This window comes from Microtus pennsylvanicus, chromosome 1 (assembly GCF_037038515.1).
Source record: "Microtus pennsylvanicus isolate mMicPen1 chromosome 1, mMicPen1.hap1, whole genome shotgun sequence".
Lineage (NCBI taxonomy): Eukaryota > Metazoa > Chordata > Mammalia > Rodentia > Cricetidae > Microtus > Microtus pennsylvanicus.
In genome coordinates, this window is record NC_134579.1 from 169,746,187 (window position 1) to 169,818,275 (window position 72,089).

Sequence of the window (72,089 nt, forward strand, 5' to 3'; positions counted from 1 at the left end):
GATATTCTTTTCTGTGTGAAACTGTCCTGTTCATTGCAGGGTGTTCGGCATTAGCTTTGGACTCTACCCTATAAATAAATGCCAGTAGTACCTCCTCTTCACCCTCTGTGATCAATAGGTAGATAGATAGATAGATAGATAGATAGATAGATAGATAGATAGATAGATAGATAGATAGAGTGCCTCCAGAAACTGAAGAACCAGGAACAAAACGGACTATAGAACTCCCAATTTAGAGTAAGACCTCTGATCTGTAACAAACAGAAAAGGGATCTATACATCAAGAGATCAAATGTTTGGAAGTGAGCATCCCCTGCTCTGCTCAAGACTGCCTGAGATGAGGGAGAAATACCTTGGATTGCCTGGGAGGTACTTTCTGCACCTGTCTATACGAGGAGATGGGAAGGGGATAAGAATAGGACATAAGCCAATGAAGGCCTTGTTCGTAAGCTAAGTACCTCAAGCTGGGTGGAGATCAGTCAAACCCTCCTCAGAATTACCCAATTGGGGGTCAAGGGACTCAAGACAGTTTTCCATGGCTTGTGTTCCAGGAGCCTTAACTCTTCCACCTATATGCCTTTGCTCAGCCATAGGCTATAAGAAGCCTAGAAAATAAAGAATGTCTCAGGCAAAGACTTTCTGGGTTATAGCTAGATCCTAATGACAAGAGTTTGCTGGCCTGGAAGTGAAGACCTAGGGAACGTGATGGGCACAATTGTGATATATCCTGAGTACACTTAACTCTCTGAACATTTCTTCCATTTCACACACACCCTTTATCCCATGAATCCTCCTTAGAGATGATGCCATCCTAAGTAATGAGTTTTGTAGGAGACAAAAAGGCCCTGTGTAAAACAGACTGATAGAAGATAAATAGATACTTAGCTATTACATAAACAAATATATTATTAATTCATATTAATGTCATAGACTGACAGTTTGACTCAGTGGGGAAAAGGCATCCCAGAAACCACATGGTGGAAGGAAAGAATCAATGCCCCTAATTGTCCTCTGATGTCCAGATATAAACCGGACCATGCATGGGTACACATACGTACATACATACATGTGCATACACACACATTTGATAGATAGATAGATAGATAATAAGATAAAATAAAATTTATAAAATGGACTTAGAGACAGCAACTAGGGAAAAATGTCTTCAAAGATGTCTTAGTGGACCAGTGATGAAGACAGAAGATCATTGCCCTATTACCCTCACACTATAACCTACCATGCTTTTCCTGATTCTGAAGCCACATTTCCTTTTAGAGATGGTTTCAGTTTAAATTAACAGACAAACACATTGCCCCAGCATCTGTTGCTTCCTTTGTTCTCCCTGTAGCCTATCTTTTGAACTCGGTCTTTGTCAGTCATGCTCAAACTGTTCTACTTGATTTTAACAAAAAGAAAGAAAGAAAGAAAACTACACACACACACACACAAAAATAAACCAAACTCTTTATTCTGCAGAGCCCACTTCCCCAGCCTCTGGTTTCTGTCTACACAGCCCTTGCTTCTGAGAATGTGCTTTTTTTTCATTCCCTCGTCTACCCACTCCAAAGTTCATAACCTTTCAAGGCTCTGTTCCTGTGATATTTCCTGAGGGGCCCTTCTTGTCTTTGCTCTAAGAAATCACTACACACAAACTTGACAGTGAATTTCTGATGGAACATTCCTACTTACTGTATTATTCCAGGGATGAAAGTCATCTGTATTGACCAAATGAGTCTTAGAGAAAAATTACTGAGTTATATCTGCCACCAGGCCCTGCAGGGATCCAATATGGGGCACTGGACATAAGCAACACTGTAATAAATGCCAGTGTATCAGCTGATAGGAGGAGCTATGTTGATCCTATAACTCCCTCTGGGTTTTGGTTAGCTGACGTTTAGAAGAAAATGTTCTACCTTGTCACAGTGAGACCCTTTAATCATGGTGAAAATTTATCTAAATCCTTCCTTGAACTTTTCCTTCTTCAAAAGTAGTAACAGCCTCTATCAACTTAAGCATTCACTCCACTGTTCACTTACACCCCCAAAAGATTTCACTTATCTTTTAAATTGGAACAACTCAACCACAAACTATGATGGGACTGTAAAGCAATAGCTGTGTCTCCTAAGAGTTACAAAGGTTTGTCCCATCTCTGGGTTATTTGTGTGTCCCCTATCTTGTCTAGTGTCAGAATGACTTGTGTTAAAGATGGGAAGGGAGACACTTTAGAAAATGCAAACTGGTTCTTTGTTTCATGGATGATGACATTCTGGTGAGACTCTCTTGACTTCTTTGCTGTCTAACAATATAATCTGGAAATAAGGATCCATGCTGGCACAGTTGTTCAATAATTCAGGAGAAATAAATCCTTACTTTTGCTAACTAAAGAGTCTAAAATTCTTGCCCTGGAGAACATTTGAAAAATGCACTATCCAAACCATATATTGAATGGCAATCCAGGGAGATAAGTGTATGCCTGTCTCATTTAGAGATGAACTTAGTTATACTGCCTTCTCCTATCAATGCCTTCACCATATTATCACTCTTCCTACTCCAAAGATATTCGTGTGAGTCAAGTGGAAAACTATATACTTTGATGGAGAGATATTTAGGTTTTAGATGGACTCCAGTATTCAAAGGAAAGTCAGTCATTAGCACACACACACACACATACATACACACCTAGTATAATCAATATTGATACATTATTCCTCATTGATATTGTTTTGTTAATCTAAGCCATCAAGTGATAAAATCAGGGTTTGTGGAGGTTGAGGAATATGTGCAGTATTATACTTGATTTCTGGTCAAAGATTTATTGGTTCTCTGTGACTTGGGTGGCTTGAGAACAGAGCATCAACATGGAGGTCCTTCACCATATTGTTTTGTCAATCATCTCACTGGCTTCATCTCATTTTCATTTGACTAACGACACCTATAGTTACTGTCAACATTCTTTACATCCTCAGCTTATTTCAGTTGGCATTTATTCATTGTGTCCATAAAGGTATTGTCTTTAAAAAGTCTTTATTAAAATGTGTAAGTAACATGACACAAATGTGATACCTACTCCATTCAGTGTACAGTATTGTGTTTTGATGACCATATTTCTGATTAGAAACAAAGAAGACCTTTGAGGAGAGTGCTAAATGTAAGGTACCCAAGAAATTGGCTTTTGTTCTTCACTACTCTAACAGGATTCCTTCCCCTGATTCCTTCAACTGAGCAGTGCTGTCTTTCTTGTAGTGGTCTTAGGTCATTAGCTCGTCCCTGTTTCATAGGTCTGGGCTTAGGAAAGGACATGATGAATTATCTACCCCTAATGTCTTTTTCACAATGGTCCTATAAATAGTCAGATACTTAAGACTGTGAGGCAATGGGAAGCTACTAAAGGGAGCTAACACTGACATGAATGAGGTGCCCCAATCTATTTCATGTCTAATTGGCAACAAAACAATGAGAGTAATAATTTATATCTATGTAGACACCCACAGTTTTATGTGTTTACTTTAAGCAGAATAAAACACAGAGTATGCATCTGGCTTATCATGTCCAATCTCTGATTACCTAGAATTGAAACCAGAAGGTGAAAGTTCAGAGGATGGTATATGTTCCAGTGCTTTCTAATGGTACTTGATGGCCTGGAATGACTCCAAATCTCTGATTTGATTTCAACATAAGATCTGCTTACACTATATGCATTTGTAGATTTCAACATAAGATCTGCTTATACCATCTGAGTACATAGATTTTAACGTAAGATCTGATTATACTATATACATACACTTAATTACATACATTTTGCACATTATATATTAGACAGAAAATGTGCACTATATGTTATGTAATTTGTGTGGAGTATATACATTTGCCTAGTAAAAAATAATTCTCAATTAAATATTTATGCATAGGACTCAATTTACTAACCACTTTAAGGAGTAGAATTCGGTTTTCAATAATTTTTTCTAATTTAAGATATATTTTATAATGAAGTTTGTGGTATCTATCTCTCATGTGACTAGAAGAAAATTTGTAGATAATTCTGATTTCACTCAATATAACTTAGAAAAATCCCACATATAAGAGAGAGGGTGTTGGGAAAATGGCTAGTTGGTTTGGCTGTCCTAAGGTTTGGTCCTGTTTCATCTTGTCCATAGAAAATTTGAAAGGACTTACTAATAAAAATGTAAATAAAGGAATAATGAATTGGAGTTCTTGAAACATAATTGAGAATAGTTACTTATTGAAAATTGAAATAATTATCATGACTGGAGGTCCCTAAGTATCTTTGCAGCTCCATAAACAAAGTTTGATTTTTTTTATAGGTTTTGTTTTATTTTTGTTTGGGGTTGTGGACAAATTAGATAAAATGTGGTGTGGGACAATTACGTATTCTGTCAATTATGTTTTAAAAAAATGCTGATTGGTTAGTAGCCAGGCAGGAAGTAGAGGCAGGATAACCAGACAGGAAGTAGAGGTGGAACAATGAGAACAGGAGTATTCTAGGAAGGAGGAAGCTTTCTCCTGAGTCCTGTCCAGATGCTGAAGAAGCAAAATGTGACCTGTCCCACTGAAAAAGGTACTGATCCATGTGGCTAACATAGATAAGAATAATGGGTTAATATAAGTCATAAGAGCTAATACAAAGCCTAAGCTAATGGGCCAATCAGTTTATAAATTATGGAGATTTCTGTGTAATTTCTTTGGGGGCTTACTGGCAGTAGGAACTGGGCAGGACAGAAACCCTAACAAGCATGACCTCATGTTATAAAAATGAATTGCAGAATTATTGTATTTTCCAGTTCTTCAGTCCTAAAATAACTTGCTATCTAAACATTAAAATAGTAATATTGATAACAATCAGTTGTCAGATATATTACTGAGAAAATTTACATGTATAATACCGTGTGTGTGTGTTTGTATACATTTCTTAAATATACTTTGAATGCTCAAAACTTCAATTAGTAAACAAATTTATTATAAAGATATTATTAGGTATATTAAGATGATGTCTTTATTAACCTGCTTTCTGTTACTGTAATGCAGTACTTGAGGTTGTATAGTTATAAAGAAAAGAGGTTTAGTTAGCTCACTATTTTGGAAGCTGAAAACCCATACAGCACATACAGTAGGGAGCATGAGGCTCCCTACTGACTCCACAACTTCATGGTGAATGGTGCCATAAATGGAAGGGTTCGTATAAAAAAGAAACCATGTGTCAATCCAAGAAGCCAGAGCACCGCGGGAGCCTCATTTTACTATTCTTGAACCACCTTGACTGTGAATACTTACTCAACATCCTGCCGGAATGACCTTAATCCCTTCTGAATCTATGAACTGATGAAGCACCGAATAGACTCTGCTTCTTAAAGATCCTGTTCCCTTAACACAGTCCAAACATGAGCACATGAGCCTGGGGGAATGTGGTTTTATCCATAACCAAATGATAAGAAAGCATAAAATGAAAATACTGTTCTTCCTGGGAGCTTTCATACGACAAAAAGAGAGTGGAGCTCCCACATCCAGTCAAGAAAAGAATAAAGCCATGGAAGTCAGGGTGGTTTCATCCAGCACCATTTGGAAAGAAGTTCAAAAGAACTCTTGTGTTTTTCTGGTTGCTGTAATGCACTGCTCTTGAAATGGCCCATCCCTGGTGGTTCTGTTTGTCATGGCTCCTAAGCAGTCTTTATGATAGCAGAAAGAACAGATCCCAAAAGGAGGAAACTGGGTTTCAGATGAATTGGAATCATTCTGGATAAGAATGAGTCAGTATTCCAGAGTCTGACCAACTGGAAACATAGAGAAACCTATGAGAGAGCCAGAGGGAAGACCCCAGGGCCATCTTCCAGACCCCATCTGATTCCTTGCCTTCCACAAAATTTTCTTTTATAGATAGAAAAAAAAATTCAATATTTTTATCCAATTTTTTTTCTTTTCATACTACTATTTTGAAAGAAATTTCCAAGTAATATTTTGCTCTGCATGTTATGTTCTAAGTAGAAGATGACACTTAGAAGCAGACAACTTCTAAGTAAAAGGAGACTTTTACTGTTCCCTGATAAAACTGAGACTGCTCCTTAAGAGCCAGAGGAGAAAAAACTCTCAATGGCGCAAAGAAAGAAACATTCAAGTGGTATCATTTTTCAGTGATTGCCTTGAGGCATGAAAAACTTTGAGTGCCTGGGAAATGGCTGTCCAGAAGCCGTTTGGGTGGTCGTTCCTTCTGCCGGGCTTTAGAAAATATGGCTAAAGACAAGCCAAAAGATTTCTCTTTAGAGAGTCCAGAATCTGTCGAGAGAATTTAGAGTTTACGAAAAGTCTGAAATGTGTACCTTGAGTTGACGGTGGAAGGAGCATCCTGTACTTGAGCTTTGTGGAGAGCAGGTAATATTCAGTTTAGATCCTTTACAATTAAAGACAAATGACAGCTCTTGCCTTGAAAAGAACTGAACAGCTTCTACAGAATATGATGAAAAATAACTGATAGAAAAATAAGATTTTTCCGCCATCATTTTAGACACTTCTAGCAAATGACTAACATGGCACCTGAGGATGGAGGCCAAAATGACTTTCACCTAGACAACTATCAGTCAGCTTCCTGCCACTGCTACAAAATAGCCGAGGAACTCACATCCTAAGGAGAAAAGGGCTCCTGGTTTCAGAGTTTTCAACCCTGGTTGCTCCACCCTGCTGTCTTCAGGCCTGTGGTGTACATCTGGGGTGAGCACATTGAAGAAGCAGCTGGTTATCTCACTGCAGACAGAAAGCAAAAAGAGGGAGGAGGAAGGGGCTGCAGCCCTAATGCCTGCATTTCCTTCCCCAAGGCCTCACTCCTTATAGATCCCAGCACTGTCCAACAATGCCACAGGCTGGCAACCAAGCCGTTAGCTCATGGTCCTTTAGGACCAAAGGTTTTCAAAGCAGAAATATTTGTGCCTCTGCGGAGATGAGCAGAAGAGATGGTGATGGCTGTTAATCGATAGTGTAGATGGATACAGGCACTTAGCTGAACAAATTTTGTGAACGATTTCACAGGGAAGTCAGTCTCTGTTAGAATTTACTCAGTGATTGTATCAGGCTATCTCAATAGTTTCTAGGAACAAGTCAATTTGCAGTACACTGGCAGTGGGCTTTCTAAATTAATATCCAATCCCTCTCATTCTGCTGCTCACAGCCCTTATCTGGTGCCCTTTGTCCAGCAGCAAATTAAGTTGTTCCTGTGGGATATAACAATATGATAAATGATTTTGGGGTACTATGAAAGTCATTTAAATTATTATCCCTGTTCTTACACAACTAATATGTTTGTTGTATTCACAAAATATAGGTAAGAATAAAAGTTTCAAATCATCCATAATTATATCATTCAATTATTTTTAGGTGCTATCATGCTGATTGCGAAGTGTACACACACACACACACACACACACTCATACACACAGACACAGGAACACATGCATGCACAAGTGTAAGAAGCAGCTGAAAGAGAGAATAGTGGTTTATGCAGTTAGAACAGCATCCCAAAGCTGACTGAGATGTTAACTAAGTGATTGTACTTTATCATTGCTTGGCTTCTCGGTGATTAGAGGAAACTCATTATCTAGGAGCAAGGGTATCCCCAGACACCACTCTGACGGAGTTAATGTCTTCTGTGGAGTGGATAGAGTGTCTCTGCCTTCTCACTCTTCCCGCAGTGTTTCTTATTCCACTTCATTTTTCTTTGTCAACCCCTCCCATTGTTAAATTGATCAGTTAATTAAAACTTATTTTGAATGTGTTTAATGGTATTGGGGATTTGGTACTAGGGATTAAACCTGGGGTCTCACAAATTCTAGGCAAGCACCCTACCACCAAGCTCGACCCTCAACAGGAAGGCTACTTTTTTGATAGTAATGTCTCAAAATAGTTTTGTGGCCTTTGGAGAGACAATGTAAAGTTTAGATTTTCCTTTTCAAGAAGAAAGTAAGTATTCTTTCCTTACAAGCAGCTATTTGGATAACCTTGATAACCTTTCCCACCATTCAAAGCTTTTATCCAATCCCCCCCACCCCCGAAAAGTTGTGAGCCCTGTCCTAGACTTCCTTCCTTTCTCTGTTTTCCGAAATCTGATTTGTTTTCGGGGTGGTTCTGGCATTTCTCCCAGCAACACTATGGAAACTTCCCTCCAGCCATTGTTGGGACAGACTTTCCATGGGCTCCTGTGGCTGAGTTGGCTGCCCTGGGGCTGAGCAGCAGGACCCGGAAGCAGGTGAAGGAGTCAATACAGCTTTGCAGCCATTTCTTCCAAATTTCCGGGCCTACAGATAACTGGTTTGTTTCCGTACAGGTTTACAGACAGTCTAGGTCTTCAACATAACAAAATAAAATAAAATAAAATCTATGAGTCTGCCGTCCAATGAGAGAGAAACGTGTGTAGTGTAGAGCCACCGAAGAGCCAGGAATCCAGCAGTAGTAGGTCCTGGCGGCCAGATGCACTGACCCACACGTGGGAGCTGATGCGCAACTCATGGGAACATGGGATACCAGGAGACCTTCTGACAGCATCATCTACGGGTCTTCCCATTCCGGCAACATCCAGGAGTTCTAAGTTGGGGCCGGTTTTCTACTTTGTTTCCAGAGCAACGGGATTCTCATGGGAGAGAGCAGGGGATGAGAGGGGCTGGCTGGTTTTGAACCTTATCTTGAGATCATGAAATTCCTGTCTTGACATTAAGAAATAGCATAGGAAACCAGAGGTCACACCACCCGCTGGTCTCAGGAGTTCTGAAGAGAGTTATGTTCTAGAGCATAAGGCGAGAGTAGATTATGATTTCAATCTAGTGTTGAATTTCCCAGCATAGGCTTGCTTGAAAAAGACCCTTATCGTCCTCGAAATGTTCAAAGAGTTGCAAGAGCTGTTCTCTTTTTGTAAATCCAATTTTGAAATAGAAAACTCTGGGTTGGAATGCTTCAGTCATAAGACTTAAAAATGCATTTTGTGTTTTTTTTTTAAAATCGGGTGATCCAATGGTTCTTTTTGTAAAAGAACTCTTGTTTCCTACTTCAGTAACATACTTAAATACTGAAAAGAAAAAAAAAACTTTCAGTTTCCAAGAGAGGTAAATATAAAGATAAGAAAGGTCTTATACTATGTGACAACTCGGGATATTTTCTTCAGCTGTTAGTCACAGTGTACGTCTGGCCATGCCCCAGAAACCACAGCCCTCAATTACATTTGCTTTCAGACACGTGGAAGAAATGCATGCTAAAACAATTAACCAAGTTATGACATTTATATTTTCCCCCAGACTGCCTGTGATTCTTCAGCCTGTGATTCTCCGAGAACCCCAACAATTATCATCCGTCACACTGACCACATGCATCATTACCTAGGGCTTTGAAAATGTCAAGAAGTAAAATATAACAGTTTTTCCACAAACTAAGCACACCCGAGTCTCTGTTTGGCAGTTGAGACCCCACGTGATGACGGCATGAAGGCAAAGCCTCACATCCCATCCCGAGGTCACCACACTGCAGTTGCTCATAGTCCTGAGCTGTGTCCTTTGTCCTGTGTTTGCTGCTCCTCTTCTGTACACAGGCTTTAGTGCTCACTATATGGAATGATAACTTCTAATTATAATGGAAAGTGGAAATAGAAAGTCAGATTTTTCTTAATGTCACAATCAGGAGTGTGGGAACAGTGAAAATAATTAAGTCCTCCCCCCCCATCCCCCATCAGCCCGTGGGGCACAGAGCATGTCTGAAAGCAGCAGGGGCGGGGGGTACTGTGTGTTTGTACATTTCCCTGTGGCACAGGACTTCGAAAATAGCCTACCATTGAGTACTTAGATGTAGGTTGCACAGGCATTTGATAATCGCTTGCTGTGGATGAAGGACCGACACACCCCGACCACAAAAGTGGATAGGTTTCCTCTCACTCTCAGGAAGACTACAAGTTTACAGGAAAGACAGACATACACATCCGCACCAACACAGAACCAGAGAAGGCAGTGACTAAATGCCAGTTAAATCCCTCTGGGAAGCCACGTGAGGCACACAGATTTCATGAGTCGCAGAGCCCATGGCCTGACACATCTAAGACTCATGCCTTTGGTGACTGTGCTGAATGTCTCTGGTTAATCTTTCCAGGTCTTTCTACCTTCCCCTTCTTGTCTCAGGAATGTGACATCAAGTGATGGCTCCAGTAGGTGCTTTTTCCCATGACTAGAGATGAAAAGGTGTAACAAGGTGGTGTGTTCATTTGGTTTCTGTCGCGTTGACACGGCAGACACTATGACAACAAACCACTTGGAGAGGAAAGGATTTATTTCATCTTACAGTTCACAATCCATCATGATGGGTCACAGCAGTAACGTAAATCAGGAACCTGAAGGCAGGAACTGAAGCAGAGGCCATGAGGGAGTGATGCTTAGTAGCTTGTGCTCCATGGCTTGCTCGCTGGCTTTTGTAGATAACCCAGGATCATTTGCCCAGATGTGACACCTCGCTCACCCCCTTTTGTTATTAAGCAAGAAAGTGTTCCATAGACTTGCCTACAGGCTAATGCCATAGAGACAGTTTTCCTACTTGAGATTTCCTCTTTTCAAATGACCCAAGCTTGAATCAAGTTAGCAAATAATTAATGACCAAGGTGTTGATGAGAAGAGCTCCAGTCCCTCTACTCCTCTACCTACCTTCCATGTATTGGTAAAACTTTTACCACAAGCCACAATCCTGTCAGAGACCCTTTCCAAAAATCCCTTTAGGTTCGCATCCCATGCTCCTCTTCTCTTTCTGTTGTCAGACTAAAGAAATGGCCCATTATCCTTTGTAGACCCCAAACTCTGCTCATATCTTTGGAAATTGAAAAGAGCTGCTTCAGCTACGTAGTTTGAAAACAGTCCATTCTTGCCAGGACTTCACTGCAGTAACTTTCTCAGGACGGAAGTGTGTGATCAGCTTCGTGATATTCCTAAGAACCCACTCAGAATCACAAAACAGGACTGCACCAATTACCAAGTAAGCCTGCTTCTGGTGGGATGCCCCTCCTAAGATTTCCAGTTCTGACATAGCAGACTGGGTGACTCTAGAGCAGGCTCTACCACAGCAATCCTTCCATCAGCAAATTAAATCAGTGAAGGCATTTAGGTTTCACTATTGCAAAATAAAGTGATCCCCAACATTTGAGGACATTTTTTAAAAAAGAAAATCCAGACACTAGCTAAAATTGCATTTGCTTCTTTTTTTGATTCTCTAAAACAGGTGATCTAGATGATTTATATGATCTAAAGATGACTTCCCCTTGAAACAGGTCAAAGATCATCATCTCAGACATGCCTTTCCTATAACATAAGAAATGAGTATGTTAACCTCCTATCTCATATACACCAGCAGAAATCTGAACAAACAGGCCTGGCAACTCCCAGTTTGTTACCTTCAGGTCATCCTCTTTGCACTTCTACCTACCATATGTGACAGTTCATGAAAACTCTGTTTCCCTGTCCTTCAGATTTTCATTTTGAAGGTGCTCACATCCCATGAAATTGATATTTCATCCAACACATAGCCATGAGCCTCTGATGGGAAAGTCTACACTACTCATACACTACACTACTAATAGCTTCCCAGAGTTCCTAGCTCCTGATAACCTCACATTTCAGCATTGTCAATTCCTATTTTAGTTAGGCTGTGAAGGAATCTTGCAGATGGAGTTACAACCCAAATTCATTGGTCGCTACTAGGGACATTATCTGGTAGGCCTGATCTCATGTCACAAACACATTGAAACAGAGGTGTTTGGGTTTTGTTTGGTTTGGTTGTTTTCCATCTAGTTGAGGAAAAAGAAAGTCAGAGATGCATGGTTCAGCTGACCTAGAAGAAAGCATATACCCTCGTTGAGCTGTCCTCTTAGAGCTTACAGTGCCTACTGAAGACTTATAGGTAGGAATCAAGTTCTCAGTCTACCGACACGAGGAAATGTATGCCCCAGTTAGTAAGTTTGTGAGAAGACCCCAAAGGTAATCAAGAGCAGAGCATCTCATTCTAACACCTGAGACCCTGTCTCTGATAAAGACCATGAAACAGAAAATTTGTGGGCATTTGAAAGCTACTAAGATTGTGGAAATTTGGGTGTGGCAATAGAGACTTAGATATAGGCCATACTGCAATTTTTGGTTTGTTTATTGATATTTGCAAATGAGTTATTATTTCAAGTGTTATTTTCAAGAAGAATAAAATATATATTTACCTGCAAATGTTTGATGGGAGTATATTATTCATTTTTCTTCTTTATTAAATAGTATTTTGAGAACTTGATAGATATTTATTTAATGAAATCAGTTTGGACTTACATAAATTTTTTTCATTACATATACAATTTTAAGAGTATCAGTTATTTTCTGAACTCTATCATTGTTTGTCCTATCTCTTACCAGTATCTGCAATCTTTTCCTTGAAGACAGAATTGTGCTTTGAAGATTTGGCAAGGAATTTATCAAACAAAAAATTTATAAAAATAAAAATGTACATGGGTCAATAAAAAGCAGAAGCCTGGGAAGTCCGTTGATGCTTGTCCCCCTCCAGTCTGCTTTTTCTGTCTAGTCACTAGTGGCTTATCAGGTACAGGAAGCCCTACTTGAGGTGAGGATGGCAATGATGCAAAACAGAGCTCTTCACCAATCCACAAGTAGCAGGCAGCATGACAGAAACTCAACCTTTGATCTCCTCAAGTGCTGAGATATCTGAGTGCTTTGGTACAAATCTGTTAGCTACCCATATAACATCATTTAGACAACAGTTGCGCTGGTCTCTCTCTCTCTCTCTCTCTCTCTCTCTCTCTCTCTCTCTCTCTCTCTCTCTCTCTTCCTTAATTATTTATTTTGTGTGTTTGGATTTTATAGAGACAGTCCTAGCCATACTCACATCTGCTACCTTTGTAAACCAAGTTGGACTTGAATTCACAGAAATCTGCCTGCCTCTGCATCCTGAGTACTAGGATTAAACCACCACTGCCCAGCCTCCACTGGTGTCTTTAAATGATGTTAAAAGTGTAAAAGGATGCCATGTATTTAAAAACGAGCAAGGAGGAGAGCATGAGAGGGTCTGTAGGAAAGGGAAAAGGACAATAATATAACTATAAGAAATATCAAAATATAAAAGGAATAATTTTTTAAAGTGCCTGGTCTCATTAATATGTGAAATCTAAAAATGGTAAAATATAGAAGCAGAGGGTTTCCAGGGAAAGAAAGCAGGGAAAATCACAATAAGCCAATAAAATGTACAAAGTTATGTGAATAAGTCTAGAGCCTCTACCTATATACATAATGGTATATAATATACTGGAATTTGCTATGACAGAGTTCAGAGTTCAGGTGTTCTTCATGAACCCCCCTCTCTCCCTCTCCTCTCTCTCTCTCTCTCTCTCTCTCTCCCTCCCCCCCCCCTCACACACACACGAGGTAATGTTTCAAGATAAGAACTTGAACTTGCTCACTTCATGATTATATGAAGGTATATATCAAAGCACTATGTTGTTCACCTAACGAACAATTTTATAAAAAATATTAGGCAAGGCAATAGGTATCCACTTTCCCTTAGACTAACCGTATGTTGGTTGTGTATAGTTTCTGACCGCTTCCTGTGCCATCTTCTCTAAATGTGTCTTTTTAGAGTATGGGCCTCCTGAATCACTGTCTGACTTCATGCATAGAGCCAAGCTTCAAATTTCCAAAGACTGCCAGGCAAAAATATCTACCAGTTGTGTGAGAATTCTTTCCTGTTTACAAATTAGTTTCATTTGTTGTCAGAACCATGATTATATTTCAGGCTTTAAATGTAAAGGTAATTTCCATATGAATGAATCACTCACTCATTAAAACAACACAGGGACCAAGTATGATGGATATCATTCCAGAAATAAGGAGACAGAGACAGGAGGATTACTGCAAGTGTAAGGACACTCTAGTGAACAAGTAAGCTCCATCCAGACACTAAGTAAGATTCTGTCTCTTCAAAAACTGGCTTTATATCAATTTGTTCATGAAAAAAATTGTAGGCAAAATTGAAAGTAAGATTTTGGTTTAAGAGAAAAACCTCAGGATGTGATACAGATAACCGTCCTTTCTAAAGAACCTCTGTGGTCCTGGGAACACTGCTGCCAGTCTGATCCAAGTGTGCAGACTACATCCTTCATCCCAAGTTCTAATTACTGACATCAGTGTAGAAGGCTGCTAGCTGTCTGCCCCCTTGCCCTGCTGTGTTGGTGAGGAGGTCATCTATAACAGGAGACCTGCTCTTCTACAAATTCTTATTTCAAAAAAAGAAAGAAAAGAAAGCAGAGAAAATGTCCTTGCTGAAGTTTGTGCAATCTTGAAAACCAGAATCTTACAGCTTGAGAATTTGTCAAGTTATGAACCAAGGTAAAAGAAACCAAACTTAATGAGGCAAACAGCCATTAAAAATTAATTTTCTGCTCAATATTGTTATCCGTTAGAGAAACAGAAATCAAAACTGCATTGAGATCTCAGCTCATTTCAGTCAGACTAGCTGTTATCAGAAGATAACAGATGCTGTGGGGTTATAGAGGTGAAGAAAAGTTCATTCTCTTTTATGGTAGCAATTTAAACTAACACACCTGCTATGGAAGTTGGCACAATGGTCTCTCTATCACATCATCCAGCCATATCATTCCTGGGTTGTCTTACAAAGGAAATGAAGCCGGTGAGCAAAGGTAGTGTCTGCATCCCATGTTTATTGTGGCACTATTTATAAAACCAAGATATGGAGAAAGACAAGGTAACCATAAACAGATGAGTCAATAAAGAAGACATGGTGTGCATCACAATGGAGTGTTACCTGCACACTAAAAAAAATGGAATTAAAGCATTAACAAAAAAATTTAAGGAGCACATGGAGGACATCTGGTTAAGCAAAATAAGCAAGACATTTAAAAAAAGACAAGAATCATGTGTTATACACAGAAACCAAGCATTAAAAATAAGGATTGGAAGTATGGCTCTGCGGTAGGCTCCTTGTCTGGCATGGGCCAGGCCCTAGGTTCCATTCCTTGAGACTGAAAAGATAAAACAAAAGCAAAATTTTAAAAAGACTGGAAGATAGAAAGGAGCCTATTAAAGAAGGGAACTCAGAGAGCAGAAGGAAAGAGGGGACATGAAAGGACAGAAATAAATGTGGCCATTATAAAAGCATACATAGTCGCAGCCACTTGGAAATGTCACAACAAAGGCCATTAATTTGTAAAACTCTAATGTACTATAATTACCTTTTAAAGTACATTACGTCAGGCAAATTCTGACATATATGCAGCCTTCATGAAGCACCAAGAACAGTGTCCTTGCTGTGTAGAGCTGGTCAAAGGCTGCACTTATTTTATGAAACAGTCCCAGCTGACACAGACGACTGTGATCTTGTCTTTCTCTAAGCCTCCTCTAGCATGTTTTTTTTTTTAAGACAGCTGAGTTGTTTTTTCTCTCTCAAAACCCCTGTTGGCCTTCATTTCTTTATTTTCTCTCATCCAGAACACCCTTCATCTTTCAACATTGTTGTTCAAAGTTTTTTATCCTTACTTTTCAATTCAAATTCCACTAAGCTTTCCAGCCTGTACTGCACCCCTGCCTCCAGCTGCTGCTCAGCCCCTCAACAGTTCCAATTGGCCCAACTGGCAACTTCAGACACCATGATGAGCACAGTCATTTGTGTCTACCCTGGACCAGCTACTGGGCCATGTGTTGGAGCTTGAAGTGCTGAAGGTATTAGAAAGGATGTGACAATATCTACTGTTCAAGCACTTGGAGAAGATGAAAGAAGTATCAATGTATTCAGCAAGTGTGGGCCACAGCAACTCTCAAAGCCTTGGTATAAACTAGACTTGTGTTTGTCCTTCATTGGGAAAATACTTACCAAAGACATATATGATGACCTCTGACAAGCAAACAGTGATAAACATGGCAGTTAGAAAGGAATCAAGTCAATGTCTAAAAGCTTTGTAAGGCTGGGAGCTCAGCCACGTAACTTTGTGGCTCTACTTGCCCCCCAGTACACATGGCTTCATCCTATTGAAGGTGAAATCTGCAGGGTGGGGGTGGGTGGGAAAAAGAACTGGTTCTCAATCCAACTGAGTCATTTGCCAGCTGATTTCCCCGTACCTGAATTCCCTCATCAGTGAAATGGGAGAGGGGATGTACTTACATCGGAGGCTTTTGCGAACACTGAGTAAGACGATGCACATGAAACACCCTACCTAGTATCTAGCATGCAGCCGGAAGTCAGTGTTCACACATTTTTATATCCTCTAAAATATCTGTAGTGCAAGTGGCTAGCATCAGTCTAATGATAACTAACGGTTTCACTGTTTCTCATGACTGAGAGGCCAGTTGTCCACTACAGGTAAACCTTGTTATCCCAGTAATTTTGCTAGTAGCCTTGCCTTCTCTTTTTCAAACATATTCTGGTTTTTATGAGTTATGCAGCTGCTCTAGCTACAGAAACTGCTTTACCACTTCAAAGAGCAGAACGTAAGAGGAAGAAGGCATGGGTAGTACTCCAGTCCAGCTTTGATGCTCACTAGCCATGTGACCTGGCCAGTCTCTGAACTTGGCTGATCAGCAAATCTCAGGCCATTTGGGCTGTTGTACCAAAACCACCATGGACAAAATAGCTGGTAAACAATAGGGATTTTATGTCTTTTTAAATTAGTTCTAGAATCTCAGTAGTCCAAAATTAATCTGGTGGTAGATATGTTTGCTGGGGCTGAATATGACGTGCTGGCAGATGGGTATGAGGGTGGTGACATCATGATTTCTGCTTCAAAATGGTGCCTTCAAACTGTATCCTCCATGGTGGAAAGGGTGTGTGATCCGGTGGGGTCTCCTTAAGAGCACAGTAAACACATTGGAAAGGGTCCCTCTCTCATCACCTATTTAAGCCCCAAAGTCTCTCACTTCCAATTGCCCTCACCCAGGAGGCTACTTTGCAACATGTGAATGTGAGAATAGATATGTCCTGCCTGCAGCCACAAAGATGGCTTGAGAATAAAATAGGCTGATTGTTACTAGGGAATTTGGGGTTCCCTTTTGGATACTTAGTCTCATTAAGGAAATAATTTAAAAACGGATTCAGAGGAAGATCAAGGACAATTTATCAGAGTTTAAAGGACAAAGAGCAGAGCATAGCAAGCTATAACTCTCTGCAGCTGTTGGGAGAAAGGAAACGAAGAGAAAGAGAAGCTCGTGTCTTTTTGAGTCAGTATTCAGGAAAGCTGGCATGTTCGGCAATAGGAGCCAGCACACAGCTGTGCGCGGGACGTAGAGGAGGCTGTTAGAGAAGAAGAGGGACAGCCTGGAGTTTCAAAGAAATCATAGTGGTCCTTTTGTTCAGTACCTGAACAAGGGTTAAAGGTGAGGGAAAGGAAGGCATGCCTGGTGCCCATACTGGCCACATTTCTGTTGCTGTGTTGAACACCATGATCACAACCAAGTATAGAACAGTGGTACTCAACCTGTGAGTCACAATCCCCCTGCAGGTCACATAGCAGACACCCTGCATAGCAGATATTTACATTATCATTAATAACGGTAGCAAAATTACAGCTGTGATGAAGCAATGAATAATTTTATGGTGGGTGGGGGTCAGCACAACATGAAGAACTGTATTAAAGGATCACAGCATCAGGAAGGTTGAGAACCATTGGTATAGAAGGAAGGGTTTATTTGAGTTTGTTATCCCAGAAGAGTTCATAATAGTAATAGGGAGGCATGGTGGCTGGTGGTAGGCCACCCTGAATGAAATACTTCCTCCAGCAAGGCTGTACCACCTCCCTAACAGCTCCACCAACTGGGCACCAAGTAGTCAATTACCTGAGCCTATGGGTGGGACATCTCTTATTTAAACCACCGTAGTACAGGGTCACAGATCTGAATTGAGAGAGCACCCTATTCCAGGCTCTAGTGTCCCAGGATGAGGAATCAAACCAGAGATATCTGGTCAGAAATAGAAATCAAGGCAGTTGGGAACGCAACGCGGCCGGAACACCGGGCGGCGGAACGCGGCCGGAACACCGGGCGGCGGAACGCGGCCGGAACACCGGGCGGCGGAACGCGGCCGGAACACCGGGCGGCGGAACGCGGCCGGAACACCGGGCGGCGGAACGCGGCCGGAACACCGGGCGGCGGAACGCGGCCGGAACACCGGGCGGCGGAACGCGGCCGGAACACCGGGCGGCGGAACGCGGCCGGAACACCGGGCGGCGGAACGCGGCCGGAACACCGGGCGGCGGAACGCGGCCGGAACACCGGGCGGCGGAACGCGGCCGGAACACCGGGCGGCGGAACGCGGCCGGAACACCGGGCGGCGGAACGCGGCCGGAGGACGCCCAGCGCAGCAGGCGGCGACCCACTGGGACCAGAGCGGCAGCAGAGGACACAGGCTGCTGGCGGCAGGAACCGTCCCAGCAGGAGAAGCAGGCTGCAGGGACCGCGCGCAACACCAAGAACAGATCGCCCCACTACAATTAAACCAAAGAGGTAGGCCTTCGGTTGGGGAGGTCCCTGGCAAAGGAGGAGCCGGGTCCTATTCCTGAAGACCTTTCTGAGGGGTGAGAGGGATCTTGGCCCCCGGCAGGAACCAGGAAACAGAGCAAGGGCATTTTGTAAGAGGAGCCCCTGGCCAGCAGGGGAACCTGAACCAGTTTTAAAAGACCCCTTAGATAGCATCGATAGGAGGAGATGGGTAGGCGCCAAGGAAAGAATTCACCCAATAATCTGAAAAACAACATGAAAACACCAGAACCCAACGATCTTACAACAGAAGGTCTCCAACACCATAACACAGAAGAAGTGGAAAAAATTGACTTTATGAAAGCTGTAGAGTCCCTTAAACAACATGTGAAAAATGCCCTTATAGAAATGGATGAGAAGTATAACCAAAAATTTGAAGAAATGAGTAAATACGTACATAATACCCTGGGAAACCAAGAAAGAACGATCAAACAGGTAATGGAAACAGTTCAAGAATTGAAAACTGAAATGGAAGCAAGGAAGAAAACACAAACTGAGGACCAGCTGGATATGGAAAATCTAGGTCAACGAGCAGAGCCTACAGAAACAAGCATAATCAATAGAATACAAGAAATAGAAGAAAGAATCTCAGATTCTGAGGACAACATAGAGAAAATAAACGCTCTGATCAAAGAAAACTGCAAAGCCAACAAATTCTCATCACAAAACATTCAGGAAATATGGGACACAATAAAAAGACCAAATCTAAGAATAATAGGAATAGAAGAAGGAGAAGAGTCACAGCTCAAAGGCCCAGAAAATATTTTGAACAAAATTATGGAAGAAAACTTTCCCAACATAAAGAAAGATATTCCTTTGAATATTCAAGAAGCATATAGAACACCAAACAGACTGGATCAAAGGAAAACATCCCCTCGCCACATAATAATCAAAACACAAAATATACAGGTTAAAGAAAGAATACTAAGAGCTGCAAAGGAAAAAGGCCAAGTAACTTATAAAGGTAAACCGATCAGACTTACACCTGATTTCTCTATGGAAACAATGAAAGCCAGAAGGTCCTGGATAGAAGTACTGCAGAAGCTAAGAGACCATGGATGCAAGCCCAGACTACTATACCCAGCCAAGCTTTCGTTCACTATAAATGGAGAAATCAAGACATTCCAGGATAAAAACAAATTTAAACAATACGTAGCCACGAATCCAGCCCTACAGAAAGTAATAGAAGGAAAATCGCAACCCAAGGAATCCAACATTGCCAACACTGCTTACAATAACTCAGGCATCTAGCAACCCTTCACTAGCACAACTCAAAGAAGGGAGACACACAAATTCTACTTCCAAAAACAATAAGAATATCTGGCATAAACAACCACTGGTCATTAATATCACTTAATATTAATGGTCTCAATTCACCTATAAAACGGCACAGGCTAAGAGATTGGATACGAAAACAGGATCCAACATTCTGCTGTTTGCAAGAAACACATCTCAACCACAAAGACAGGCATCTACTCAGAGTAAAGGGCTGGGAAAAGATCTTTCAAGCAAATGGTCCTAAGAAAAAAGCAGGTGTGGCCATATTAATTTCTAACAAAACTGACTTCAAACTAAAATCAATCCGAAGAGATCAAGATGGACACTTTATACTCATAACAGGAACAATTGGTCAGGATGAAGTCTCAATCCTGAATATTTACGCCCCTAATATAAAAGCACCCACGTATGTAAAAGAAATATTACTAAAACTCAAGGCAGACATCAAACCACACACACTAGTAGTAGGAGACTTCAATACACCTCTCTCAGCAATGGACAGGTCAATCAGACAGAAACCTAATAGAGAAGTAAGAGAACTACTGGAGGTAATGAAGCAAATGGACTTAACAGACATCTATAGAACATTCCACCCAAATAGGAAAGAATATACCTTCTTCTCTGCAGCCCATGGAACCTTCTCGAAAATTGACCACATACTCGGAAACAAAGGAAACCTCCACAGATACAAAAAAATATCAGTGTCCACCTGTGTCTTATCAGATCACCACGGATTAAAGTTAGAATTCAACAACAATCCTACCTCCAGAAAGCCGACAAACTCATGGAAACTGAACAGTCAACTACTGAACCACACCTGGGTCAAAGAAGAAATCAAGAAAGAAATTAAAGTCTTCCTTGAATTTAATGAAAATAAAGGGACAACATACTCAAACCTATGGGACACTATGAAAGCAGTGCTAAGAGGAAAGTTCATAGCACTAAGTGCCCACTTAAAGAAAACAGAGAAAGCATACATCGGAGACTTAACAGCACACCTGAAAGCTTTAGAAAAAAAAAGAAGCAGATGCGCCCAGGAGGAGTAGAAGACTGGAAATAATCAAACTGAGGGCTGAAATCAACAAAATAGAAACGCAGAAAACAGTCCAAAGAATCAATGAAACAAAAAGTTGGTTCTTGGAGAAAATCAACAAGATCGACAAACCCCTATCCAAACTAATTAAACGACAGAGAGAGAACACGCAAATAAATAAGATCAGAAATGAAAAGGGGGACATAACCACAGACACAGAGGAAATTCAGAGACTCATTAGATCTTACTACAAAAGCCTGTATGCCACAAAACTAGAAAATGCAAAAGAAATGGACATTTTTTTAGATAAGTACCACATACCAAAGCTAAACCAAGACCAGGTGAACGATCTAAATAGACCTGTTAGTCGCGAAGAGCTAGAAACCGTTATCAAAAATCTACCTTCCAAAAAAAGCCCAGGACCAGATGGTTTCAATGCAGAATTCTACCAGAACTTCCAAGAAGAGCTAATACCTATACTCCTTAATGTATTTCACAATATAGAAACAGAAGAGTCATTGCCAAATTCCTTTTATGAAGCTACAGTTACCCTGATACCAAAACCACACAAAGACCCAACCAAGAAAGAAAATTACAGGCCGATCTCACTCATGAATATCGATGCAAAAATTCTCAATAAAATACTGGCAAACCGAATCCAAGAACACATTAGAAAAATTATCCATTATGATCAAGTAGGCTTCATCCCAGAGATGCAGGGCTGGTTCAACATACGCAAATCTATCAATGTAATCCACCATATAAATAAACTGAAAGAAAAAAACCATATGATCATTTCATTAGATGCTGAAAAAGCATTTGACAAAATTCAACACCCCTTTATGATAAAAGTCTTGGAGAGATTAGGGATACAAGGATCATACCTAAATATAATAAAAGCTATTTACAGCAAGCCGTCAGCTAACATTAAATTAAACGGAGAGAAACTCAAAGCCATCCCGCTTAAGTCAGGAACACGAGAAGGCTGTCCACTCTCCATACCTCTTCAATATAGTGCTTGAAGTTCTAGCAATAGCAATAAGACAACATAAAGGGATCAAGGGGATTCGTATCGGAAAAGAAGAAGTTAAGCTCTCGTTATTTGCAGATGATATGATAGTATACATAAGCGACCCCAAAAACTCTACCAAAGAACTCCTACAGCTGATAAACACCTTTAGTAATGTGGCAGGATACAAGATCAACTCCAAAAAATCAGTGGCCTTCCTATACACTAAGGATAAGGAAACAGAGAGGGAAATTAGAGAAGCATCACCTTTCACGATAGTCACAAATAGCATAAAATATCTTGGGGTAACTCTGACCAAGGATGTGAAAGATCTATTTGACAAGAACTTTAAGTCTTTGAAGAAAGAAATTGAAGAGGACACCAGAAAATGGAAAGATCTTCCTTGCTCCTGGATTGGGAGGATCAACATAGTAAAAATGGCAATTCTACCAAAAGCAATCTATAGATTCAATGCAATCCCCATCAAAATCCCATCAAAATTCTTCACAGATCTGGAGAAGACAATAATCAACTTTATATGGAAAAACAAAAAACCCAGGATAGCCAAAACAATCTTATACAACAAAGGATCGTCTGGAGGCATTACCATCCCTGACTTCAAACTCTACTACAGAGCTACAGTATTGAAAACAGCTTGGTATTGGCATAAAAACAGAGAAGTCGACCAATGGAATCGAATAGAAGGCCCTGACATTAACCCACAAACCTATGAACACCTGATTTTCGATAAAGGAGCTAAAAGTATACAATGGAAAAAAGAGAGCATCTTCAACAAATTGTGCTGGCAAAACTGGATGTCAACTTGTAGACGAATGAAAATAGATCCATATCTATCACCATGTACAAAACTCAAGTCCAAATGGATTAAAGACCTCAATATCAGTTTGAACACAGTGAACCTGATAGAAGAGAAAGTGGGAAGCACTCTACAACACATGGGCACAGGAGACCACTTCTTACGTATAACCCCAGCAGCAGAGACATTAAGGACCTCATTGAATAAATGGGACCTCCTGAGATTGAGAAGCTTCTGTAAGGCAAAGGACACTGTCACTAAGACACAAAGGCAACCCACCAACTGGGAGAAGATCTTCACCAACCCCGCAACTGACAAAGGTCTGATCTCCAAAATATATAAAGAACTCAAGAAACTAGACCGTAAATGGCTAATCAACCCAATTATAAAATGGGGCATTGAGCTGAACAGAGAATTCTCAACAGAAGAACTTCAAATGGCCAAAAGACACTTAAGGTCATGCTCAACTTCCTTAGCGATCAGGGAAATGCAAATCAAGACAACTTTAAGATACCATCTTACACCTGTCAGAATGGCTAAAATCAAAAATACCAATGATAGCCTTTGTTGGAGAGGTTGTGGAGAAAGGGGTACACTCATCCATTGCTGGTGGGAATGCAAACTTGTGCAACCACTTTGGAAGGCAGTATGGCGGTTTCTCAGGAAATTCGGGATCAACTTACCCCTGGACCCAGCAATACCACTCTTGGGAATGTACCCAAGAGAGGCCTTATCATACAACAAAAGTATATGCTCTACAATGTTCATAGCAGCATTGTTTGTGATAGCCAGAACCTGGAAACAACCTAGATGCCCTTCAATGGAAGAATGGATGAAGAAAGTATGGAATTTATACATATTAGAGTACTACTCAGCAATAAAAAACAAGGACTTCATGAATTTTGCATACAAATGGATGGAAATAGAAAACACTATCCTGAGTGAGGTAAGCCAGACCCAAAAAGAGGAACATGGGATGTACTCACTCATATTTGGTTTCTAGCCATAAACCAAGGACATTGAGCTTATAATTAGTGATCCTAGAGAAGCTAAATAAGGAGAACCCAAAGAAAAACATATAGGCATCCTCCTGAATATTAACCTTCAGCAAGCGATGAAAGGAGACAGAGACAGAGACCCAAATTGGAGCACAGGACTGAAATCTCAAGGTCCAAATCAGGAGCAGAAAGAGAGAGAGCACGAGCATGGAACTCAGGACCGCGAGGGGTACACCCACACATTGAGACAATGGGGATGTTCTATTGGGAACTCACCAAGGCCAGCTGGCCTGGGTCTGGAAAAGCCTGGGATAAAACCGGACTCTCTGAACATAGTGGACAATGAGGACTACTGACAACTCAAGAACAATGGCAATGGGTTTCTGATCCTACTGCACGCACTGGCTTTGTGGGAGCCTAGGCAGTTTGGATGCTCAACTTACTAGACCTGGATGGAGGTGGGGGTTCCTTGGACTTCCCACAGGCCAGGGAACCCTGATTGCTTTTCGGGCTGGGGGGAGACTTAATTGGGGGAGGGGGAGGGAAATGGGAGGTGGTGGCGGGGAAGAGACAGAAATCTTTAATAAATAAATAAATTAATAAATTAAAAAAAAGAAATCAAGGCAGTTTATTAAGGAAGGAGATGTTAGGATTTTTGCATTGATTGAAGGGCCAAGGAATGCCACACATACCACACCATGCAACAGATCTCACCCAAAAGCTTCCCTGGGGTTGGGAGGCTGTGCATAAAAGGCATCCTCTGAGCAACGATGGAAAAAGAGGCAGCCATGATGGCATGGGCTCTTGTTAAGGGTAATAGCACAAGCACAGAGGGAGAATCTGCTACCTGTGGTGACAGTGGCAGCTGGTGATGACGTGGCTACTGGCTCTGAGTTACTAAGAGAGGGATGCAGAGAGTAATGGCTCTAGACTGTGGGTGCTTCTCGGTTTACCAGCAGGAGAAGTATTCCAGAGCATAGGAGCCAGCAGAGGGGGAGACCACATAAAGCCTGGGCCTTCCAGCATTTCTCTTCCAACTGGCTCTTTAATAGGTTAATCTTGATTTCCTGGCTCCCAGCCCCTACTCTCTAGCCACACAATAACGCCAAGCTACTTCCTGCGGCTATTAAAGTAACTGCACGAATACGCAGGCCCTGGTACAGAAGACTGCACACACAGATGTAGTGTAGTTCAGTGCTCTTCCCTGGTACCTGGCATGTGTGAAAAGCATACAAATCCAACAGGCTTTTCCCAGGTGCTGCCTATGCAGGGAGAGGCCGGCCACCCTTGTTGCCAGGCCGGCTTCTGATAGCCGGAAGGTAAAGAGCCCTTCTGGGGAAGCCCCAGAGTACTCGGCAGAGAGAGAGGGACCCTATGGCTCCTGATTACAGTTCTTGGCTGTAATCATCCAATTACACCCTTTTATGTTCTCTTTTACTATGTCTGAAAGGGCCAGGGGTATCTAGATATCTAAGAGCTACTTTAGCCTGGAGGTAAGCTGCCAAAAATAGTCCTGCCATCTGTGGGCGGGTTTCCAGGAAATGCTCGACTTTTGAGCGGTGAGGCCTTCTGCTAATCAAGCTCTTGTCTCAATCACTTGACCACGTGGATTTCGGAGAGCCCAGGGCTTGGGTTGTGTTTGTAACAAGTGCCACAAAAGCACGAGCTCTTAAAGGAATAGAGACAGTTAAAGTAGACTTGAAGATGAATCCTGGCCTGGCGATGGTGGCGCACGCCTTTAATCCCAGCACTCGGGAGGCAGAGGTAGGCGGATCTCTGTGAGTTCGAGACCAGCCTGGGCTACAGAGCTAGTTCCAGGACAGGCTCCAAAGCCACAGAGAAACCCTGTCTCGAAAAACCAAAAAAAAAAAAAAAAAAAAAAAAAGATGAATCCTGGGTGTGCGAGGGTGACTTTAAATCAAGTTAAAATTTGGGAACTGATCTTGGGAACCACTGCCACACCATGACTGCAAATAACCGTTCTTTCCTATGAGAGAGTTTGTTTCTAGACTCCTTACCCTTAAAGGGGATGACCCCTGAAGCTGGAGATGCAGGGGACCCATGTTTTATTTTTTCATAAAACTGAAAGGTAAATCTGGGGGAAGTTTCTTCAGCAGAGAGATGAGTACCCTTGACTACCTTGTGCAGAATGTCAGTATAGAAGTCAGCGCTGGAATTTTTGTGTTTCTTACAAAGGGCACAGACAAAAAGGCTGCTTAGGATGAGTTTTTCACTGTCAGAAATTTTGAATCTGGCATTTTCCTTGAGTCTAAATGTTATTAATAAGTGGTGAGTATAATTTAATGCCACTGCTATTTTTTAATTTAAATTGGAGTCAGTTATTAAAAGGTCAAACATTACCAATGCTTCTTAGGGAAGGATACAATAGAGATGAAATTCAGTGTACACATCTTCTAAAATTTAGTACCTAACTGTAGTTAGCATTAAGGAATAATGGATTAAAATCCAAAACTAGGTTACTAGTTTGAACTTCATTGGAATAAATGAAAATATAGCTTTGCCTAGCACTAAGGATATAATTATTCACCTACTAGACACGTAAGTGAGTTGTGTCTGTGTGTGTGTGTTTTCATCTAATTGAACTACTAATGCAAGATTCACTAAAGACATTTGTGTGTGTGTGTGTGTGTGTGTGTGTGTGTGTGTGTGTTAATCTAATTGAACTATTAATGCAAGATTCACTAAAGACATTTGGAAAGGTTTTTTTTTCTTCCATGCTTCACTTTTGACAAAACGAATTGTGAATTTAATTAAGGGCATACTTATGGAAGTAAATCTATAGCAAATGTTTTGTCATGAAGAAATAAACACCTTTACATGCAGTAGACAGGACTATTTTGAAGAGGGAATCGATTCCACTTGTGCTTCAGCTTTGGTCCAGATTGTTTATTTCTCTAAAGACAGGGGTGGGATCCTGACAAAACCCTTTCAGTGGGATGTTAATGAATCGCTTGTGGTCAGGTTCACAGACAAAAGCCCTTTATTGGCCTGAGCTGGGTCAGGTTTCCAGACTTTCTCTATCCTTTCTCATTTCATGAAGACAAAACAAGGCAGAGGTGGGGTTTTTCCAGGCCACACAGCACTGCAAGGCTTTTGAGTAGGGGCATGTAATCCAGAAAGTTGCTTCAAGACTCAATCTGCTTCCCCGCTCACCACGACTCTTGTGACACCCGAGTCCAATCTTTATTTGTTTAGGACACATCACTCTCACCTCATTTTAATGTCCTACTGGAGCAGAAAACCAAGTCACCCAGGGCTGGGCCTCAGAACTGGTATCTTTATGTTGTGTAGCTCTGACCTCAGGAGCCACATGACAGGCCACATCCTCCAACCTTCATTTCTGGAGAGTTGATGTACCTATGGAAGAGGTCCTTTTCTAGTGACTATTAAGTCTATAGTTGCCCCTACTGTGTGTGCACATGCACATGCATTTCAGACAGAGCTGGCATGTTATTAAAGTGGATGCCAAATGAGTAAAGGTCAGATGTCAAGCATTCGGCTGAGTCTCCTGCCTTCCTTTTACATCTATTGCCAACCCCCAGAAAACTGAAAAGTGATTACTCAAGTAGTTTTCATGTTGTTAAAGTACGATATTGAGCTTGACGTACTAGGAAAGTGTTGCAAAGAAACCTAGGAGAAATTAAAAAAATTCTTTTACATAATTACTTCTTAAATAAGATTGAGTTTTTTCTTTCATCCTTTACAGAATAATTCACTTAGCAATAATAAAACTTTATAATATATATGCAGCGACATGCATGTTTATAAATGCATAAAGGAGCATATATAGCACCAGCCTATAATTTCATGAAATTACTTTTTAAATGTTTGAAGTAGGAATATGGCCCCAAATCATTCTGAGATGAAAAAGCACTGCTGTGGAAGGAATCCCAGCAGCCAAAATAATTTTGTATTTTAAATTATTGCAAAAAGAAAAAAAAAGAAAGAGAGAGGGAGGGAGAAAGAAAGGAAGGAAGGAAGGAAGGAAGGAAGGAAGGAAGGAAGGAAGAGAGAGATCCAGACACTAATATTCACACATTTTACAAATCAGCCTAAGACCCTCAGTTGGATCCATGGTTCTTCTGAAGGAGGTGGTAGCCAGGCTCCAGAGCCAGAGCTAGCCTCTTACTCCCCTGACACTGCCTGTGCTTCTGCAGATGTGTGTCTGTCTCACTTCCCTGGTTTCTCATCATCGTATCTGTAAAATACAAATAGACCGCTGGAAACAGAAAACATGATCAAAAGTTACTTCCTCCCACATCTGGCCCTAAGAGTCAGGGAATGTGTCAGCTTGTAACTAAGCTACATTAAATATTGCATTCCTAAGGAAAAGACAATAAAAACAAATAACAAAAATCACCAGAGCAGCCATGGCTGACAGGAAGGGGCTGTAGCTGCCTTTAATCTTCTTCTCTTCATATGACTCTTACTAAAATCAGCTAAGATTGTAACAGTCCTAGGTGATCCTTAATCCCAGCTGTCATTTTGACTGCATCCCAAAGCATCAAGATTGTGGAGGGACACCTCTGGGTGTGTCATGGGGACATGTGTAGAGAGGACTACAAGAGAAGGGAAGACTCATCTAAGCAACATGGGCACAAAGAATAAGAGGTTGAAGGAGAAAACCAGGGAATACTCTCATTTACTTTCTCTGCCTCCTGCTCAATTATGATATGAACAGCAATCCTTTCCTATGATCTCTCATTGTTATGATGCTTTGCCCAAGCATTCGGTACCAAGCAACCATGAACTGATCTATCTGAAACAGACTAAATAATTCTTCCTTAAGTTATCAATCATTTTGTCATAGTGATGAAAAAAAATCACTAGTATATTCTGTCTCAAATCTTATAAAATTCAGATTCAATTGGGCCAGCCAAGCCTTCCCTAATCCAGCATTTTGTTTTCCATTACAATTCTATAACTCTCCATTCCTTCACCAACAGATGTTCTTGACTTCAAAGATTATTCTCTACTAGTCCATGATTTCAAGCCATCTCATCTGGCAGATGTAACCTTTTTGAACCTTTCTCATTCTCACAGTCGTTTTTGTGTAGAGAACTGGAGAGGTCCTCTCCGGCTGATGCACTGTTACCTTGAATGTCAGGCACAACTGCAATTGTCACTATGGAATGAATCCCTGTTTCTTTCTTCTGGGTTGTCTCCTGAATCTTATCTTATTATTCATTTGATCTTTTATATTTCGTCTTTGTATTAGTCATTTTGTTGTCTATGGGCTCAAGTTTTCTTTCCAAACTTGTCTTTGAAGGATTGACTGTTTTGGGAGAATTGTTCATGCAGCCAAACCACTGTGCCAATAAAGCCACCTTGAATTCAAGGACAGAGGCAGCAATTGGCTGACCAGGATTAGCCGTGGAGTTCTTGGAGGACTGAGGAGGTCTGCTAGAGAGGACAGGAAGAGAGAAAAGAGGGTGTCCAGAATCAACAGTTCAGGAAAAACCAAGGAGAGAGGACCAGCCAATCAACTCTTTGCTGTCTTTGGATGTATGAGGTCTTTATCTCAATTTCTGCCTCCTGAGTTTTTATTACACCAGAACAATTTAGATATTCTTTACAACTGACACCAAATGCTGCCTGTGTCTACTGTCAGTTGCCCAAGAATTGCTTAGAGCTTGCAAAGTGACATAAAATCAAATGTAAAATTTCTTGATCTTCTGTTGATATTCAATATCAAGTTGCCCAACAACTTCAATATTCCTTGTTTTCTGCCTACAATTACTACTGCATAAAATATACTCACTCAGTAAAGTACAAGATGCATAGAAATTCACAGTCCTTTCATTATTGATGCTTAGATGTCAAAAATCTTCCATGAGCTTTAGAAAAAACAATGGTCAATGATAAGCAGCTGTATTAAAGTACCATTAATTTGCTTAAAATATCAACTAGAATTCCAGCTTTTAAGCACAGCATTTATGATAATCATTTAAATACCAAACACTTGAGCAGTTCTACTTTCTGCTGTTCTCTGGGTAGCCAGTGTTTTATTTTTAAGATTATATCATATTGTTGAAGAGATGGTTCAGTGGTTAAGAGCACTTACTGCTCTTGCAGAAGACCTGAGTTCAGTTGCCAAAAACCACATTGTGGTTCACAACCACAATGGTTTCAGGGGATCCGACATCCTCTTCTGACTTCTTAGGGCACCTAGCACACTCATAATGTACATAGATATATGAAGACATACCCTCATATGCATAAAATGAAATAAATATGTAAAAAAGTTTGTATCATAGCCAAAATATCCTTCCTTGTGATTCGAAAACAAAAATGTACTTTCAAAATTTTATATCACTAATTTCTAGTGATATAAAGGTAAAATGAAACTTAAGGGTTTTTATGAAGGATGTTAGATTAGATATGCCTGTTAGACTAAATAATACAGCATGAATTTTAATTGGTCTTAATAGTAAAAACCTGGAGACAGATATTAGGGGAAGAAAGCTGAAAGATCAGAGAAGCAGAGCAGGCAACTACTAGAGAGTTCTTACCTCTACCAAAACTCAGACCAAAGGGGTGATGCTATCTCTATGAATCCTCAGACTGCATGTGTCTCTATGAATCGTTAGACTGCATCTAAACTCATTTCCTCCTGCATTATGCTCCTCTCTCAGCCCAGGCATACACTGCTGTCTCCACCTCCCTAGTGCTGGGATTAAAGGCATGTGATTCCAAGTGCTAGAACCATCTTTGTGTGAGCTCTTTTTCTCTTTTAGACAGATTTATTCTCACATAGTCCAGGGTGGCCTTGAACTCACAGAGATCTGTGTGCCTTATCCTCCTGAATTCTGGGAGTAAAGGTGTGTGCCACCACTGCCTGGCCTCCATGGCTAACTAGTGGCTTACCTTTATACTCTAATCATTAGGCAAGCTTTATTTGTTAGATTACAAACAAAATATCACTACAAAATCGTTACAATTTAAGCCTAAGCTTTGTGTTATTACATATTCCTCATGTAATAGGGGACCAGTTTTAAGGAAACCTCAAAGGTATCAAAGTGTGGGAATTAGTTCTATACCTAGATTATGCTTGGATGTAATTCGTTTTGTTCATTCATTAACTTTTATGACCTATGAGGGGAAAATAGAAAACTATAATGATAAACGAGAGAGGGTGAAAAATGCATGTAATTTTTCTGGTTTTTCCTCCAGTGAATTCCTAGTTGGACACCCAGGGCCTTTAAAACTGTCTTTCTCTGAAGTGTCTAATGAAGAGAGTACCTCAGCTTCAATGGAGAGTACTGGCTCGAATTACCAGTTTTCCCAAGCTCAGCTGTGTTTAACCCCCCCAGAGATGGAGGAAGAAGATATCTGCAGAATTTTTCCTTGGGGTCGGGGGTAGGGGACTAAAGATTCTCTTTGGATGGCTTTCTCAATGTTTCTTGATTGTCTTTACTTTCATGCTTATTTTTAATTTTTTGAAACTTATTTAACTTTTTTATGTGTGTGAATGTTTGTCTACTTATATGTCTATGCACCACATGCTTCAGTGTGCACAGAGGCTGGGAAAAGGCATAGGATCCCCTTGGAAATGGAGTTTCAGACTGTTGTTAGCTGTCATCTGAGTGCTGGGAATCAAACTGGGATCCTGTTCAGATGAGCAGCCCTCACTCTTAACTACTGAGCCATCTCTCCAGTCTCTCCAGCCCTGATGCACCCCCATTTTATTCTTCATTTTTTAATAGTGGACTTTTGAAATGAACTTTCACTGCCAAGTTCTTTTCCTTTGGACCCTGCAGTTCTGCTTGGAGATTTCTCTGCAAGTAAGTCTTGACCAAAGCTGGAGGACAGTGCTTGTGTGAAGGTCTTTCTGGCGAATGCCCAAGAGAAACTTAGTACCTGCACACCTAAACCTTGAGTTTATAGGCACCCATATAGAGCCCTGAAAATGTTAAACGCTTCTGAGATGAACACTAGCTTCTGTGGAGAGAGAGAATTTCTAAATCCTACTACTTAGCATCCCACTAATTCTTCTCTTCTGATGTCACTGTCTGCAAACATCCTCCGCAGTTCACTGTGGTCCCTAAATCACCTAGGAAGGAGACAGACAGCAAATTCGTCCAGCTAGTGTATTGAGTTTCAATTTAAAAACTTGCTTCACTAAGTGTTCTTATGAATACAGAACTCATGTATCAGAGGCATTTATTCTAGATAAGTTTCTTGAAACCATTTATCTTAAAACTAAATCACTTCTAGACAGCCATTAAGAGTCCTGGGGCTGTTTATTTAGCCAATGACTACAATGGGGGGGGGGGAGATGGATGTTTCTGCTACTTGTCTGATGTTATAATCTATCCAGAGGAGTTACCCTGAATCTGTGACTCTCCAATAAACTAGCGGTTTCACTCACAGTGGAGAGGACGACGCAGACAGCAGACTATGTCTGAGCTGAGTAGTTTCCCTGACAGATTCACAGAACTGATTTGCTAAGTGAGATTGGAAGATTCCACTGGCAGGAAACTGTTCTATGCAGAAGTGCTTCCCCGAGTCTAGCTCCAGTTTTCATTCAGCAAAACTGATATTCTTTAAGACACGTGTTGGTAAATGTTAGAGCAATCTTTTGATCTTGCAAAAACAAACAAATAAACAAAGAGAAACCTGAATCTTTTTTTTTTCAGGATGAAGTTTGACTGAAATACACAGACAATTTGTTTTTTGTATTTTTGTTATTTTGATTTTTTTTAAATATTGCTATTGTTGTTTTGGCTTCTTAAAGTAGGCTCTCACTAATTACTCAGGCTGGTACCAAATTCATTAAGTAACTGGGGCTGGCCTCAAGAAAGCAATCCTCCGGCCTCCACCTCTGGAGGACTGCTTGTGTGCCCCCATGCCTGGCTTTGAGTTTCTTAGAGACATACAATAAGAGGTGGAAACTTCCCTCTGAGGGAGTATAAAAGTCACAGATATATAAACCGGGGCTCAGTAATACTGTGTAACAGGATATGACATGCCCAAAGATCTGGTGTCCTGGTTTGATTTCTATTGCTGTGATAAAACCCATGATAAAAAGCAACTTGGGAAAAGAAGGGATTTTTTGTTTTGTTTTTTCTTTTCTTTTTTTTCCCCCTTTGGCTTATGCATCCATGTCATAGTCCCTCACGGAAAGAATTTAGGGCAGGAACTCTAGCAGGAACCATGAAGGAGCACTGCTTTCTGGTTTGTTTCTAGGCTCACGCTCATCTCCAGGACCATCTGCCCATAGTAGCACTGCTCATGATGCACAGAGCCCTCATTCATCAATCAGAAATCAAGAAAATGCCCCCTGAGATATGCCCATAGTCCAGTCATTTGGAGAAAATTTATCATTTGAGGTTCCCTATTTCTAGATATGTCTAGGTTTTTTTTAAATCATATTAATGAAAGCCAGTCAACGGATTTTACTATGTCACCAATGTCAACCAGGGATCAAAACACAAGTAGGTCTTTCCTTTGTGTAGAAATGACCTGGAGCTCCTGGTTTGCTTGGGTTATTTATTAGCTTCCCAACTCTCAAGTGAGTAATGGTTTTTAGAAAAAAAAATCTTTACAAGAGCAAACTATGCAAGAATCAAAGGAGGCCCACAAGATTTACCTATATATCTATATTTTTGGTCATAGTTCATAACTCTGCCTTAAGCCAAATCCTTATTAACCCTTGAGCTGTTTATTTATCCAGTACAAAACTGGACAGAACCCTGAAGTACTAGAATTGGGCCTTATTTTTCTGTTTTGGAGAAAGAAATCATGATAAACATTGCCTAAGATTGGACCTTATTCCTCTCTTTTGAAGGGAGAAATCACGGCAAACCTTGCCTGGGATTGGGCCTTATTTCTCTGTGTTGGAGGGAGAAGTCACAGAAAAGTTTCCCTTCCTTCATTGCTTCTTTTTCTCATTGAGCTTGATGATATTTCCATTCCAGATGGGCCTCCTGACACTCAGCATGCTTTTCTAGGTTATCAGAATCTACTTGCCGTTCCAGGATAATATCCCTACACTCTAAACAGTTTATTAGCAGAAAGTACAGAGAGTAGAGGTACGAGACCCAAACACACAAAGAACAACTGTATAATCTTGAACAGAAAGACCTATGAATTGTTGGTTTCTTTTGGAGCTAGCTTACAGTATGTAAAAATCAGAGCAAACATTGAAAATACTATATATATAATCAAAGAAGAGAAAGGCCATAATAGAGACAATGAGCCAAAGTCCATGGCTTCAAGAAGTAAAAAGATGAAATTGTAGGGAAAAGAGTAGTTCCATGAAAGTAGATAGAAAATGGACACTTAAGAGTGATCTCCAGAGCCTGGGGAAGCAGGAAGCAGAAGAAAATGGGTTATCCAGAGGCTGTGAAAAGATGCTTTTGTGTTTCCAAGGTAACAACAAGCTTGCACATAAAGCCCTTATAAAAAGAAATAAATTGTAAACATTAGAATTGCCAATGTCATTTGGTGCTTTTTTTATTTTTAAGGATGCTCTTCATTCACTGCCTCATTCAATCCTCCACATCCCTCAGCATCTGCACTAATTCACACTAAGTGACCCAGTGGAGTCTTCAGTTCAGTAACCAAAATCTTTCCCTCATGATCATTTCCATCTCTTCCCTTGCCCGGAGAAACATCATAGCTCCCAATCTTCCTAAGAAAATTTGACTCTTATGCCTGAAAAAACCCACAGGCATCCCTTGTCAGAATCTATGTACCAATTTTGCCCCATAAGGTATAATTTCCATTTCACAGTTGAGGAGATCAGAGACCTGAGATATTTGATTTTTTTTCTCAAAGAAACACATTTTCAAATGCAGTCAGAGGTTTGGGTGAGTCTAAGACTATCATCTGTCCCTTGCAGAACCTTGTGCTTCTGTGAATTGAACAAAAATAACTAGAAAAAGGCTTTATTTAATCCTAGTGAATACTTGCAAAGTATGTGGCAAGGCTAGTCAAATGAAGTGAGTATCTCTGCAATTTCTTAGGTCTCTACTGGAGACATCTCTAAGAAATAAGAAAATAGGATGTCCATCACAGCCTAAAATTGGGTTTAGCAAACTCTAAGAACATAGCATGGTGAGAAATTTCCTTCAACTCTAACAGGGAAAACCCTCATTCGCTGCCCTGGAGCTGAAGTAATATTCCACATCTGTCATTCCTATGCACCACACACCAGAGAAGACTCAGCAAAACCTTCCCGGGTGCTTCTGAGGTCTGAGGTGCTGTGTTAGATGTGTCACTGATGTCTTGTGGACTCTAGGGCCTTCCTTCTTCATGTCCTTATATCCATCACCAATATAACAACTTCTATTTTCCACAGTGCCTACTGTGTTCCTTAGACAAGTCCACTTCCATGAAAGACTTCTAATTATGGTATAGAAGAGCACACTATGGTCCCAAAGTGGGAAATTACCCAACCTCACATCATGTCACACTGTCAGTGAAAATCACATTACCCATTCATATCTCTCATGTTTTCATATGGACCCTCTGGCATCTTTGACATCTTTGTTCTAACAAACCAGTCCATGTTAAAACAAGCCTATAAGCCAAATAAATCAACATAAAGATTATCTTGGGTCTACCCCTGAAAACACAAGGGATGTCCACATTTCTGATCAATCTGACATGGAGTCCGTGGTAATTAGAAACACAATGGTAATTCTAAAATTCTCCAAGTTCCTTGGGTCCATATTGCTAATGGGTTGTTAGTTCCTTTGCTGTTCCACTTGAAGCTTGACTTTGATGTCACCCTAACCTCACTTTACTAGAAATGTAAATCTTGACCCCAGGCAGGCACTGACTCTAGAGAGGGCTCTTACTTTTCTCAACATATTTAAACAGACACCAGTCAACGCTCTACTGGAATTTGGAAGATTTAGAGTGTGTTAGATAGAAGACATTCTTCTTACTTCAAGCAGTGAGAATAATAAAAGAAAAGAAAAGGTCGCATGATTATTGGAAGTGTTGTAGATTTGAAAAAAAAAAGAACATGGGTCTTAGAATCAAGGAGACTGACATAAAATCTAGCTCTGTGGTATTTGCTGTGTTTTCTGAGTCCTACATTCTTCACATCCAAGCTCGGCATTCTGTGTGCCTTACAGACTTCTCATGCTTCCCAATATCAAAGGAAAGGCTGTAGGAATTATTGCAATGAAAAAAAATATGTAATAAAAGCTTGTTTACTCTCACCAATAACAAAAGAAATGCTGATTCTAAAGCCTTTAAACATTTAAATACTAAAATTCTTGCATTCTGGAAATAATATAGGTACCCCTCTATCTTCTAATTAAATGTATCTGCCTCTTTTTATAGACCCCTGCACCAAAAGATCCAGATATACAGGAATACGACAATGTTCTCACACTGTTCTTTCCAACTACTTTCTAGTGGGTACTGATGTAAATCCACACAGAAATAAAATGGTCCTGCATTCATGGTTAATGCATGACAATTTAAGATTACACCACATATATGTATACATATGGAAGTTACAGTTCATACTAAAGTAGAAAATCTCATTTTAGTTTATCTGCTTTTCTTGAGCTTCACTTGAAAGTAAATAGTTATGTTGTAAAAAATCTTATTTTTATTTATGAAGTTCACCTTTTATAGTAAATACCACAAGCACACAAAGATGAAACAGTGATCTTGCTGTATAACTAAAATCTTGCTTGAATTAGTTCCAGGTTTAGTAATAAGTATCAATATATTTTACATAAATAAAGCTATTATATATCAATACAATAATTATGTTCTATGCAATAAATAAATATCATAAGCTAGCAAAGTACCCTAACATGTATCAAATCTATAGACTGCATTTTAAGATGCATTTTGACATAAGATACCAGTTGCCATCTTTGTCCAGCTAAATCCTCTGGCACTTTCCCTCTTAATTCAAAAACAAACAAACAAAACAAAATCAATTTAACCAAATATGCCAGACATGGACATAAACATAATACACTCCAATACTTTCATTTTACAACTGAGGGTCATAAAAGAATATTCAAGCTAGGGATGATATGGCAAAGATGAATGAAAATGTTTTAAAACACAAATGATCTTGATTCAACTGTAAACACCATTAAAATCCATTAAAGACCCACAGTTGCTTCTAGGAGCTGTTTTTAATTGGTGCAATATAAGCTGAGTTTGGAGCTATCCATTTCTCAGTAGTCCCTAGACTTCCACTCCCCTCCCCCCAAGAAAAGAGACTGAGAAAGGATGTTGAAGTATCCAGCTGCCTAGGAACTCTTCCCAAGAAGGAATCTGGCATTCACAAGTGTTCTTCCAGCGGAAGCCTTACATCAATCAGCACAGGTCTAAAAACTCGCCCCACTAATCGTTAATGGGAATGTCTTTCCTGAAGCATTGCGGGTGCTGGAAATGGAAACATCTCAACCCCATCTAAATCTCAGAGATTTATTGCAGATTTGATCGACTTCACTGGGAGCCTTATATTAACCACTCTACCTTGTTTTGCATTAATTTGACATTTTCTCAATTCAGAGGAGTTCTCTTTGAGAAATTCTATTTCTTTTTAGTGATCAGAACAAGCTCAAGTGTCCAGTGAGGTGCTGTACAAAATCAGCCTGCTTCCTAGTGATCAGGACAAGCTCTTCAAAGGGACAGGTGTGCCACTCGAAGGCCCACAGCTCATCCCAAACTCTTGCCTGTATACCAGGAGTCAGAACCCAACTCTGATGGAGGAAGGTCATTGATTAAATAAAGAAACTGCCTTGGCCCTGATAGGTTAAAATTTAGATAGGCAGAGTAAACAGAACAGAATGCTGGGAGGAAAAGGAAGTGAGCTCAGACGCCACGCAGCTTTCTCCAGGGCAGACCCGATACAGCCAGCCACTAGGTCAGACATGCTGAATCTTTCCTGGTAAGCGCACCTTGTGGTGCTACATAGATTAATAGAAATGGGTTAAGAGGCTGAAACTAATGGGCCAGCAGTGTTTAAAAGAATACAATTTGTGTGTTGTTATTTCGGGTAAAGCTAGCCAGTGGCAGGAGCTGAGTGGCGGAATGCAACCCGCAGCTCCCTACTACACAACTCTAACTTGTCAGTGACTTCAGGAGATACTCAGAGCACAGACAATTAAAATCACCAGAAACTTCAAGGCTCCTTAAATGGCTAGTGCTAAATTGCTAAGTCTTACTTAAGATGCTGAACCTATAAGATATAGAACTTTAAGTGAAATCCCATCCCTAACAGAATAGCGTTCTGAAAAGGAGACTCCAAGAAACAAACCCATGCCTAGAGCAGCTTGCTCTGAGTACTGATAACAAGTCAAATGGGCACAGAGTCCTAGAGACAATTCCCTTATCAACATTTTGTTTTCTAGAGCAGTAAACAGCTTATCCCTTAATCCATTATTTCACACGTCAAAGGCTACATGACTTAACATTCTTTGTAGCTTAATTGAACATGCCTTTTCTTTGGATCTCACATCACTTGAAAAAAAAAAGAATATTTAGTTCCAGCTTCTTGCAAAAGCTCTTTTGTTCCAGCCATGACACAGCCCTGTGGTTTTCCATATCTTGATAAAATGTGGGCGAAGACTCCGCCAGTCACTTTCACTCACAATCATCTCTCTACTCCTGAAGTTATCAACATCCTTGCCACTTATATCTAGCAAATCTTTTCTTTACAATGTTTCATTTTCTGACTAGAACATAATAAATATGCATATATATATGCTTGAAGTTGCCAAATAAAAAATTAATTAAAAATTATTTTCTTTATGGATGTATCATGAATTCCCAGTTATATTTCAAGTTCCTCAAGATTAGAGATAGCTTTCAAAAATATAAAGACCTAAGTACACTGTAGAGACTGTGTGGGGGTTGGGAGGATGGGGAGTGTGAGTGTGAGTGTGGGTGTGGGTGGGTGTGCAGAATAGGGCAGAGAAAACATGTAAATGTGCTAAGACTATTTTCCATATAGCTTTATCTCACTTCAGAGCCTCTGAAAGAATGCCAGCCTGCCTAGAACTCCTTGGCTTGGGCTGGATGAGGCCCAGGAAAGCAGCTCATTGGACTGTGCACATGGACCCTAAATGTGCTTCCTTTCATCTCACAACTCACTACCTCCAGTACACAAGGACACTCAAATCTCCCCACACAGGACCGGTCCTATGTACACTGTACTCTGATGTGGTGCTGGATGATTCCACAGGTGAGGAAACGGAGAAGAATCTGAAGCCTTGCTTCTCTTCTCTTCCATTGCACATTGATTTTCACATCAACGGGACCCTCGTTTGCTTGCATTAAGGGAAGAGGTTAGGATGAAGCTGAACATGTGTACACTGATCTACATAGGAGTCCTACCATGGGTTTGCCACTGCTCAAACGTTCAGACTACAGGGAAGAGCAACACAGCCAAGGTTCCTCGTCACAAGCATCTTCCAGTCTCATAGGCTGAGTTCTACATGGCAGAAAATGGACAATAAACAGAAAACCTGAAGGGAAACACAGGAAGAGTGATGGATCTGGGGGAGAGAGAGGTGATGAGGATGGAGGACTGGGAAGAGTCGAGGGAGGGGAAATTGGTCCAGATGAAACGTTTGGAAGAAGAAGTAAAAAGAATGTTGTGAGCATGCTGTGCTGAAAACATGGAGAACCAAATGGTGTGTTTACACAGTTTCCAAGTTCTTGAATAACAAATTCATAAGATACAGCAATTTCCTTTATTCTTTTCAAGACAGGGTTTCTTCCTTCTCTGGGAAGCCCTAGCTATCCTAGAGCTCACTGTGTAGATCAGGCTGGTCTTTAAGTGCTGGGATTAAAGTCATTACCACCACCCAACTGATCTGCAGCAATTTCCCTGTCAACAATCTATTAGCTAATTTCACATACCTATATAATGTGGCTAAGACAAATACGAGTTCTCTTCTTTCAAACTTTAAAAAAAATAATTTAATTAAATTTATTTTATGTGCATTAGTGTGAAGACATCAGATCTCCCTGGAACTGGAATTATAGACAGTTGTGAGCTGCCATGTGGGTACCAGGAATTAAACCCTAGTCCTCTGTAAAGTCAGGCAGTGTTCTTAAACACTAAGCCATCTCTCCAGCTCCCTTTTATATCAATCTTAATTATTAATATTATGTGTTTTACAGAATACATATAAGTCAAAAAGACTACAGAAGAGTTCAAGAGGTTCAGAAGTCATGGAGAGAAACTCAAATAAAGTCTGTGCTCATAAAATAACAAACCCAGATCCGTGAAGAAGCTGTTGCTATAGAGACCAGGCCATGAGAGAATGACTTTCAGAACGAAGATGTAGTCTGCTGCAGGGATGTCAGAACAGCACTGAGTTAGGACAGGAAACAGTGGGTTCAGATCTAATTGGGCAAGAAGGTGCAAAGGCAGAAGCAGGGAAGGCTGAGCAACAGTGAGGGCGTGAGCTAAGCTGAAGCCCAAGGACAGTCAGGGATTCTCTATTGTCAGTCTTTGACACATGCACCAGGCACGAGATGATATATTGGTGGGGCCATTGCCATTTCAATGCTAGGTCTCCATTATTTTATAAGATTTTCCAAGAACTGTTATGTCTGATAAATTCTTAGGCTTAGTTTCTTTGATACACTTTCTAATATATCCATATGTTCCTATAGTCTCAATTTACCATGTACATTTATACTCTTTCAGCTACCAGAAATTAGCCACTTCTCAATCTGAGAGTTGACGCTAGAGAGATGGTAGTCACTTGTCCATTCAGGAGCTCAGAGTGGAGTTAAAAGCTGCTTCTAAAACAGTCTCATCAGGCTGGAGAGGTGGGCTTATTGGTAAAGGATGCTTACTGCATTTTATTTTTCAAAAAATGACCACATTTGGTCCCCAGCACCCACATGGTAGCTCACAACCACCTATAGGGAACCCAATGCCCTTTCCTGACCCCCTCAGGCTCCTTTGTGCACACTGTGTACATACCTAATACATACCTCCAGTTACACACACATATGTATGATAAATACATTTTAAAAATGAAATGGAGCTTCTTGGGGCAGGGCACAGCAACAGAAACACAGCAATGTTAGCTTGTACAGTCAGTAGAACATTGGAGAAACAGGCGTGGCAGTATAGTAGTTGAATGTATAATAATAAGGTTTTTAAGGATTGCTCTAATGGATCCCAATGAAGCCTCAGGAGTCTTAAGAGAAAGTGACCGAGAGACTCGGGTTACTGTTGATCTTCAATAGCTCATGGCTAAGTTACCCTCCTCTTCTAAAAAACATGCTGTCTTCCCACTTAGCTTTCTTTGGGTCAGGTCAGAATCTATCATTTTCATATCTATTGTGTTTTTAAAAGATTACAAAGGGATATTGCAATTCTTTCCCAGTGGGTAATAACTTAATTCTACCAACATTTAGTGAAGCAGAACACTGTCTGGGCCTTGCTTTTTCCACTGACTCCCAGGTTTCCTATTCTAGAGCCCTTCAAGCTCTCTTCAAAGTCGAATACTGAAGAATACCTTTAAATCAGCTGCAGCAGCTTTAAGCACAATGTTGATACTGTTTGCTTTGAACTTTGAGTGTCAAAGACAATATGATCCACCGTGCTTAGGCGTTTAAAGCATGCTGAAATTAGTGAGATAGCAGTCTGTGCATGAATTCTTCATCGAAAGGTGATTCATAAGGACTGGGAAAAGGGAGTGTTGGAAATCATTACAGACTGAGTTTATTAGTGGAAAATAACTTTAAATTCTCATGCTTCTCATAACATAAAGCTTTGTTGAACTTTAATATTTATTATTTGCAGCTATTACAACATGTGAAGTCAGGAATGTGAGGAAATATTAGGGTAGGCTTTAGAAAACACACACAAGATAATAAACAAAAACATATATGCATATATGAATATAAACATGTGTGTATGCATGTACACGTGCACACAGACACACAAACCATTTAAACACATGCCAAACTGGGGACAGTATTTACTTCTAAATAGTAAGTCCAATGGCCATATCAAATAGATAAATTAATATAAATTCAATAAAAAGTATTTGCTTAGGAAAATACTTTAGGTCTCTATGAATAGGGCATTAGTCCTACTTGTAATATCCCTGCTGGCCCTGATCCTGACCAATGACTCCTTCCATGGGATAACTCTCTCTTAGAACAGGGCTGAATGTCAGACCTAGGAAGAGGCACAGAGATCAGCCAGGTTGGCTGCCATGTTCACCCATTACACACACACACACACACACACACACACACACACACACACACACACCACACACTCTTTTGTCAGCTAAGCTGTTGCTGTGGCTCACTGAGTGAGCTTGGTTCTACGGCTCTGCTCCCTCTGGGAATGGCTTCCAGTGAGTCCAAGCAAAATCCATCCCAAAGCAGACCATCCTCTTCTCGGCTTTACTTCATGGGAGATGTATCCTTTGCTGCCGGCAGGCCAGAGACAAGATGGGGCTGGTTCTAAAGAGCAAACATGGCTTGCTGCTCTCTTCCCTGTGTTAGATGGCCCTGCTCTTCCTTTCTTTCTCAGAACTTGGCTGTCAACTCATGGAGCAAAAGCATCTGCTCTTATTTTAAAATGAGCTACACAGTATTAGATTCGCTTTTAAAAAGAAAGAAGAAAAATCTTGTGTTTGGGGGGAAAAGCTTTTGTTTAATCAGATCAAGTCGGTGTCACAGGCTGAAGAAGGCCAGGAAATTCCAAGCAAAAGGCAGATACTTCATCCGCAGCTCAACTCCGCCAGGCTGACTTCGTTCTTCCACCTGTCTGCAAACAGCAGATAAACACCAGAAAAACTCTGACTTTTTTTTTTTTGGTCATGTCAATTCATGTCATAACCTTGGCATTGCTCTCTCTTTTAATTTAATAAGAATATGAGATTAAACCGATCCTGTTCTCCTATTTCTCATTTGTGCTGAACAAGCACTTTTGGCACTCGCTAGTCAAATCACTGGCACATTGCTCCGTGCCTTAGAATGTCTGGCTGCAGAGGAAAGTGTCCTGACCTGCCATCTATCTCTAAAGCCTGAGAGAGAAATCATTCCAGCATTCCTGCCCTAAGTCCATGTATATAAATCTATACTAAATGACCCATCTGGTGCTCTAAAGCTAACTCAAAACCAGGAGGAACAAAAAAAAGGGACGGGGGGGGGGCAGAGAGGAGGAAAGGAAAGAATAACAAAGGCCCACAAGAAGAAAGGGGGCTAAATCTCCCGCTTTGTGGTCAGCCGTGGGCGCTGGGTTTTATGAGTGAGATGAGGAATGTCTGTGGCTCCCCTGTGAATGTGGAAAGTGTTCATTTTTCAATCTGAGTGCTTCAAAGTTCTCCAGATTTTTAGAGTTGTACATAATAAAAATATGGCGCCTGCCTCAGACAGCACAGCTCGCCTCATGGAGAACTTGAGAAACAAAATGATCACTTGGACCAGCTGAGAACAAAGAGAGAAAAATGAAACTGACAGAGAGATAGTCTTGCCCCGTTATGACTGTCAGTCATCACCAAAGAACGGACCCGCCAAGGAATTTGAGAGAATTACAGCTTTAGTGAGATAGAGTGTCCTCCGTAACTGACCCTACTTCAGGATCCTGTCCATCAGTCAGGACTTATTGAGGACCAATGTACTTCACCTACTACAAAGGTAACTTATAGAAGCTGCTCTCAGTGTGCTCCTCAACGAATTTGAATACGGCTTCTCGGGACACAGCGTGAAAGAGTACAAAAGAAGCCACCAGGCCTTAGGAATCAGTGTGTCAAAACTGGCCAACATAACTCAGCGTCCATTCCTGAGGTGGATACATCCATATCTGAGCTACACAAAGTTGGTTTTGATTGTCACCTTGCTTATGTTTTCAACACCATGACCCAAATGTCCATCCTGTGTCTGTCTCTGGTAGATGTAGATGTCACAGGTGATTGGGAGAGAGAAGCCTTAGGAAGCCCACAGAATACTGTGTTATATTTTTTAGCTACCACACAAGTGTGCAGCCCCACGACATCGTAACACTGAGGGAATAACACCTAGTTGCTATCTACGGATATGGTTTAAACATGCTCCCTAAAATTTCATGTGGAGAGCTTGGCTCCTAGTTTGGTGGCACAGAGCTAGTCTGGAACTTTAAGAGATGGACCCTGATGGGAGATCCTGAGGTCAAGGAGACTATGCCCTGAGCTGAGACTGTATTTTCAGTTGTCATTGCTCTTGCTTGAATCCCCCATAAGGCTCTTCTAAGAGCCAGTTCTTCATGTTGTTTCTGGGCTTGCCTCCTCCACCACAGTAAGCCAGGCAACCGAGATGGTTAATGTTGATTGCCCACTCAGCAGGGCCTAGGATGCCGGAAGAGGTTGCTTCTAAGCATCCATGTGAGAGATTATCTAGATATTAAATGAGGTGAGAAGATCCACTTGAGATTTGGGTGGAACCATTCTTAGAACTTTGGTTCTAGACTGGATGCAAAGAATACATGGGCTGAAAATTAGCATCTACCTCTCTCTGGGTCCTGGCTGCAGGTGCACTGTGACACTGGCTCATGCTGCTGTTGACTTCCCCCCATAGGACAGGCTGTGCCTTTCAACCAAAAGATCCCCCCCACACACACACACACACTTCTCTCTTTGATTTTTTCAATACAGGGTTTCTCTGTGTAACAGCCCTAGTTGTTCTGGAACTAGCTCTTGTAGACCAGGCTGGCCTCAAACTCACAGAGATCTGCCTGCCTCTGCCTCCTGAGTGCTGGGATTCAAGGCATGCACCACCAACACCCAGATAAGAAACCCTCTCTTTCTTAAATTGCTTCACCTGGAGTATTTTTAATTACAGAAAATAAAATCAACTGATACAGTAAGTAAATCTATTTTCTTTATAAATGTAGCTTAAGTGTTTTGTTATAGTAATAAGAAATGAATGAATACAAAGGTGATGAAGAGGGTATAACAAGGGAGCAACAGGCAGGACATCTGAATGGAGGAAGGGGGAAATGTCATCAGACTCCTTAGGCCACTGGTTCTAAGCCTTTCAAATGCTGAGACCCTTTAATATGCTGTTGTGACCCCCAACTATAAAATCATTTTTGTTGTTTACTTCATGACTATAATTTTGCTGCTGGTATGAATTATAATGCAGGTGTTTTTGGAAACAGAGGTTTGTCAAAAGGGTCACGACTCATAGGTGGAAAGCTGTTGTCTTAGATGACCCTGGGGCAGAGTAACCTATGACTTACAGGCTTGACCCCCACAAAGTACAACATATGGTGCGTGCTGAAAGTACCCTAACCAGGTATCAACCTTGTTGAGTTCAGCCTTCTCATTAGCAGCGACTGCCAGGGATTTGGGTTAGAGAATAGGCTCCTAACATCTTTCCCCAGGGAGCAGACTGTCCTGAGGAAGTGTTCGGAAATCATTCCCATCCTGTCTTCTGAAGAACAGTGTGAAGACAACAAAGAGAAAGGCATCATGTGTTTACAATGCCATGACAGGACACACTCGGGGGGGGGGGCAGTGTGATGGCTGCTGGGGGATGATAAATAGCGGAGTCCTTGGGTGGGGGTCAGCATCTTTAAATTCAGCACAGCATTAGATGTGCAAGGCAGGATGTTCAAAAGTTCATATGACTAACCACACAAACGAGATTGTTTTGGATCATTCAGTGTCTGAGGGAGAATTATTCATTCAACTTCTCATAAATTAGAGTTCTTCTTTTTGGCAACTGAGAAAACTTTTTTAAGAAAATAGAAGAGACATCTACTCAGTTTGGAGGAGCTCATGTGTTCTTTTCTAAATCTGGCTCAAAACTCGAAACTCCAAGAGCAAAAGAAAGCTTAAGTTCTTTACGAATCTGTGTCTTTGACTCTCCTGATTTACAGTATGTGCAAAAACAAATCCTGCCTGAGATGCAGGGAACGAAAGCATAAAAAGAACAAGAATTTACCTGCAGACTCTAACCAAGTGAAGACAAATCGTGAGGTTTTCCTCTACTATGAAATACCTTTTAATGACTTGACAACTTATTCCTTTCAAAATGTCACTTGTGTATAGATTTTTCTCTCACTAAACATATATTTTCCTTCTTACATTCTCTTCGGTACTTTTTCCAATGACTTCAAAATTCAGAAAACAATGAAAGTTTTGCCCTATTCTTATATAGAACAAAACAGAATTTTCCTGTTAGTGACCTCTCCCTCTCTCTCTCTTTCATCTCCTAAAAGGTGATATAAGATCTATTCAAATTAGAACTTTTCTTAGCCAAACAAAAACAAACAAACCAAAAGATTATTCACTTGGCTCCTCCATCCCCCAAGTCACTCTTATCCTGTTTTACTTCTGAATCATCCAGACACTTCTCTTTAAAAAAAAATATGCATTTAAAATTTAATATGTTCTACTTTCCTTGATGAGTTTAATTCAAAGTAAAAGAAATAGCTGTGATTTCTTTGTTCAGTTGATGAATGTAGTTCATGCACTGTATGAAGTTTCACAACTATTTCACAGGCAACAATTCCTGGAATCTGATTTTTCTTAGCACAGGCTTTCTTTTAATGAGCATCAACTAATGCATTCTCGTTCAGTTACAGTTCCTCATGTCGACAGAGGAACAAAACCATAAAACCCAACTTCCAGCATCTTCAGAGCGGTTTCCACACTTGTATTGTCTGCGACTTAACAGGAAACAGTATCTTCACCCTAATGCAGGGGCTTTAGACAGAGCGTGTTCAGATGCTGGCACGTTACAGGCACTTGAAATATGAGTTCCTTTGCTTTCATCTATTTGTGTATCTTGCTACATAATTGATGAATTATTGGTGTAAGACATAGTCATTCTAGTTTAGCACAATTACAAGTGATTTCCTGGTAAGTGCATTGCAATGAGTACAGATTGCAGATCTGAGTTAATTTCCACTAAGGCATTTTACATTTGTATTGTCTAGGTCTAATTTTCTGACTATGCTTTTGTGCATCTAAGATTCTAATTGCCCCAACATTTTGTGTCTATTTGGACACAAAGCAATGGATGTCTTTAAGCCAGAGCAACCAATGGGAGGAGAATTTTGAGGTGGGGGAGTGAGAAAATTGTACTGAAAGGTAGACTGGGATCATGATTTTCACATTCATATACTACAAGATTCAAAACGGAAAAGAAATTGTTTTCACAGCCTACCAAAAATGTTCAGATCCTCCGTCTTTTGACCACCAGGTCTTCAAATGCAACTGGACCCTTAGACAGTTTGATATCTTCACCAGTCCTTCAGCTTTCCCAGATATTTCAAGTACAGCACCATCATCTGCACCCTACCCATCAAGAGCTCACTATTTGGAAGCAATAAAATAGAGATGTGCTCTTTACTTTTGTCTGACCATCTTTGGGATACTTTTGCAAAATAAAAACTATAAGCGTAAGGGCTCTTTCCATCCTCTCTGCTGCATGTTAAAAATCCTAGTTAGCTCTTCTCTCCCTGTGAGCACAAGTCTGTGGAGCTCTATGTTAATCACAGCAGTGGACTTCCACAGGAAAGTATGGTTGCACTTACGCTCATCTCCCTTTTAATTAGACTCACCTAGTCCTCTAGAAGCTATGGAGCAGCGTGAAAGTACATATTGGGTGGGAGATTCTTCAATCACATAGTGTAGGTAAGGGAAGCCCAAAACAGCTGCATACATTTATCTGAATCCTTAACCTGATGAATACTATGAAATGTGAGACATCGGAAACATGGAAGGAAGGGTGCATTATAGGCCTTCTTTTGTGCCACATTACACCCCACTGAGCCCTTTCTCCAGGCCCTCACCATGAGGCAGCTACTCCCTTAGGTTGTTTTATGGAACTGAAGAAACTCAACTCATTAGATTTACTATTAGTTCTCTGTATATTACATGAGACCAATTGCCCTCCTCAAACATTTTGTTTTGTTCATTAGTTTATTCAACTAGCATATTTTAATGACTACAACTGATTAGGCATCTAGTTGTTGGTGATTATATAAATGATGTAAAATGTTACCTTTTCCAAACTCTATGGATGCTAACAAGCATAGCAGCCTTATTTCAAAGTTACAAGCACTATTGGTTATTGACAAGTGTGTTAGCAATGCACATTTAGACAGAAGCACTCCCTAGAGGACGCATTCTTTCCACCTGCAGTAATTCCAGCCATGAGAACTTAACTGACCACTCACTGACATCTTCTCAAGAACAAATTTCTTCATAGAGAACACCTTTCTCAGACCATCTGAAGTAGAATGGTACCTTCCATCAAAGAGTCATGGTGTTGCAGGGGAGGCAGATTCTGATATGCACAGGCATTTACAGAGGTGGTAAATGAGGTGGGGATGCCACACAATGCTGAAGATAAATTAGAAATGCAAATCTCCCATGGCCAAGGACCAAGTGAAATGCCAGGGTTCTAATTGAAGCCGCTGTCTTCAAATCTCTTTCCTAGTATGTTGTCGGCTGAGAGACTTTCAGTTCTTTAGAATTCCTGGAGGAGTTTGGTGAGGACCTTCAGTGACTACATACCTGAGAATTATCTGAGATATTTGCTCAAAATATGACTTTTTGCTAGCCTTCAAACCCAAAGGGTCACTTGAGATCCTAAACCAGCTGCTTAATAGGCTCTCTAAGGGAGATGTTTACAAAATGCTCTAAGAAGGAGGCAGCAGCCTGGAAATCCCAAAGTCCTGACTTCCCACCTCTCTAAAATGTAGAGGTGGATCAAATAATGACACATTTCCCATGGTGGGACACGGATGTAGAAGGGTTATCTGTCTATGTGTTACTTTCATTGGTTGATAAAGAAACTGCCTTGGCCTTTTGGTAGGCCAGCCCTTAGGTGGGTGAAGTAGACAGAACAGAATTGTGGGAGGAAGAAAGCAGAGTCAGGCAGATGCCATGCTTCTCCTACCCAAGACGGATGGTGGTTAGAATCTTCCTGGTAAGCCACCACTTCATGGTGGTACACAGATTATTAGAAATGGGATAATCAAGATGTGAGAGTTAGCCAATAAGAGGCTAGAACTAATGGGCCAGGCAGTATTTAAATGAATACAGTTTCCATGTAATTATTTTGGGTAAATCTAGACGGGAGCTGGGCCACAGCCTGCTGCTCCTATCACTACAGCACACTAAGTGGATTTTGCTAAAGGCCTTTCTTCAGATGGACTTTTTCCCACTGTCTGATTCTTTAAGTCTTTTACTCTTCCCCGACCCCATGTCTCTTCATGTACGTGTATGTGAGTAGGTTTCAGTTTTTAGACTGGGGCAACCATATACCTGAGGGAGTTACGGACTGTGCAAGCGCAGACCGTGCTGTAAGAGCCGATCTTGAGAAAGTCACTTGGCTAGAATGAAAGATCATCCATTTCCGTTTCGAATGTGAATCAGGAAGAGTTTACGTTCAAACTCTGTCAACATTGACTCGACCTAACAGGGCACGTCCTTTATTTGCATTTTATCTCACGTGTCGATGTTAAGCGTTTCATTAATAAATAAGAGATGTCCTTAGAACAGGTATTTTAAGATATCTATTTAGAATCAGCCCTGATCTTGTTAAGCTGCAAGCCCCAACATTCCACCAGACAGAATAGTCAACCTAAACAATCGAGGGTTTCCTGAGTGAGGGTGTATTAATCGAGCCATAGCATTATCCCTTTCCATTTCTCTTGTCAAATGTACTGGGGATGTAAAGCAGAGTCACTTGGCAGGTGGCCATGCCGTGTAGCAGCAGGATGCCTTTGGCAGATTTATTCTACGCATTGCTAGACTTTTGCCATTTGGCTAGCCAGCATGTTTCTTTCTCGATTCTTTCCTTTTATAGAACGTGCTTTATTCTCAACAGAATTAGGATTCATAGCTATAATTAGTATCATGTTGGTTATTGATAATTACACTGAAGCATGAATTTATAAAATGTTACTTAAACACATGGAATTTTTTCCGGGATTTTCTGAAGATCTCATCACATATGGTCATCTCTAATGGAAAGGCGGGAGGGAGGTTGGCACTAATCTGTGCGCATGGCTGGTGTGGATGGTGTAAACCACATGTCTGCAAAGCATGTAAATCTTATTTTATGTAAGGAAAAATACACACATGTAACAATACACACATATAACTACAAAACAGATGAAGATTTCTTTTCCTCCTCTAAAGTAATCGAATTTAAACAAGATAGACATTTTCTCTCATGAAAACGTGCTTTGACTAATAGGGCTTTATGTTGAGTTTCCAAACTGAATTCTTAAGCCTTCTTTAAAAAATCATGTGTATTTTAAAAATTTAAAGTCCTGCTCTGAGACCTGAGCAAGAAAGGCCTTTCTATGAAGCCAATATTCTAAACAACCCTGGATATGATGTGACAGCAAAAGAATAATTCATTAAGAAAAACCCAGGAAGCGGTGCTGGTTGAGACACAGTGCTCAGGGAAGGAGCCTAGGGATCCCTGAAGCCACAGAGGTCTCTCTCCCAGCCCTTGCCACTCTATCCTGTGTCCTCAAGACAAAGGTAAGGGCTAAGATGCATTTCAGTGGTAGAGCATTTGCTTGGCATTCATTAGGCCTTGAGTTTTAAAGAAAGGCAGTTGTGGTTGGTTAATTAACAGCAACGGCACAAATGGGCTGTCGAAGTGCCTTTGACATACACAGCTACCAATGAGATAATTTCATGCTTCTTCACTTTTGGGACAACGTGGAAGCCCAACGTCAAGACAGTAGCATTTGCTGAACAGTGAGGGCCACTCTCTTGTATTCTTGAGGAAGGTTATGTTGTTTCTTCACAAGAGAGAAATTAAAAGATCAAACTACCCAAATACTGGTAGAAGCTTCTTTTCTACAGATCTTCAGCCTTAATACCACTCAGGTGCTAAAAACCCATAGTCTTGTCATCTTTATTGGGTTTCTTTATTTTATTTCATGTGTATGAATGATTGGCTTGCATATACATGATTAAGCCTACGGAGGTTGGAAGAAAACATCAGATCTCGTGGAGCTAGAGAAACAGATAATTATGAGTGTGGGTGCTGGAAACCAAATCCACATCTTCTTCAAGAGCAACCAGTGCTCTCGATCACTGAGCCATCTCTCCAGCCCTCTATCAGGTCTCCAAACAAAATTTTAGTAGTTTTAAAAGTATATGATTTTTTAGAGAATATGTAAGAAATCAGTTTGGAAACTGCAATACCCCATCTTACCATCTTTTATGCCATAGCTGTGCACCAAGGCACAGCACTAGTACAGTTTTTTTTTTGTTTTGCTTTTGTTGTTGTTATTTTGGTTTGGTTCTTTGAAATACAATAAAACTTTCTTCTTATTTTATTTTATTTTTTTACAAGCCTCATTATTAGAATCTGAACTAGATGGATCTCTTCATATCTAACCAAAATGGGAGCTTGCTTGTTTCCTTCCTTCCTTCCTTCCTTCCTTCCTTTCTTTCTTCCTTCCTTCCTTCTTTTCTTCCTTCCCTTTACTTCTTTCTTTTAAGGATTTACATATTCTTCTTTTTTAATTAAAATGTTTGCATACAATATATTTTGATTGTATTTTCTTTCTCTCAACCCCTTACAATCTTCCCCACCTCTATAATCAATTTTATTACATTCCTTCTCTGTCTCTCTCTCTTTCAAAACAAAACAGAAAACAAACAAACAAAAAAGAAACAAAACCCAAAAAGGAAGAAACAAACAAGTAAAAAATTTCCCTAAAAAACAGAAAAAGAAAAATCAAAACAAACAGGCAAAATATCAATAAGACCACAAAAAAAGGAAAAACTGCCAAAACAGAGCAAAATGAAACAAAAAGTCATAAAAAAAACCTACTGAATATTTTTTTCTGACACTGGCTATGGATAAACACTGCTTCAAAATGAAAGTGTCCCATGAGCCACATCCACTAAGCAACAAGATAAAGAACTTGCCAAATCATTCCTTGAATGGCATGAATCCAGAAGAATTTTTACATAATGAAATATGATTTCCTGTTAATACAGCATTCATTTTCTATGTGTATGAATGCCTCATCTGAAAATATGTAGATGTACCACATTCATGTCTGCTATGCTTGGAAGTCAGAAGTGGTTTTCAGATTCCCTGGAACTAGAGCTATAACTCATATGAACCACCATATGGATGCTAGGAATCAAACCCCGGTCCTTTCGAAGAACAATGAGTGTTCTTAAGCACTAAGCCATCTCTCCAGCCCAGCACATATTTTTAAAGAAGTATTTTTAATTTTAATTACATGTCTATCTTTGTATGAGTGTGGGTATGTGCACGTGGGTACAGCACATGAGTACCAGTGGAGGTGAAAGGAGGACATCAGAGTCACTGGAGAAATCCTTACAGGTACTATGGGTGCTGGAACCAAACTGTGGCCCTCAGCAAGAGCATCAAACCCTCTCAATTGCTGAGCTGTCTATCGAGGCCCAGGGAAAAGGTAGAAAGACATTTTTATGTGACTCAAAAGTCCTATGTTGGTCAGTAATATTCTTAAAATATGACTCAATTTCTTTTTAATATTTAGTAATAACTGGTTCAATTTATTTCCTTATCATAACGTATATGTTTTAACACACATTACGATCATGAAATCTGCAAATCTCACATCTATTCTCAAAGAATTTTTATTTAAGCATGTATTCTGTTACCCGGTTACCACTTTCAGAAACATAACAACACTCCATTAACATGACATTCCCATTGACAAGTTCAAACTGTGAAGGGAACATTATTTCCGTGGTTTATGTTTTGCCTTATTTACAGGTAGTGATTCTTCTCAGCTGTCTTTTCCATAGCTGTTATAGGGCATAGGGATAGTAGGAATGGAGATGTGAAGGTCAGACTGACAAGGCTCAAAATACAGCATCACCACATAATGACATTTTTACAGTGATGTTCCACTGTTTCCTTTAAAAAAAAAGAGAGAGTGGACCTGCAATGACAAAATCCAGTAATTCATCTCAACAGAGAACAATCAATAGAGACTCAACTATCCAGACTACACCACATCAGGAGGAAGCATTTTCCTATAGAAATAAAAGGTCTCTATGAGTATATTTCAATATTAATCATGGAGATAGTTACCTAAAAAAAGAAAGAGGTGATTATTTTAAAGACATGATAAAAATACACAAACACGTATACATGAAACAGGTGGAGAATAGTTGATTAAAAATAATTCACTATGGTCATTCAGTTAGTCCAAGAAATTTTGGATACTGTGACATCCAAAAGCAAAGTGAATGACAATATTTCCGGACTTCATGTGGCTATATCTTACTTCAAGACATTATGAAAGAAAAAGTTTCAAATTGCAATCTTTTTACATGTTTGCAACCCTCGGTCTTTGGGCCTCTTCTATTTTGAGGCGCCTTGTGGAGACCTCTGACAACAGCCAGAAGGAGGAATCTAGTCTGTGCTCGCCACTCTGCCTATTCCTTAAATCCCAGTGACTCTGGGGCAGCGGGCTGCCAGAAAGCAATAATCAAAACTTATTGATATAATATTGGAAAGAATAAACTATAACACAGACGAACAGTAGATTTCATTTTGGAATAAATAAAACCTCAAGTGACATTTGGGAAGAACTAGCAGAATTATATCACATCCATCTTGGAAACTTTTATATCACTCAGTTCCTGGCATGTTTATAGCACAGAGACCTCTACTAGAAGCTTTCTATCATTATCATTCATTATTTACTGTCATCACCATTGTTGTTTTAAAATGCCCTTCAAACGACGGTAAACAATTTCTATAAGTGAAATATTTTTTAAGTGCTTATACACACCGTCCCACTATGGCCTTTCTCAGCTCTTCAATCTCTGTGAACACAGTCAAAGGAGTTTAAAAGAGACACCGTGTACCGTGTAAGAATCAGGAAGGATTTATTACAGACTCACACAGGCACTCTCAAGGGTGAGAGTATATAACAACTTAAGGGCCTGTGGAAGAGGAAGTTGCTCTTGTGGCTAGAATAGCACAGATGTCACTATGAAGAAGAATGCTCTCATGGAGAGAGTGGTCAAAAGCCAAAGAGACCTCAGGTTGACCCACAGTATGGTAGGCCGTACAGGGCATCCTAAAATCTCTGAGCAGACAGCTTTCTTGAGGCTGTTTTCCTGTCCAAATGCTCGAAGGCCCTAGTTGGATTAGCTCTTAGGGAGGGACAGTGGTAGGTTATTTTTCTTCATGGGAAAGCCCATGGTGGAGATCCCACAATCTAGAATGCCAGTTTCTATCCAGGACCATAGATAGGTCCCATTCTTTTGACCAAAAATATACAATATAGAAAAATTGTAAAGAGTTTTTAAAAGGAAAGTAAAAATAAATCTATAAAAAAACAGCCATTTGAGGAGTGATGAGATGTCTCAGTAGGCAGACACTTGCAGCCAAGCCTGACAACTTGAGTTCAGTCCTAGAGAGCCATGTGAAAAAGAGAGAGTCCGCTCCTACAAGTTGTCCTCCGACCACCACACATATCGCAGCACTCAAAGATCCATACCTCCACGCAATTAATTAACCAGTTGATCAACAAGTAAAATGAATAAAAAATATTTTCATAGTATAGCTATACTTTACTAGTAGAAATTAGCCTTCTTCTAACGGTCTTCAACCACACTCTGCCACCTTTATCCCCTTCGTTTTATGTGGTTTGAAATCTTCAGGAAGACTAATAGTGGTGCTTCCTCCCTTTTTTCATAGTTCACCATTTTTCACTTCTAAAATGGTTGTCACCAGGGATGTAGGAGAGGGGACTGGGAGTTCATTACGAGGGGCAGATCTATCTCTAGTGCCCTTCAGCGATCTTCAGCTTGTGTATTTCTCACTGGCTATCCCACACTACCATGGATTTCCAGTGCAAATCTATCCTTAGGTTTATTTTGTTGTAAATTATTATAATGTTCCACAATTCACTAATAATACCATTTAGTTGCTTCTCTGATGAATGCAAGTGGGTAGAAGGCACTTTAGAAGAGATGATCAAAAACAAAAGCATTTTAACTTGCCTTCATAATATCAAAAAAAAATCCCTTAAAATACTTGTATTTATATTCTAAGTAAAATCTTGTATGTCTTCCCGGAGCTTGCTATCTCAGTCTTCCTTCTACAATAAGTGCTATTTCACATCAGTATGAAGGTAGAATTACAAAGATATATTTTTACAGAAAAAGATAACAGAGAAACTGTTATAATGAGCTGCATCTGGAAGAATTGGAATGATGCTGTATTCAGATTAGTTTTTATATTTGCTTCGATTTTCTTGTTCCTATTTGAAGCTGTGCCGTGCAAATGTTCTGCTTATGCTGCAATGTATATTGTGTCTGCAATCAGAAAACACCAGCCTTTAAGTCATCTATTTTCAGACTTGGTAGAGTTCTGCTTTTCTGAAAACCTGAGTCATTCAATTTACCTTTGTATTTAAGTAAACCCTGTCAATATGGGAATTACACAGCCTAAAAGCTATCCAAAGTGTATACATATTTGTGTTATTTCAACATCATAGTCTTATCTATACTCACTAGATGATACACTTGACATAAAGAAATCAAATCAAACACAGTGTTGAGGACCAGATTTCTAAAAAAAAAAAAAGGAATACAATCTGTTTTCGTTTTGATTCTGCTAAAATCATTGTCATTATCCTTATTCATTCATTTCTTTATGCATATTTTTAAGAGAACCCTCAAAAACCCAGCTAAACAAGCTTATCTTACCATGTACTAGTTAGAAGTAAAGGAAAACAGTCTCTATTACCTAGCTAATCCCATTAAATGATGCATTTTAAATTACTAAACATATTTTAATCATGTTATGAGAATAAAAAATGCTTATATTTCCTCCTTCTATACAGTTTTGGGGAGGCAGTTGTTTAGCCTTCAGCTGTCAAACATTGCAATGTTCATTTTGCTGATAATTGTTATACATTTCATGTCATGTGACTGACCATCCAGGCTCAACCATAGTCAAATTGATCAGCCCGATGACATGAGTCACAAGACAAAATAACATGGCAATGTTAAATGAAGAAAAAATCTGTTTATTCTTCAGTTCTGTACACATTACAGAGCATAAGGCACACAATCTTCAGACCTTGTAATGTTCATCCTTAAAATGACATTGACCCATTCTGCCTTCTAGTTTGGTTAGATTTATCTCTAGGTGTACCCTGAGCATTCTGCCATGCTAGAGGAGGGGTTCTCAATCTTCTTAACTATGTGACTCATTAATACAGTTCCCATGTTGTGACCCACAACCATGAAATTATTTTCATTGCTAATTCATAACTATAATTTTACTACTGTTATGAATTATAATGTAGGTATTTGTGTTTTCTTAGGTGACCCCTGTGAAAGGGTCATTTGGCCCTCAAAGGTGTTTGAGATGCTAGCAAGTCTGCTTAACTCCTTATCATTCTTTGCAGACACAAATGTGGGTTATGTTCATGACATAATTGTGCAGAGCACTGGGGATCCAGAGATGAAATTAGTTCCAAGCAGAACCAGCGTTTCCTAGAAACAGGATGCAGATCAGTCCATATTAAAGGATGAATGAATAGCAATGATATGGGAAACTTTTTCATAAAGAAGTGGGATTTTTTTGTTTGTTTGTCTGTTTTGTTTATAGAATTACCTTGTAGCTGTCTTTTGGGAACAAGGATAGGAGGATGAGGGAAGTAGATATTGTGGTTCTGTTCTGAGGAGTGAAGTGCAAGGCAGGACATGACAGGAGAAAAGTCTACTGTGTGGAGGCCAAAAATGAACCTACAATGAATGTCCTCTAACAGGGAAAGCAATGTGTTTCTCTTTAGGCGTTTTGCCTTGCTTATGAGAAGGGGGAATCAAGCACAAATATATCATTAAAAAATTTATTACAGTGTATTGATTATGCAGAGTGATAGGCTCCATGGTGACATTTTCATTCAAGCATGTCACGTATTTTCACCATATTCTTTTGTCCTGTACTCTGCTCTCCTCTCTGACCCCTCCCACTGTTCTCCATCTTCTTCCCAAGCAGATTCCCTCCTCCTTTCATGTCAAAGGTAGCACTCTGCTGCAGTGCCTTGGCCATTGATGGTACATAACCATTTTCTCTATTCTTGTTACTTCTATTTTTTAATAACTGTCTTCAATTGTCATGGGAATTTTCAAAAATTGATCATACAGTTAGCTACTGTTTCAGACTCTTATTTCTGTCCCTCAAACCACACTCATCTTTAAAATGTGTTTCTATTTTATCAAACTAAGAAGAAAATATTTATGTATATATATATACTTTGTATTATAAAAAACAACTTCATTAATATATGCTGATTGAGAAACTGAATGGCCACTTGTAGAGGATTGATGTTAGACCCTTATCTCACTCTACCAAAAAATATTACTGTCTAAAACTTAATTTGAAACTGTTAGAGTAAGCTTTAAAGGATATCTTCTACCGGAAGACAAAAGACATCATCAGTCATATCTGGCTATAAACTCACAGAACTACAATGACTGGCCTGGCAAACAGGCTCACCAGTACAGTAGAAGCATGATCATCAGGGAATGAGCAATTGTTTTTTGAGTAGATTTAAGTCCCACTCCACAGGAAGAAGTCCATACCTGGGACCATTATTGGTTTAAAAACCCATGGCTGGACAGATCATAGTCACTAGAGAAAATCTAATACTGAATGTTGCTAAGTGAACATAGTATTAACTCACCTTCTAGTGAGTGTTTCTCATTAGCTCAGTGCATCTCTTACCTCTCATCTCAGAAGCAATGGTGATTGACACAGAGATTCATAGCTGCCGATGGTACTGAGACTAATAGAGTGCAGAAGGTTCAGCATGAAAGGGTCATCATGGAAGAGGGAGTGGAAAGAGTGTAAGAGCCAGAGGCAGTAGATAACTACAAGGAAATGTCATGTAGACTCAGCAGAGCAGCTGCACCTATGAGCTCACAATAGTCGTGACAGCGTGTACAAATGTGTGCTAGCCCAAGACAGTCCAAATCCCAGAATGGAAGGGAAGGGGGGCACACAATCCCTCTTCTCCCAGTGGAGTAATTGGCAATTGTTAGCTGCTGGTAGAGAAAGGGTCAGTTTCCTCTAAAGGTGTAGATCTGGTGAGTCAAAAATGTGCCAATAGAAAATCACATATCCACGAATATCTGAGACAGGACTATTTGATCTGGAAGGATTTGTTTGTTTGTTTGTTTTTAAAAAAGGACAAAATGTAGAGTGGATAGGGAAGGGAGGCTGGAACTAAAAAGATCTGGGGCTGAAGATGACCAAAACCACTTTGAAATGTAAAACTCTCAAAGAACTAATATAAATGTAAAAGGCAAATTTAAAAAAAATTATGGTATGAACATAGGGAAGTGTCTCAGGGTATTAGCACAGAGTTCTTGGGTACAATTTCAAAATTAGAGAGAGCAAGCAAGAATTGTTAGCTGAGGTTCCATCCTTTGTTTCTCTATCAGGAAGCAGGTAGAGCAGAGGGAACCTACAGAGTGAAGTGGTCTTTACTACCTGAGTAGACAGGAAATACAAACAGCCAAGAGCATTATCAAAATCAAGCCTGCTCATTTGGCTATCAAGTAAATGAAATCTACACTGATATTCCATTTTACCTTAGTTGGAATGCATATTAGCAAAGCTGTTGCTGAAGATTTGGAGGAAACAGAGCCTTTATGTATTGGTAGAGATGTAAGGTACTGGAGCCAGTGTGGATCATATGTAGAAGCTTCTCCAAACACTGAAGATAGAACTGCTGTAGCATCGAGATACCCCATTTCCAATTAAACATATGTACCCCATTTCCATTTATGAAAATGGAGTTAAATTTAAAAGATATGTGTGTGTTTGTGTGTGTGTGTTTCCTGTGGCGTTCACAACAGTCAAGGCGTGGAAGCAGCCTAGGTACAGTCAATGAAGGATGTGGTGTGTGAACAATAGAATTATTCAGCCATGAATAAGAAGATCCTGTCACTTTCAGGAAAAAGGGTGGAAGTGGGAGACCTCATATGACGTGAAATAGTAATGAGTCCAATATGTTTTCATTCACACATGAAAACAAAGACCTAGAATTAGAAGAGGCACTATTAAGAACTAGAAAGGAAGCCAGTGAGAAGTAGGGAGAGGGTAGAGAATGGGTAGACATAATGGAGGCATGATGTGTTTATATACGGGAAACTCTCAGCGAATCCCATTCGTTCAGTAACGATAACAAACTACAACGTGTCAAAAAATAGCAATTCACATATTTATAATATATGTGTGTGTGTGTGTGTATATATATATATATATATATATATATATATATATATATATATACTTATGATTTACAATTTGGAATGGCATCCTGACTTGATTTGGTTGTACTTACTGTTTAAAGTTACAGGGTATTTCAGCAAGACCTACTTGCTAAGTGACTATCAGAAAATACTAAACCCACTTATTTTCTTTCGAAAGTTACTAACTTATCAGTAAGTTAGTAAGAAAGTTACTAACTTATCAGTACCCTTAACATGTCATTAGAAGAATCAACGCTATGAGCAAGTATCTAATGATTACTTTCTTCCAACGAAGCCTCTATATTGTATACAAATCACTGTGAGGGCTTCCTTAAGCAGTTTGAATGCATAAGTGCTTAGTCGGGGTTGAGAATGCCACATTGCAAGCAAAAGATACCGTGCTTGTGGTGTGATCATTAATTACTCAGGAAGGAAGGAGAGATGTGGTCGAATGCAGAGTTGTTAGAAGAGAGGCTAGGGGATGAAACTAAAGTGCTCAGAGTCACAGACTCCAAGGTCAGGATCCCTTGCCTCCACTGCATCCTCAATGGATTATTTCAGACTCTTCAGCCCAGTATCAGAGTAGCTCATAAAACCCAACAAACCCTTGTGCTTCCAAATCGCCCCAACTCTTATGCAGCAGCTAGAATGGCTCAACTATTTAACTCATGAGGATAATTGCTGTGGGATATCAATAATGAATAAAGTATGACCTTAGCATTCCCTGACGGCTTGCATTTCTCTTATATTACATTTATTATAAAATTTTGATTCTTCGAGTGAATTTCAGGTTTCTCAAGGTAAAGGCCTTAGACAGTACTTTCTGTGCCCTCAGGATGCCCACCAATGCCTACATAAAGGAATTGCTTAAAAATATCTGTGGGGGTACTCTCTGAACCCCCCCCCTACTCCTCAGATACAACTCTGTCTGCTGTAGCTGTCTGTTCCTCTTTGCTTGACTTTTGACTGTAACTTCCTCCTCCACCCAGGTTACATGGATGAAAGTTTAAAATAGCCAAAGCCTAAATGCTTCATGTTTGCTGATACCCTCCCAGCTGCGCGTCACCTCTTTGATCTATCTCCTTTTGCGTCCACATCTGTTGTCCATTTTAATAGAAAGTGTCTTTCAGGGTTTGAACTGCTACTCTCATTCAGCAACAGGCTTTTGTCCAGAGGATCCCAGCATGGGTCAGCTGACTTTAGAAGGTTTCATGGGGGCTGTGGGAAGGTAAAGAGAGACTTTCTAAAGAATGGGTGGTATACTTGTTTTGATATCATCCTGTGTAGTTGGGAAGATATTCCTGAAGGAAGAATACTATGGTCTGTGTGATTGTGGTTTGAAAGATTTACACTGATTGGGCTTTCTTAGGCTTCAAGAGCACAGAATGAATGGTTACAAGAGAGGTGAAATGCCTAAAAAATAATTCCAGGTTGAAACATCATTTGTGATCAGAGTGAAACAGGACTGTCCAAAACAACTGTTCACACTTGTGTAACATGAATAATGTAATAAATTGTATATAGCAAACATTCATGCCTGCATACATATATAAAACATGAGAGATAAACTAGAGGAAATAGACATTCAAGTAACCAATTTGTCTGCTGTTTCAGAAGAAAATGAGCCATGTAACCAGCTAAACTATTTACTTCCCAAATTAATTGCTAATGTGTTAATAAATATTTTATCCAATTTCTGGAAGTTTAACAAATTGATACTCAACTTTTGCTTTGACTTCTTTTGTTGCCAATTTCCTAAGAGCATATGAAACATATGTTTTTAAGCTGTATGTATGTGTAGAGTTGGTTTTTTATGGGGACTGTAGTCATGGCATGACTTATAACACCTGTGTCTAGTAATTTTGTGTACCGTAACACACATTTTTTGAGGTTGCGGCACAGTATAAAAGAGTATTTTCATTTATGAAAATCTACATGATCATTTGTTAACAAACAAACAATCTCCTACTAACACTGTCTTGCCTTATTAGCTTGTTTGGAGATGGGGATCTCACTATGAGTCCTGTGAAGGCTTCGAACTCACAACCCTCCTGCCTTTCTACCTTTGAGAGCTGAGAATGCAGGTGTGCAGCACCGTGTCCAGTTTTGCATTAACATGTCTTGAGAAGATACTTGATATGCTTTCAAAAACTATTTATTAGCCTTTGAAGTCCCAAATGTTACAGGTTACCCATAGAATCTTTTGAGAGCACCTCTACTAGATTCTTTAATGTTTTAATAGATTCTATCACTAATAATTCTAATGATGTATCCGTTTTTCCTATTTCCCAAGCAAGACTTTTATGTTCATTAACAAATGATCACATGGATTTTCATACTTGAAAAAGCTCTCTTACTCCTTCCAGCCACCTCACAAATGTGTGTTACAGTACATGAAACTACTAGGCATAGGTATTAAAAATAAATCATGTCATTACCATGGCCACCATTGAAAACCAGCTTAAAGCTTACATATATTTAAAAGACCTATGTGTCATATGTTTTTACAAACATATGAGCAGCAAAAGAGGTCAAAGGAGAAGTTGAGTATCTATTTGTTAAAATTTCTATCACTCCAGAAATTGCAAAAATACTCAGTTTCTACCACCAAATCATGGACCTTAATATAACCAGTTTTGTAGTAATATAACGAGGTACACATGTTTAGGTTTCAGTGTAGTTTAGTGTGTTCCTTCCAGCTGCTATGTATGAACACTTCAAAGTACTTGGTGCTGAATGATGAAGACTCCATGTCTTATTGATTTGGTTGCTAGAAAACTAGGGAATTTTAATTTTCTGTGAACTGGTGGCATTTGAGAAACACATGTGGAAAGGCTCGAACAAGTTTCATACAGAGGTACATGAACATACGTGTATTGATTGCGCATGAGTAAAATCTCCATGTTGCTTTTTTTAAGGATATTTTTTTCTCCTTATCATACATTAGGGAACTAAGGTATGTTGTGATTGTTTTCAAAATGTCAGATGGAAAATTGTGGAGGCTGTATAATCAATGCAAAATACAGTAAGACCCTTCCTTATACTTCAGTGAAATCATATTACAAAAGAAATTGTATCTCTGAGAATAGAATACCGTGGGTTTTTTTTAAACTTTCTTTTTGCAAAAGAGAGAAAAAAAAGAACCTTGTCTAAAACAGAAGGGAAGGTTCTGTGGTGTTAAATATGACCCGCTGAAGGCCCATGCTGAGAGCAAAACAAGCTTTAAGCACAGTGTAAATGCAGGGTGAATGGAGCTTCTTGCAGGTCTGTGGGGCTCCGTGTGCTAAGTGCAGAGTTAGGGTTCTCTTCTGCATTGCTTTTATAAAAACAAAAAACCTCAATATTGCAATGGATGGAATAATTTCTGAAGCCGCTAATGCGTTTCTCAAACTCAGCACAAATTAGTCTCATTGCTATTCTGTCCGCCATTGTCTGGACACACGCTCTACCCTACATTTGAAGATATTGAATTTTTTTTTTCTAGGAAACCCAAATTAGCCCCCAAACTTCCATAAATCTTGAGGAAAGTCACAGACTGAGTCATACAAAATTTTGTAAAAATTCCGTATACATTTCACATTGGATAGTCTAAGCATTAAGGAAGGGGACTGTTAGATTGGGAAGCAGCAGCCTGACAGGTTGACAAGAAGACCCCTGTGAAGAACTGGGTTGGATCTGCCTGAAAACGCAAGTGCTTCAGGGGATCAAAGGGACCGGGGAAGTGTTCTGTCAATGGACACTTTCTGGAACATTCAGAGGAACTCAAAGTCATCATCACCTGGGATTTTTGGAAGCACAGCTTTATGTGTGTTCACAGCCTGAAGGGCAATTGGCATTTAATTATGTAAGGCAGAGTTTCTTGTTGTCAGATTACCCAGTGATGGAAAGTTCTGTTGGGCAGTCATGAACCAGTTTTCCTAGGAAGGCAGCGTGCCTAGTGTCCCCAGAGCACCTGGCAACTGAGCTGTGGAAATTGTTTCTTTATGGGTGGGATTTCCAAAGCTGCATTTTACCTGAAGGCTTTGTCAATCTCTACGTCTAAATATATGAGGCTTTACAAACTACCTGATTTCGAAGCAAAGGCAGTTTTTGTTTGTTTTTCTCATAAGACAAAGAAAAAAACAGGAGTGCACACAGAAACACTTGGGATGTTGTGGCTGGATCCAGTCATTTACTCCCCCTCCCTTGTGCCTTCATGGAAATGGCTCTCTCTTTTTCTGTTTCCTCTCGTTTCTGTTTGTGTGGTTTTAGGTGAGATGGATGCTGGAGAGAAGGTAATTGAATCTTAACGCTATCAGAATTTTAATCAGCATCTGGCGAGTAATACTCGGGGAATACTAATCCTATATGCTGCAAAGATTAAAATGTTTCTCTTTAGAATAGCAATCATACAAATTATTCTGATTTCTACAGTGTTCTGCACATTTACGGTTCCAAGAACATTTCAGTCAGGGCTGAGCAATATGGGGAAATAGAATTATGGCTAGATTTTCCAGGACCTTCACATGTGCGACCAACTTTGTGGCTATGCCTGGAATCTGTTCCTGGCTCAGGATCAGATGCATACATAAACTCGTACCACATTCCCATCCTATCTGCTTCCAAGAGTAATTCTTTACAAATGCTGGATGTCTGCTTCACGTTTTACTCATTTATTAACGATCCATGTAATCTGCAATTTTTCATACCTTAGGAGACTTTAAGTCTAGCTGTAGCTTTGCCTATCTTGTGTTTTGCTTTTAAATCTTTAAATCTTCTGGCATGCACTACGGTGAAATACCCAAATAGTGCTCCTAAACTTGACAATTTTTTTTCACAAATTTACTAAGAAATATTGATTGATGTTACTTACTTATCTTTGGAACAATGTCTTACTCCTTAGTCCAGGCAGGCCGCAAGCTCACTATGTAACCCAGGCTGGTTTTAACATACGATGATCTTTCTGTCTTTGTTTCGTGAGTGCTGAGATTGTTCGTGTGTGCCACCATGACTGTTAATACAAACATGCATTTTAAATCGCATTCTTAATGGGTCAGAGGTGAACACATAAAGAGTGAGTAGATGGGGCAAGGAGTGATCTTCCTTAGTTGCACTGCTCCCAACACTGTTGACTAAATTTTTGCTTGTTTATATACTTATTGTCTCCTTCTGTTCAAGGTGATCCTCAACACTCAGATACTAGGCACCCAAAGCAACTGAACCCACGACTCATAAAAGTTGCCGCCCTGTTGCCACTATCCTTATCTAGAATCCAAGAAGCAGTAAAAGCAATAGATTTTACATGTAATCTATAATCAGTTCATATTGGGGTCTCTGCCATATTGACTGTAGTTTCAATAATTGAGATCGCCACATTCCCCCTTGAAAGATGCTGAACCGCTTCCTCCTTTCTACTGGAAACATGTTCTGAATAATAGCTGTCAATTCTTGACTGTCCTCGCTTCCATGGCAGTATCATTTCTACTACTGGTAATATAACATTTAAAACTTTATTTGCTACAAATCAACAACTGTTTAATAAAAGCTGTGCAAAGGGAGAGTTTATTTTCCTCATATTGGAAGCATTCTGAAGGCAGAGTTGATTGTGTAAAGATAAAGCTCAAAAGATTAACGCCTATGTCTGAGGATTTCATTAGAATTTCTCACCTTGGGATCTGCTTAGGGCCACTATTGGTCATTGCACCTCCAAATATTGTATCTGGCTTAAAAGAAAAGTGGAAGAATAAGGCCCTAACCAAGCACCCTACCTCATCCCAAACCTTCATCATCAGAGACAACGACTTTGTACAGACTCCCACACCATGATTACTTGAAGTTTCGTGTGCAAGTGGGTTTCAGAGGTAACTTCATTTGAAAAGAGAGGACGTTTTAAAGATACAAAATAAGATTATGAGATTCAGCTGAAAGGAAACATGATTGGTTGCATAATATTTAGCCCAGAATGTCTACAAATGAACGCAGGGCTCTGTTATAAATTATGGAGTTGGAACTGGATACGGAAAAGGCAAGTCTCCATTGTCAACTTGATGGAGTTCAGAATCACCACAGAAACAAATATCTGGGCGTGAATTTCAGAGATTATCTAGATTTCGGCTAATAAAGTGAGACTCATCCCAGATGTAGTCAAATACCATTCCGTGGACTAGGTCCCACACTAAATAAACAAGGAGGAAGTGGGCTAAGCACAAACATTCACTTCTCCCTGTTCCTTGACTGTACATCTAATGCCACCAGCTGCTCCAAGCTCCTGCCCCTATGAGGTCCTTGCTGTTATGGATTGTACTCTTCCACTGTGATAAAAAACAAAATTTTAAAAAAAAACCTTCCTCTTTAAATCGCTTTTGTCAGGCACTAATATTTTTTCACAGCAATAAGAGAAGTAATTAAACCAGCCAACAGGTAAGCTCCAAGTCTTATCTTATCACTTCAGTGATTAGTCAAGGCTCCTCACAAGGGCCTTTATCAAAAGTTACTTAAATTCTCTAGCTCAAAAGTTCCCACAGTCACAGAATTTTCCTAAAAAAAATAATACTGCATTAGAGAAGGAAGTTGGCATAAAGGAAAATAGAAACAAGAGAAACAAAGATGGATCTGTGGGTAAAATGCTTGAGCACTCATGAGGTCACATGGCACTAAGTTCAGAACCCCAATACACATGTAAAAATCAAGATACAGTAGACCACATCAATGTCACCAACACTCTCAGTTTGGAGACAAATGAATTACAGCAGTGGACGAGCCAGCAAGTATATATGAACTGATGAGTTTCAAGTTAAGTGAGACTTTATCTCAAAAGAGCCTAGGTGGAGAGTGATGGAAGAAGACACTTAATATCAACCTCTGACATACACACCATCATATGTACATGTGCCTGAATGTATGCATGAATACAATCACACTAATAAGCATATATACCCATATATAGCGTGCATACACACATACACGTCAAATAAAGAAATATTGATGGCTCTAATTTCTATAGAATCATTATTGAGGTCTCTTGTAGGAGGCTGCTTGTTTGTTTCCCATCTGCCCAGACTCCCAAAATAATCACATAGAAACTGGATTAATTAAATCACTGCTTAGCCTATTAGCTCTAGCTTTTTATTGGCTACCTCATACATCTTAATTTAACCTGTTTCTATTAATCTGTGTATCGCCACGTGGTTGTGGCTTACTGGGTAAATTTTCATTTTGTGTCTGCCTCTGGTGGGGTTTCATGGCTTCTCCTGACTCGGCCTTCTTTCTCCCAGCATTCAGTTTAGTTTTCTCTGCCCAGCTCTCCTCTGCTAAGCCGCTGACTGAAACAGATTCTTTATTCATTAACCGATAAAAGCAATACATATATAGAAGTGCTTCCCACACCAGAGGTTAGTTTTATTTGAGCCCTTCGTTGTAGGAGCCAGTCAATTCTTCATAAAGGCCAAACTAGACCAATTTATATTTCTTTCTTTGAAAAAAGATATCTGGTTAACTAATTTATTGATAAGTCTTCCTGCTTCTAATTTTAATAAAGGCAACCTGAAACATTCAGTCATATATCTCAGGCAAAAATTCAGTATTCCCACTAATTAAAATTAGTGTTTTTTTTTTCCATCACCTATAGTATGAAGTTCAAGGAATTTATTGTCTTAAAAACTACCAGTAAATGGGCTTACCCAATTTCTCAATAGTCCTAAATGGTACCATACTTGATTGACTCCCTCATTTTGTTCACCTAGGTGATGTCAGTTACTTCCTCAATACCCAACTCATTGTCTATAGTCCACACAGGTGGAGAGGTAGTATTGAACAAGTCTCTCAGTTCTTGCTTTTCATCAGGAAGAATTTCATAGATAGACACAGTTAAGCAGCAGTTTTTTTCAAGCAAGCGAAATATGTATTTCAAAGGCATACTGGGGTGAACTTCTCCAGATAGGGTTAGTGATGTGGGATGTCCTGTATTCTGTGAATATGCATTCCTTTTATTGGTTGATGAATAAACCCGCCCAAGAAAAATAAAGCTAAGCAGGAAATCCAAATAAAAATACAGAGAGAGAGAGAAGGCAGAGTCAGGGAAATGTCAGATAGCTGCCAAAGGAGTAACGTGCCAGGGCATCACGAGTCACTGTCTTGTGGTAATGCGCAGATAGATATGGGTTCATTTAATTGTGAGCACTAGTCAGTAATATGTCTAAGCTATTGACCAAACAATTACAATTAATATTAAATCTCTGAATCTTATAAGTAGTTGTGGGGACTGGCAAGCAGAAAGAAACTGGCCTAGCGGGACTGGGCAAGATGGAGAAAAGTCTTCATTTACAGATTAGTGGTTCACTGAGTTCAGCATTGTGGATCTCAAAGTTCTTATTAATATTTATGAGGTGAGTGGCATAATCATTGAGTAACGTGACTATTTTCTTTCCCAAATTAGGGTAGACTAGATCTTCCTGATTGTATATTTCTTCCCATGATCCTCTGAAAAGTCTACAAAAGGGCTCAAAGTACAATGTAAATAATATTGAAATGAACACAGTTTTTGTTACTATAATCATAGACCATTATTTGTGATCAGGCATTGCAAGACTTACAGCAATCTTTTTCCTTTGGATATTTAGGCTCCTTTGTGCTTCTGAGTGATTTTAATATGGTTTCCTTCTAATTCCACAAAGAGTGTATTTAAAATTTTAAGGTAATTGCGTTGATTCTGAAGGTTGTTTTCAATAATTCGGCATTTTACAATATCAATTTTATCGACTCGTGAGTATATGGGATCTTTCGATTTCCTAGTGTCTTCTTCAATTTACTCTTTCGGTGTCTTTAATTATTCATTATAAAGATCTTTCACTTACTTGGTTAGGTTTACTCCTACGTATTTTATTTATTACTTTTTATTTTCTCATACAATACATCCCAACTGTAGTTTCCCCTCCCTCTACTCCACCCAGTTTTCCCACCATCATCTTCCGTCCCTTGCAGCATCACTCCTCCTCCAGCCCCCTTCAGAAAAGAGCCGGACTCTCGAGGGTATCAAGCAAACATGACATAGCAAGTTACAATAAGACTGGGCAGAAAGCCTCATATTAGGGTTGGGCAAGTCCATCCAAGAGGAGAAAAGGGGTTCCAAGAGTATGGAAGAGTCAAAGACACCCCCCAATGCCTCTTTAGGAACCCTACAAAAACACCAAGCTAACAAACATAATGTATTTATCTATTCTTGATTTCATTAGGATAGGCTGTATGTGTCTAAAATTTTATTAATTTCTAAATTTTTAATATAGATTTTCAAAATATTTCCTAATGAACTTCTGGATTTCATAGAAACCTGTCATAAAATATCCTTTTCATCTCTGATTTTATTAATTTGTGTTTTCCCTTTCTTTTAGTTAGTTGTTGAGGTACATTTTCTTTTGTTTCTTTCTTTTTTTTTAAATATAGACAAAGTCTCCCATAGCCAAAACTGGTTTTAAACTCACTATCACTAGGTAACCAAAGCTAGTCTTGACTTTCTGGTCTTCCTGTGTACATTTCCCAAGCACTGAGATTACAGTCATATCCCAAGGTTCCCAGCCACTCTTTATAAAGTCAGGAAGCAACTTTTTGTTTGATTGATGCAGTGTATTATTCTTGTAGTCTCTGTTAATTTATGCCCTGGTTTTTATTTCTTACCACCTACCAGTTTGGAATCTGGCATCTTTATTTTTCTAAGACTTTGAAGTGTATCATTGGGCTATTTGAGATCTCTGACATTATAGTTAAGTACTTACATCTATAAACTTTCCTCTTAGAACTGTTTTAACTGTGTCCCATGAAAACTGGCAAGTTATTCTTTCATTTTCATTTAATTATAGGAAATTAAATTTCCCTCCATGAAATCTTCAGTGACTCACTGATTATCTGAAAGTATGTTTTTCATTCTACAAGCATTTATGTAGTTTTGGTGTTTTATCTCAGCTATGATCTGATATTATTAATAGAAGAAAATAATTAAATTATTTTGTATTATTCTGTATTCATTCAGACCTGCTTTGTAACAAAAGATGTGACCCCTAAAATAAGCCACAGAATCATCTCTAAGTTAGAAGTCCCATGATCTTCCTAAAATATGTAGTATATTTTAGAAAGACCATTATGAAGTATCTATTAATTCCATTTGGACTGTGAAATAGTTTAATTCTGAAGTCTGTTGACTTTTAGTGTGGGTGGCTTATCTAAATATAAAGATGGAATACTGGAATCACACATTATTATTAATAAGGCCTTATGTTATCTTTCATGCCATTAGTGTTTGATCTGTGAAATTAGGAGTTAAAACATTTAACCTTCATGATTAAATGTTCCCTTTATTAATACCGAGTTAAAATTTGGTCTATTTTGATTGGTTTTCAAGTCAATTTTATCAGCCATTAGATAGCTATATTATCTCGTTTTCAGCTTCTAGTTACTTGATAGCATTCTATCCCATAACTCTCAGTATGTAAGTGTCTTTCTCAACAAAAGATAATTTTTTGAGAAAGCAGGTGGTTGGATCTTGTCTTTTCAATTCAGTTAGCTATCTATATAACCTTATTGGTGAGTAAAACCATTTATAGTAGAGAATATTATTGGGAGATACTAATTGTTGGATGTTTTTCTGAGGGATTGGATTATTTTTCTTTATTTCCTCTTTTATAGTTATTAGGTGTTTGCTGCATAACTTTATTAGATGTGATTGATTTTTTTCATAGTTTGGTTCATTTAGTCCAATGCACTATGTCCTTTCCCGTGCTCTTTTGACTCAGAGTTGGCTGGACATATGAGTCTTTGTTGTCAATTATTTACTTTCTGGGTTTGAAATATATCATTCCAAATTCTCCTGACTTTTAGGGATGCTAGTAAAAGATTTAATGTTTCTGTTCTTACAGCCAAGTTCACATTTTTTTTCCTTTTAATACTGTTTCTTTGCTTTGTGATTTTACATGTTGAGCATTACGCTATGGAGGAGTTCTCTGGTCCTGTCTATTTGAGGTTCTGAGTGGTTAGCTATTTTTTTTTCTACCTGTGAGGAATTTTCTGATGCTGTTTCATTTAATAGATTCTCTTTGCTTCTTACTTGCATTTTAGCGCCTCTGTGTCAATTTTTAGGTTTGTTTTCTTGACCACATCCTAGAGTTCTTGGACACAAATGTCATTCATTTATTACTTTTTCTTTATAAAAATTTGCGTGTCATGTTTCCTTAGTTATGTTCTTCATTCTGATTTTCTTTATGCTGCTTGGTCAAATCTATTAGTAATATAATGTACTTTGGGGTTTTTTTGTGATTCATTGGGTTTTCTATTTGCAATGTTTGTTTGTTTGTTTCTTTCCTTTTTTCTTTCTTTCTTACGTTTTTGCAACAGTTTTTTTTTTAATTGATTCTTTGGGAATTTCACATCATGCACCCCAGTCCCACTCACTTGCCAGTGCTTCCATGTCTTCTGTCCACCTTTATAAGGGTCCCCCAAAGAAAACAATAAAATAAAACGTATCGATGCTGACCCTTCTAGTCAGTATCCTGGTCTGAACACCCATTACAACTGTTGCGTCTCCAGTACTTCCATGAATGTACCACTCTGGTTCTCCCTCTTTCATGCCTCTTGACCACATACTTGTTCATCATTTTTGCATTTAAAGCTGTGGTGCACATGATGCGTTATTACGGTGTGTCACACCATCTACCCTTTTGTCCAAACAGCTTTACTTGCAAATATTCTTTGCAAATGAGTTATTGGTATGGGGCCTCTAGCTTCTTCTACATCATCTGTACTAGTACTGGACCTCACCAAGACTTCTCCCATATATCTCAGTGTTCCCCAGAGTCATTGAGACCCTGTGGCTATGATTCAGCAGGACCTCCCCTTTCCTGCACTCCACAGCTCATAGATGGGATAGATGGCAGGGAGCGCCATCTCAAAGAACTCGATGTGGGCTTCTGTGGTAACTGAGCTGGTCAATCCAGCCCTCCTCCACTCCCACCTCCAGTGAGGGGCAGCACTGTCTCTCCCATGCCTGTGCCACTGTGGCCAGGCCTCCTGCGGCTCAGCACGGTTCTCAGAAGTCAGCATGGCTTTAGATGGATCGCAGACTACAGATATTTGAATGGCCTTCAGTGGTAAGATGTACCACGGACATCCACACAGACTTTGACTGCAACAGAACCGCAGACCCATACATGGGCGCAGAAAACACCATGGCCTTGGGTGACAGGGCAGGCCAGTCACATTAGCTTGTTCCTCACCACCAACGCACCTCTAATTCAGCCTCTCTACACAGCACCTGAACAGCTCACTCTGCTCCCTTGGTCTCCCATCTCTCCACCGCATGCTCTCTCATCTTGGCGGTACAGACAGCTTTAGTGGCAGACCTGGCTGTCCTCCACACATCCAGGCCACAAGGCGAAGGGGCAGGGGCATCTCCTTCCTTACTTTTCTCAATTTTCAACTTCTTGAATTTTATCCCATGAGCCAATTCTTTACATTGAGACCATTCTGGAGTTTCGTCAAGGCTGCTCTTTCTAACATTGGTGTTAAAAATGCTCGATAATTCTGGAGTGAGTTAAAAACATATAACTAAGCATGCCTTGGTTGGTAGAAAAGAATTTATTTGAAGAGATCTATATGACTTTCCAAAGTTTATAGGACTATTTTCGTAGTCAAAACCACTGCCTCACTGTACAACAACCCACTTAACTGCAGCCATCAAGGTCACACTAATCTGTAACTGCAGCATCTCAGCTACCACTTCATAGACTTCATTTAAAAGGGAAATTCAATTTATTCATATGATTTTTTGCTTTAGTGAATCAGTGAAGTTTCTGAAAAATCACTGCTCTTTTTCCTCTGTGCTTGCCAATCTTGGTAATCTACTATGATCCTCTTCTGTTTATCCAAAAATGCCTCTAGCCCCGTTCTGCTCAGATTCTTATAATCAAAGATAATAGGAAGCTGCTGCAAGTTTTTGTGCATTCGTAAAGGTTTTGTTGAGAAGCTCTGCAATTAAAAGAGGGTCAGTGTGCGTTCCATTCCATTATTTTGCTAATGTACTAGTAATATTGATGTGCACATTTAGTATATCAATCGTGACTCATGTCTTGTTACCATTCTTTTCTTTTTATTCAGTATCTGAATCGCTATGTAAAGCAATGGGCTCCATCCTA